The 72,089-nt window shown below is 42.1% G+C and overlaps 1 protein-coding gene and 1 pseudogene across 2 annotated transcripts; one reads left to right on the forward strand and one right to left on the reverse strand.

Annotated features, from left to right (window-relative positions):
- The first annotated feature begins 8,482 nt into the window (after nt 1–8,482).
- LOC148026626 (uncharacterized) lies at nt 8,483–50,022 on the forward strand. 2 transcript variants are annotated; one of them, XM_087691077.1, is made up of 5 exons: nt 8,485–9,202; nt 9,709–9,912; nt 47,185–47,370; nt 47,855–48,148; nt 48,409–50,022. In XM_087691077.1, the coding sequence occupies exons 1-5, from the start codon at nt 8,573–8,575 to the stop codon at nt 49,225–49,227; spliced, it is 2,133 nt and encodes a 710-aa protein (XP_087547203.1). In that variant the 5' UTR covers nt 8,485–8,572; the 3' UTR covers nt 49,228–50,022. The 2 variants fall into 2 exon arrangements, with proteins under 2 accessions (XP_087547204.1, XP_087547203.1); XM_087691078.1 differs by lacking the exon at nt 47,855–48,148 and having other exon boundaries at nt 8,483–9,202.
- LOC148026627 (uncharacterized) lies at nt 29,305–31,324 on the reverse strand (annotated as a pseudogene).
- Nucleotides 50,023–72,089: the final 22,067 nt, after the last annotated feature.

The following is a 72,089-nucleotide window of genomic DNA, read 5'->3' on the forward strand; positions in this document are numbered from 1 at the left end:
GGAGAAAAGGAGTCACTCCTTAACAGTTTGCCAGCTAAACGACCATTGGAAATTGATTGTGCTTGTAACAGTTTGGAAAGCACTGTTTGCATTGTTTGCTCAATGAACTAAAGGACGAAAATATATCTAAATACTTCAGGTTGAAGCCTGAAGGGAGAGGCAGCTTCAGTTACCCCCGACTGCCTGCCTGACCCTAACCAAGGGGGTTGTTAGCCGCGCCGGGAACGTGGACCAAACCCGCCGCGAGAGGTCTCTCCGTTGAGTTCTACTTGGAGCAGGAGGACGCTTGGGTGCCAGGGGGGGCTCTGGCTGTAAATCCCTCGCCTTCCGGGCCCTGCACAAGAGGCTAACGTGACTTGGGATTGGATCTTGAGGCCCGCATACTAGTCTACGGGCGGAAACTTGGATTAGTGATCCATGGTGGATTACTGGATAGCCTTCGGGCAGATTATGAATACGCCTACAGGCGGAAACTCCTTGTATTTCAAAGATAAAAGGATAAAATGATAATAAAGAAGTTGTTTGGCATTGTTTTCTTTATGTCCTGTGATAAGATTACGTGAAGGAACCGGTGCATAACAGGGTTAATCAAAGAAGCTGTTTGTATATGTCAAACTAATGTGGTAGGTAATTACATAACTAAAACAAACCGAGGAAAGTACGGAGGATGGACCATGGGTCTGTCCTATGGATGGGTGGTCCCGGTTAGCCGGGAACTTTTCTCAAGGTCTTCGACGAACAGCAAGTTGATCTTCAGCATCAAAGCGAATAACGAGGACGATGACCTAGTGTTACATCCTACCCGATTTACGCTGTTTTAGGGGAACGGAATGGGACTATGCCTTATGGCAGAGAGGTCGAGCCTTGCATCCCTCTCGTTTCCCATTCTCCTTGAACCAAGTGCAGCGTGAATCCGCTTCAGACCGGACGCTTCTGCGTAAAGTAGTTCGCTGGGGTCTGACGCTAGTTGTTGCTAGATAATGACCAAACAGGAAAACCCAAATTCAGGTCGATCCTAAGTGGGAACGGCCAGGATACTTCCGCTACGTGGCAGACACGGGAAGACCTAGAACGCAAGTCCCGTAACATTCCATGGGAGTGCCGGGCGGAGCTTTCTAGACATCCTTCCCGATGGATTGCTAAGACGTGTCCGGGATGATTCTAGCGGACACGTTACAAAGTACAAGTGCAAATCTCAAGTGAACTATGTGTGTCCAAGGGCACACACACAAGGTCTAAGTACATGTGTACATGAGTGCAAGTGCAAGGGTGCACGTGTAAGGAAGTGCAAGGTCTAGTGGATGTGCACACAAGTGGGATGGGTGTACAATGGTGTGCAAGGAGCATGTGCAAGATCTAAAATGAATGGTGAGATGGTACTCAGGGCACTACAAGTTCCTCATTCCTTCCTCCTCTTGCCAATCAACCCCCCCTCTCCAACATGGCATGTACCTAGCCAAAGAGAGAAAAGAGGGAGGAACCTAATGAGAGTCCTAGTACCTTGTGAGCATGTGCACAAGAGTGTATGTGCATGTGTGTGTGTGTGTGTGTGTGTGTGTGTGTGTGTGTGTGTGTGTGTGTGTGTGTGTGTGTGTGTGTGTGTGTGTCCAAGCACATGTGCAAGTGTGGAAGGTTAGGTATAGTGCACACTAGAGTGCACTATGTAGTGTTCACAACACCTAGGAATCAGGAAAAGCCTTCAATTTTAAAGCATCACAACTTAAATAATCTTGATTTTAATAAATCCTTTAGCAGTCGGTTAGGTGCAATTAAGGCCACCCCCACCTTTGAATCTTATCTCAGTTCTGTCCCTTCTGAACAGGGTGGGAAAGAGGAGATCTAGGGTGTCAAGTGGTTGTTCCCCTCACTCTCCTTCTCTTTAATGCACCACTCTTCCTAAGCAATCAAAGATGATAGTGAATCAAATTTTAAAAGCTTGAGGTAAGCTGTAATAGATCCGCACCTTTGATGATAGTTGTAGTTTCTTCCTAGCATTTTGGTGGTGCCTCCTCCTCTTTTGTGGTAGCTATGGCTCCTCTTACAACTCCTCCTCTCTCACTTGGTAGCTTTCTCCTCTTTCAAAGCTTCTTCTCCTTATGCTTCCTTCCTTCCTTCTCTTTGTCAACAAGGGCAGCTCCTCCCTTTATTGATGGCTCCTTCTCTTTCATAGTGGGTTGAGTCTTCTTACTCAATAGCTAGGTGGTGACAAGGTAAGAGAGGGGCATTGGCAGGAGGAGGTTATGTTGGTGCAAAAGGAGGGGATGGGCTCAAAAGATGATAAAGTAGGTGGCGTTCAAGAGGGCTATAGGGGGTAAGTAGACAAAGATGGTTGTGGCTATGGCAAGGGATATTTTGCAAGTACTAGAGATGATTCTTTTAGTGCTATGGTTTGTGATCAACAATGCTTGTTGTTGCTCCCTATTGACTATTTCAACATTGATCTATGCCTGACCCAAGTGCTAGACACCCATGATGAAGACCAACACCAAGGGTTGGCATGATTATGAAGACAAATAGGACTGTGCATGTGCTTTCCCATGACTATTGAATACATGGGAGGGAGATGATGATTTCAAAGTTTTGGTTTCTCCTTTTCTTTGCACACAGCAGAGTCAAGATGAGAGCATCGATGAATAGTATGGCATAAGGCATGCTATAAGTATGATTGATGAACAACAAGCCACTAGACACATTAGTCGCAATAGGCTAGCAACGTGACGACCCTGTAGGCAAACATGATGATGTTGTAGGTGATGATATTGTAGACCAAAGCATGGCAAAGTTAAGTGAGTAAGTTTGGGTGACAAATGGGTAGGTTGATTGTTGGGCAAGCGATCAACATAATAACGTCAAGAAACAAATTATACGGTGGGATCTGCAAGATGCTCATATTGTAGACCAAAGCATGCCAAAGTTGAGTGAGTAGGGTTGGGTGACAAATTGGTAGGTTGATTGTTGGGCAAGCAATCAACATAATAACATCAAGCAACAATATGGTGGGATCTGCAAGATGCTCATGCTTTGTCAAAAATTTGTGGGGCTATTTTCTCCTTGTAGTTAGCAAGGGCAACCCTCCAAGATGATGTCGTTGTACGTACATATGCAAGGTCTTTAAGTGACAAGCTCATATTTTTCAATATTTTGTTTTCCATTTTCTTGGAAATAAATTGCATATCTTTCTTACTATTGAGTTCCAACCACCTCGAGAGAGAATGTCTTGAAATATGTCAATTTAATTTTGAGTGTTATTATGTTTTCTTATTTTTCTTTTAATGTCCAAGTATTTTCATCACTGAAAAATATTTGATTTGTTCACACTTCAATTTTAGTTTTAATTATGATGAACTCAAAATGCTTTAATGTAACTAAAAATTTTTGACAGAAAGTTGTGGTTTGCAAATTTCATATTACACATAAGAATGCAATTGTTAAGTTTGGTGATCGCTAGCCACACAAGGTGGAGAAGGTTTTTGCTCTTAACAAAAGCAAAAAATTTTGATGAGAAACCTAATCCATTGAATCGAAACAATATGAAACCATTGCAACCTAAACCATTGGACAAATATGAATCTTTGGAATTTTCAATCCACCACTCATGTTTAGAATTCTCAAATCTACCATGTAAATATTCCAATGAAAAATACTCTAATGCAAAGATATTGCACACCAAAGTAAAGACAATACAATGCAAATAGTGCACTGAAAAAGTACCATGCATTGAACTAATGGAATCCTAAACCATTGAACTAGAAAGAGATGAAAGTAATGGAATTGAAATAAGATCAAAGTAATGGAATCCCAAATCATTGAACTATAATGAGATGAAACTAATGGAATTGAAAAGAGATCAAAATAAACATACTTTGATGAGAAGAGTACATTAGAGAGTACCACGTACCAAACTATTATAGAATCTGAGATACACACTCGACTTTCTTATATACTTAAAATATATATGGCAAATATTATGTTGGCATAGAGGGAGAATAGATGAGATAAAAGAAAGATGTAGAGAGAGAGGTAGAGAAATTGGCAACACACTAGGAACTGGAAGATGGGCCAATCCCCCCCCCCCCCCCCCTCCCCCCCCTTGTGGAGTTATATTATTGACAAGGAGTAAGCTCCTCCGTTACACATAAGCCAGTTCTTACTTGTAGATCTTGGAAACAAGATCATGGTTCCTTGCACGATATACAACCGGCTAACACTTGCACAACTTGGAAGTTGGCACCACCTTTTGATCCTTCTTGAGTCTCCTTCTCTCCTACACAATATGTGTAGGGCTCTCCCCTTGGTGCTTGATTTCAGTAGAGCTTTCCGCAGCACTTGCACCTTCTCTTCTCCTCTTGGAACTTGATTTCAGCAGAGCTTCCGCAGCACTTGCACCTTCTCTTCTCCTCTTGGAACTTGATTTCAGCAGAGCTTCCGCAGAACTTGCACCTTCTCTTCTCCTCTTGGAATTTGATTTTAGCAGAGCTTCCGCAGCACTTGATTTTAGCAGGGCTTTCGCAGCACTTGCACATTCTCTTCTCCTCTTGGATACATGCAAAGTGATGCTTCCTTCACCTCTTCCTTACACCCAAGGAGAGCCTCCTCTTTTATAGGATTTCAAGAGCTTCTCTTCTTGGAGAGAGAGTTGAGTTGATTTTCATGCAAGATGTGGTTGTTCCACTCTGCAGCGCTAATTTTGAGATATCTCTTTGTGCATTTTTTGAATGAAAAAACATCCAACACAAAAGTTGTAGATCTCACTGTTTTCGATAACCTTCGCGGCCCGTTTTTAGAGATCGTTTTTCTATTGCAAGATATTTTAAAAATGGATTTTCTAAAAAACAACTTTTTAAACTGTACTCTTAACTTGCAGTCCATGCAACCACCTTGAGTCATAGATAAGGAGAGTTCATTAGATTGCCTTGGGCCTCAACCTTAAGATTGAATTCCACACAAAAGCTTGTGTCATTTTAGACCTTTGAAAGAGAAAATCACTTCTCTCCTCACTTCCAGAGGATCACATCTCTCGTCTTTCTTAATGAGAGAATTCCCTCTCTCGTCTTTCTTAATGAAAGAAAAGACCTTAAACCTTGACTTGTAGGGGAGAGGATGACCCCAAATGAATGCAATGCTCATTACACACAAGTAAATATTCCCAAGCATCCCTGGATGCACACATAAATACACATACACAATGCTAATGTAGTTTCTCTTCTTAGAACTCAATCCATCTTCATTTATGTGTAACTCCTTGGTTCTTGTGTACACTCTTACACTTGGTAGACACTTCTTTCCCCCTTCATAACTTGTACTGCCTGTATCAGATATCCTCGTCACAGTGCTCTGATCACCCCATTAAGTGATGCACTAGGAATACTGGTCTCTAAATGGTCTCATGGCCATGGTAGATCATCATCAACACTTAAAGAAAAGCGAGTCATTAATTTATTGACATGAATTTATTAAATAGAGAATGTGTAATAAGCAATCAATTTAATGACACAAACTATTGGGACCCTATACCATTGAACTAGAACGAGATCAAACAAATGAAATTGAATAAGGTTTAAGCAGTAGAAAACCCTACACCATTAAGCTCGCATGAGATCAAAGTAATAGAATCCTAAACCATTGAACAAAAATTAGTGATTAAAAGATTCAATCAACCTTGCATGTTTGGTAGTTTCTATCCACCATGCAAACATGCAAATGAAGGATACTCTAATGTAGAGATAACACAATGCAAATATGCAAATGAAAGGTAGGAAAAATTTCAAGCTTTTGATAGCATGTTGCCAATTGCAATTATTTTGATTTTTCCAAGGATACCAATGCAATCTAACTACAACATTATTGTTCAATAGCCCAATTTAGAACTAAACTGGAAGGTGCTACTTAATGTCCATATGCACAAAATTTTACGTAAACTTCGTACAAATGAAGCAATTACCATTATGTGTATTCAGTTAATGTAAATTGATGATTTTAATTAAATTTCATATGTATTATACATGGCTTTTAATGGCGACACATCGGCATGAATCAAAATAGGTGACAATGTAGAAACTAAATCCAAATATGTGTTTAAATATATATATATATATATATATATATATATATATATATATATATATATATATATATATATAGAATTATACATGGCACCTTGATTAGTTGATGGATGTGTAGAAATCTTTGCAGTTCAATATTACTTCGTAACCATGTGCATAGAAAATGCCCATCAAAATTGCAATTTCATAAATCAAGAAAACTTACATAATGCAGACTTGTAGAATGTGGCGTCAACGTACATAAATCAACCAAAGAAGTGCTTTAATACAAAAGTTCCAGTGCATAAAAAATTAGAAGATTTAATATTGTACGACTCTTTCAAAATGTTGCATGCTTTAAGTTTGTTGAATGCTCAAGTAGAATGATCAAGGCATTAGCTTGCATGCATCCAAAGGGAAAAGAGATGAAAATCAGATGGCGTTGAAGGTAGTGGGCAAATTAACAATTAAGAATCAAAAAAGGGATTCAATTAGAAAAGCACATGCAATCCAAACTTTCGAGACTTGGAAATCATAGAACAACTGTCACAAATAGGAGAAAGGGCCTTTTTCATGCAATTCAAAGTACATTAAGCATTTTGTCATTGAGAAATTAAACAAGCATGAAGGTTGTTGGGATTGATAGCATACATATAAAAAAAACCCAAAACAGGGGAGTTGAGCTTTAAAATTTGGTAGGCATAGTGGAGGAGACAATCATGTAGAAAAGCATAAATGGAGGAGAATTATACCATAATTTCTTTGTTGATTGCAAGCCAGTTAGATCCACATGCTTAAAACTAGAGTTAAATGGTGGAAGAGGATCTTTGTAGCATGCACAACATAAGTTGGAAACTACATAGAATGAAGCATATGTGAGTTCTTACAAGATGCATATGGAAAGACAAAACAAGAAGGGGAAACACAATCGATCCTTGTACTTATCAAAATGAGACTACCAGAATGTCTGTAGATCAATCACATTGACGTTGGAAGGTGTTCAAATGGTGGATATACCTATGATGGAGACAAATTATGAAGAGAAGACATATAAAGACATAGAGAAGAGTGAACCATTGTATAAACTTGTCCATGGAGAAGGTATCATGCTTGCACATGCTGTGAATTGATATAGAGGATGACAAATTCTACATCGCATAGAGGGTATAGGTAGAGCAGGTCTTTCGGCAAGGAGGCATGCTGATTGAGAGGCTACCATGTTTTTCACTTGTAGGTGAAACAAACATAGCCACAAGTTAGGGGAAACGGGTGAAAGCATGAAGAAAACTGGCAGGGGGTGACATTTGGTTAAACCCCCTACTTTTCTCTTAGAAAGTGGTATTTTGATCAAGGGTACTAGGCTTGGAGGGTGTAGTTAACCCTATTACCCCTGTGTGAGCATGTTGTAGTGGGGTGGGGGGGGGGGGGGAGGGGGAGCGAGGTCCCCCTCTCCCCGTTATTATATTGTGCAACCTAGCTTTGACAAAGACAATGAAAAAAGCCTTCTTAAAGGCTCAAATGTCATGCATTAAAGGATTTTATTTAAAAAATTATAAGATTAACTATGTGTCATGTGAATAATACAGATGTGAAGATGTGTGATGCGAAGGTTTATCCCTTTGGCAATAATGGGTTATTGTTAATGGGAGATGGTTCACACATTTAGCCCTTGACTTGCGCATTTAAGCTTGTTGTGTGAAAGTAAAAAATCCACCTGTAGGTAAGTTGCATTCAATAGGGATTGAGGAGGCAAGAGATGTCACCAAACTTGGAGTGAGGAGAGAGGAAGGTTGAATTTGAGCCAATCAATTATTGGAGGCTCACCATGTCACAATTTCATAAGTTAAGGCAATACCTCTTCACTTGTAGGAGCCTTGCTTGGCATGGTACCAAGTTGATTTACTCGAAGGTAGACCCCTCCACACATGCATAAGTCTATACTCCCTGGACTTGCGTAGGCATGTGTTTGGGCTCTTGTAGGTGATATAGCGCCAATATACATGGAGGTTAATTGACTTGTGTGAGTTAACTAAGTTGATGAAATTGCTTGTGTGGCCTACATACTATACTTAATTTAACATGCCCTCCATAAAAAAAGGAACTTATTCTTGTGAATAAAGTACCTCCAAAAATGGTGCATACTCAATTCACTTGCCAAGTAACATTGAAATGGCATGCATTCAGAGGTTGAGAGTGATCTCTTTTCATAATCTCTCTCCTCTGCTTGACACTCCCTCCCCTCAAATTTAGGCTTGCTCTCTATTTGAAATGCCTATTTTAAAGCTGATGACCGTGCACAGCCTTTTCTTTTACTTGCATGGGGAGAGTTTGCCTCTCACTTCACAAGTGGAGTGCTACAGTCAATAGACTTGGGTGTCTGGGCTCATAGATAGATTTTTAACACTTGAAGTACCTGGTATAGATAAGACTTTTAGCACTGAAAATAGTATAGAAAGATTTTAGCATTGATACATTCCGAGTGATGCTATCAGCTTGTTCCACCTCATTTCCTCGTTTTCTTATGTAATGCGATGGCTAGCTACCTGAGAGCTCCTGCCTTCTCCTCCTTCTGTCCGTCTGCTCCGTCTCCCTGCCATGTTTCTACCTCCAAATCGACACACAGGCCCTTGCCTCTAAGGGCTCAGGTAGCCACCATAGCCACCACCAATGAGGCATCACCAGCCGCGGGAACAGGTCTCCCGAGGCGCTTCTCCCACTTGTCCGGTTTGGCTTGTGACCTCGCCTCGGCTTCAGACATCTCCGCTGCATTGCAGCCGTGGCTCGATAGACTCACTCCGGATGAATGGAACGTTCTCGTGCTTGAGTCCGGCAGTAAAGATTGGAACAATGCCTGGCAGTTGTTTTCTGCCTTCACAACCGAGTCTCCGAAGCGCACCTTTGGTGATGATGTGCGCGAATCAAGCAAGGAGTATTTGAGAGTCTGCACCAGCCTTCTCAGAGTGTTGTGTAAATTCGGGAGACATGGAGAAATACGTTTGCTCCAACAACACATGGAAAGGGCGTGTATCAAGCCTGACGATGCCTTTTCCAACACTTTGCTGGAGTGGTATGCCAGTAAAGGACTATTGGCGAACGTTTCAGAACTTCTTATTGAAATGGAGAAGGCTGGCATCAGACTGGATCCTTCCATTTATGAGAAGGTTCTTTCTCTCAACACAACCATTCTATGCCGTATTGTCTGTATAATTAAATTCTTCAATCTATTACATTACTATGAGCATATGTATCAGTACGAGTTGTGCCATGGAATCATAGGTATCGGTAGGAGTTGTGCCATAGATTTTTCAATTTTAGTTGAAGCTTGTCTATTTGATTTTTAAAGTGGCCAATTTGTTTGCACATGCCATTCATGCATAATTGTCTGCACCTTAGATTTGCAAGTTTGCTGTATTTATTAGATATTTACTGATGGGCATACAAGATGATCTACACATATATAGATACCTGAATTAAGCTAAGATATGGGGTTCATTTCTCTTGCATCTGAATTGAGTTTGTAAACTTTCATGATGGAGATTCTGCATATGCTCTCAAGATTACGAAGATCTGTAATGCAGTTGAATGTTGCTATCCTGGCTTTGCCATACCTGCCAGCTTTCTTTGAAGAAAACAGTGCATCTAATTGAAAAATCTTGTCTGGTAACAGGTTGCTTTTGCTTACTTACGTGATGAAAGTGCTGGTCTGAGTCGGCCAAAGGAAATTATGGAGGAACTGATCAAAAAAGGTGCTCCAGTCAGTGAAGGTCTTTTTAAGAACTTGATTAAAGGGTTTTGGAGATTAAACGATCTTGATGGTGCTGAGGAAGTTTTTGCAGCTATGAAAACTGCAGGGCATGCCCCAGACTTGAAGGCATGCTTCTTATCTGAACACATTTGAAGTTTACGATTTGAGAGCTGATAAGTTCAAAAGTATTTCCCACATTTTACTAGATTAGATGAATGGGGAATGATAATATCAAGAGAGATTTATTTATTTCAGTTAAGATTATGGATCTTCCTGTTGTTTCATAGCAAGTTGTATATCCAGTTTTGAACCTTCTCAAGAGGGCATAGGGTGCAATTTTTTACTGGCATGTGTATGATTGTGCTCGTGTAGGTGTAGCTGTCTTCTGTTGCAACTTGTATTCACTTGGAGTGTATGTGCTGCCCGTATAAAGGCACCATGGCACTCTTGATCATTGATGTGGAGTTTGCAAGAGGTCTGTGTGCATGCAGTTAGACTGCAGTACTTACATTATATTCGATGTACTACTTTGGCTATAAGGATCAGACCCCTTAATTTATTGGCTAGACATGCAATTGGGTTAACCCATCAGTTGCAATGTTGAAATGAAGCACAAAAGGCAATGGCTGCCATAGCTGAGTATGAATCTGAGGCTCATTGAACTTGTATACATATGCTATCGAAGAAATGTGTATAAATATAGGATGTCCTAGATCAAGATATGGCTGAAAAATATAGAGAAGCAAAATGATTCCTAGATAGATCTTGGAAACTCTTTGTGATAGCAAACAAGTTTCCCCTTTATCCTCTTGTATAAGGGCTAGTGCTCATCACACAGTAGGTCACATTGTGGATGCTGCTTTAATTGTTGCAACTTACAATGAAAAGCCACTTTCTTACAAATATATATTTGGCATGACGTATCTATGGTATATGTGCTATTAGTAAAGATGGGTGTACAAACTCAAAAGAAGCTGATTATTAGTGTTAAATCGCTAGAAAGCACACTTTGTGGTAAAAGGCTATATTCAGCTCATAGTATGGTGGAGTTTCGAAAATGGGGGAAACAAAAATAAGAAAAACTAGAGTTTCTGAGTCTCCGTCAAATTTCGGAAAAAAAAAAAAACATTTCGGATTGTATACTAAAATAAATATGTTATTACATGGGTATGTGATACTAATATATATAGCAATATGTATCCAAATTTCATTTAAAACTTTGAGTCTTTGTGTCATATGATGGAAATCATGATTCATTACATGTGTCACGAGTGAAGACTCAATGGCTAAGACAGTTTAACATAATTAAGACTCAATTTTAAAAACTTTAAATAACAAAATGAAATATAATTGATGACTCATGGATCATCTAAAGATTGACATCAAGAACGGTGGAACCAAGATGCATAATAAGTAAAATCAAGATACAATGATGTATGTAACTGTGCCATATGAATAATTTATCCAAAGTCTAGTGAGCACTGAGTACTAGTAACTACTGAGTAATAAGTATCAATATCAATGAACAACTGGCAGTTACAATGCTAAACTGACTCCTGAGGTATCATAACTTTAATCTCCAGAGTCCATGAGTCATGACTTATCTATATTTCAAGGATCGGTGCACCATCTTCTCATTCGACTCCAAGGACCTTAATTGAGAAGATGGTGAAGTAGCCTTAGCCTCAATCTTAAACTCTAGCTTTGACCGTGGTTGTGATGTACGATCACATGTGGCCCTCGGTTTAATTGCTCTAGTTCTTCTTTGTGTACGAGTCTCATGGATTGGTGCCAGTAGCTCCTCATAGAGCATGGAGTAGATATCTTGCTTCTCTTGCGGTATCTTCGAGATATCATCTATCTTCTCTATAACAAATTTGTTGATATTTAATTGTAAAGGTGAACGAGATAAAAATATCAGAGAAGTTTTAACATATTTAATATTCATATATATTACAATTTACAGTATGACTTTCAAGTAGTGACAATGTTAAAAAGTTAAATTATACACAATATAATTCATTATCTATGAAGGCTCAAGGAATAGAGCAGCCGTCTTAAGAAGTTGAAGATTGCAATGGCAAAACACTAAAGGCTCCAATTAGGTTGTTGTGAGCTTGTTTTTCTTTTTGGTATGGAAAAAGACTCATGTGCTTTAGTTTCTCTTGACAGGCCTTCAACTACAATCTTGTGAGAGGACACGATTGGTAATGTGTTTCTATTCAAATTTAAGAGATTAAGTTTAGGTAGGCAAGTTGTAAATTAACACTCATTATATCTAGATTATTGCCCTAAGACACCTCATGTACTCTATGAAGCCCGTATTCATCCATATTACATATGTAAAAGCTATAGAGTAACTTACTTATCATGGGATAAAAAGTTATTGTGAAGCAAGGCCTTGCTAATTTTATCCATATACTTATATAGAAGGCCCAAACTACTTTCCTCTACATTAGTGATACGCAATGTAGTATAAATAGAAGTGAGACTTTTCACCAATGCTTTTGTCTCAACCCACCAACTCTCATTCAAAACATTACTCGCAAAAGCAAGAGCCTTTGGAGACTTTCTTTTACTCCATGTGAGCTATTCTTGATATGCAATGATTTGTATGAAATTTTATTAAGAAGAGGGCTGAGAGGTCAGAGAAAGGAGGGCATAAGATAGATAATAAAGGAAAGAGAATGAGTGACGAAGAGAGAGAGAAAGACTAGAAAGATCCCAAAGGTTTTTGTCCATAAAAACAAATTTACAATGGCCATGAAGGATGGAGGAAACAAAGTACTACTCTAATTTCAGCTATACAAATGATGGAAAATGAATAAAGAAATTCAAATTTATTGACTGAAATGAAAACTTAAAGGAAAGCCTTTGTCATATACATAATCCAAATGTTTTCAAAAAGAAATTTGAGCTTTTAAATCTTCAAGAAATAAACTCTGTAATGAATAGACAGCTTAATGTAAGAACAGGCCTTGTTGAACAAAATTTGCCATAACTTTTGATAAAAGTATCCAAATGAAGCGTACCACATGTCAAAATGTAGCTATATTGACAAGTACTTTGATGCTATGTAGATGTCATATTTCTAAAAATTAGGCAGAATAAAAACAATTCTATAAAATAGATTGCTGTCTCTTGCTTGACCGTAATTGGCTCCATTGCTGACTATGCCTTAGCTACTAATGCATCCCAAAGGTAGGGAAACTCATCTAATGTAGAATCTGGTCTCCAAGAAGCTTCCTCAAGTGTCAAACCTCTATTTGATTAAGCACTCAGTGATAGAAGGAGAACGAAGCTTCTTTTTACGCTTGTCTATGATCTCCTCAGGGATGTACTAGATAAGACATTCTTAATCCATAGGAGAGAGCTTATCAAAGGAATAGTGAAAGGAATTGGGAAAATCCCATTGTACATCAACTTCTTCTTCAATTAAGTTAAAAAAATATCCAAAGGGGCTCCAGTTTTGGGCCCAATAAAGTGTCCATTGTTCAAGATTATGAGTTAATTTGCATTTCTCAATTTTGAAATAAACGTTGCTATTGTAACTAAGTTGTAATTAGAAAATTATCACCTATCCATGGAAGGAAGGCTGGTCTCATGGTTCCATTGTCAGGATACCATCAAATCCTTTGAATTGGTGGGCCCGTGGCACTTGATTGCAACTTGGGATTATTGCATTAGTGCTGAATTTGCTCTCAATAGTAAATTACAGCAAGTATGTCTTCACATGTTGATATAGAGAGGATGCTCACTTCTTGGTCAGTCACATGGTGAAGGGGGAAATGCAACGACGGATGTTGGGCATGGTTCTCAACATGGATAGTAAGTTGAGAATGTGGGAAATGACCCAAATGTTGGAACTTCAATGCATAAAGAGGTTGATGACCAGCAAGGTGTTGAAGAATTCAATGATAGCTTCAAGGATCAAATGTGTACAGAGAACCATTTATGGACAACAAGCTGAAAACGTGGGAAATGACCCAAATGTTGACACTTCAATGCATAAAGAGTCTGAAGAATTCCATGATGGCTTTAAGGATTGAATGTGTATAGCAGCAAATATTTTTACTGTATTGACAAAGGATCCCTAGTTTGCTTGATTCATGAATGCCCCAAGGAAGAATAGCAAAGGCAAAGAGAAGAAGACGCCTATAGCTTCGGGATAGCCACAAGAACCAAAGAAAATGCCTATGCCTTCTTTGGAAGAGCCCAAAATGCTTAATGAGCACAAATAGTTGGTACCCGTGGGGCAGTAAGTGCAAATGCATGGCCAACTTGGTAGTGCCAATCCATGGGCAACAACGTAAATATGCACATGCAAGCATGGGACAACAAGGATACTTTGGTAGTGGTACCATTTTTCATGCTATGCTTGGACAAGCACCGCATATGGGAATGTATGGCTTAAATCCCTATGGTATGCAGCAGCCAATGCATGACTCACAACACCCAATGTATTTGGGTAATACAGGTGGAATGCCTAATCCCATGTATGGTATCATAAGCTTAATGCTTGGGGCACAAAGCGAGCCATTGTTGAGATATCGAGCTCCCCTCGTGATATGCCAGGGTGACCGTTGTGCATTTATGTCACCGACGTATCAGTTGTTGCAGATGCGGTTGGTACACCGCCCATGAATAATAGCTACATGACAGCTATCCTTATCTATTCTAGTTCGTGGCTCAGTTAGTATGCCACCTTAGTTAGTCGAGTTTGGTTTGAGACCCATATATAGGGTTCTTCTATTTCTTTGTATGAGAGTTCTTTTGGCTTACACAACTAAGAAGAGGAAAACTGTTTTCAGCCTCCACCCTTGTGTGTATTCCCCCATTGTGCAAGCAAGAAAGCTACAAGTGAGACTCCTTCCTTCTCTCCCACAATCTTGACATGGTATCAGAGCCTTGTTCGTGGTAAGGAGCTCAAGAAAGCAAGCCAAGCTCGCGGTGTTCTGGTAAGAGGAGCAGTGTTGCTTTCATTTTTTCTGTTTTTGGGAGCAGATCTCTGCAGGTAGCACAGCCGGAAATTGCAAGAGTGCATTGTCTCAGGTTGAGACGCCCTTCGCGGTAAAGCAAGAGGGTAGTATATGCTGCGGAAAAGGCCTTTAGCCCTTGGCGACCCTGTTTTTTTGATTTGAGGCCATTTCGGGGCCTGTTTTGGAGGCGGAAGTTTTCTGCACGCACTCAGGAAAAGGCCTAGTTTTATGCTGTGTGACCACTGTTCTACAGGTCGGTGAAAAGTTACTGTAGAAATTGCATTGTATGCTTGTGCGCAGAGACACTGGGAGTTACAGAATCATCCTTATTGCCTGTTGATGCAAAATCGTCACTAGGAAGTGACTGTGTGGTCAAGTATCACTTTCGTCAGTTTTGCAGATTTGCCCTTGTGAGGCGAAGCTGTGTTTTTTGCAGTGACAGAATTTTTTGCAGTGTTCTGTAATGGCGTCTGATTCTCTTTCACAGATTGTTACTGAAAAGCTTAACAAGAACAACTTCCAAGCATGGAAGTTTTAGAATGACGAATTTTCTTATGGGAAAATGATATTGGGAATTTGTTGCAGGAAATGAAGAAGAACCAGTTCTTCCTGATGTTTCCAATCAACAGTAAATGCAGGTATTTAAAGCATGGCATGAGAGAGCCAGGAAAGTTATGTACTGGCTGTCTATCAGTATTTCAGACTCTATGATTGTGCATATTCAGGATGCAAGTACGCCAAAGGAGGCATGGGATACTTTGTCAAAAATGTATAGCACAAATACGCAAGCCAGGAAAATGCAGCTCAAGCAAGAGTTGCATAATGTGCAAAGAGAAAGTATGAGCATCAATGATTACCACATAAAGGTGAAGAAGATTGCAGATGCACTTGCTTCCATTGGGTCGCCAGTGGAAGATGATTTAGTTTCTGTGACCTTGAATGGTCTAGGAAAGGATTATGTATAGTTCCGAACATCCATTTCCGTCCGTGAAAGATTTCTTGATTTTGAGGAGTTGATTGCTCTTCTAATTTCTGAGGAGCAGAGAAATGGTGGTGCATCTTCTTCAGGAGGAACTTCAAAAGAAGCTGTCTTCTACTCAAACGCTGGAAGAGGTAGAGGCAGAGGTAGAGGAGGCCGATCTGGAGGCCGTGGTAGAAATCAGAATACGCAGCAAACTCAAGAAAACCAGTCCTATGGAGGAGGACGTGATAACTCTAGAGGCAGGGGAAGCTAAAGAGGTCGTGGTGGATGGCAAAGAGGCCAAAATGCAAACAGTAATGTTGAATGCTACTACTGTGGTAAAATGGATCATATGGCTAAAGATTGCTATAAAAAGCAGAATGACATCATGAATCGAAAACTGCAATAAGGAAATTATGCATCTTCTAGTAGACAGGGTGATGACAGAAATGAGCATTTGTTTATGGTGCAACACATGAATAATTCTGTGACAAGTGCAAAAGAAAGCAACGAAGTGTGGTATGTTGACTCAGGTGTATCAAACCACATGACAGGTCATGCAAAATGGATGGAGGATGCAAGGAAAATAGAAAAACCAGGATTTGTGGTGAGTGGTGATGATACTGCACATCCTATTGTGCAGATTGAAAAAATTCATTTGTCTATACAGGATGGGAAAAAGAAATACCTGTTCGATGTATTTCATGTCTCGAATATCACCAAGAATCTGGTTTCTGTTGGTCAAATGGTTGAGCAGGGCTTGCAGGTCAGATTTAATCCTCATGGATGCTTTGTTGAGGATATGAAAAATAAAGGTCGCTTGATAGCAAAAGAAAAGAAGAAGGGCAGAATGTTTACATTGGATGCAGACATGCCTGAATTGAGTGCAGCAATGTTTGCACATGGGACCGGTGTAGTTACAGATATTGATATCTGGCATAAACGCATTGGTCATGTTAATGTACAGCGATTTAAATCAATGCAAGCCCAAAATATTGTTGCAGGATTGCCTAAATTCAAGGTTGCAGAAATGCATAAGGTATGTGAAGCCTGTCAGTTTGGAAAACAGGCAAGGAAACCATTTTCTAGACATGTTCAAGAGAGTAAGAAGCCATTGGAATTAATCCACTCTGATGTGTGGACTACTAAAACTGCATGTCTTGGAGGCTGTCATTATTTTGTCACTTTTATTGATGACTATAGCAAAAAAGTTTAGGTGTATTTTATGAAAAAGAAAAGTGAAGTTTTTGGGCATTTCAAAACTCTTAAAGCTATGGTTGAAAAAGAAACAGGCCTGCATAAAATACCTAAGGTCAGATGGAGGGGGAGAGTACCTCTCAAATGAGTTTGTAAGGTTCCTGCAGGAGCATGGCATAAAGCAGCAATATTCATGCAGTCATACCCCACAACAAAATGGAATTGCAGAAAGGAAAAACAGGCATATTGGAGAGGTATCTCGTGCCATGCTCAACGAAAAAGACATGCCAAATTTTTACTGGGCTGAAGCAATTGCTACAGCAGTCTACATAATGAACATGACTCCCACTGGAGCAATACATGGGATGACTCCAGAGGAGAGATATACTGGTAGGAAACCAGATATTTCTCATTTGAAGATTTTTGGCTGCATTGCCTATGTTCATGTGCCAGATGAGTTGAGATCCAAGTTGGATCCAAAAGCTGAGAAGTGCATCTTTATTGGTTACTCTTTGCAGCAGAAAGGGTATAGATGCTATAACCCTTCTACTCGTAAGTTTACAGTGAGCAGAGATGTTTTTGATGAGATGAGTAGCTGGTATAAACCAGTAACTGTGATTGATAATGTAGATGCACAAAATGGTAATGCTGCACAGAATTCACAGCAGCAGTCACAAGATATTAGTGGACCTGGAGTGTCCTCTAGCAGTGGTTCACATCCTTTGCCATGGACAGGCAGATTGAGATCAGGAGAATCTTCTCAAAGCAATGCAGATAGTGGTATGCAGGTATCACGAAAAGGAAAAGAGAAGGTAGATCAGTCTATGTTTGATGTGAATGCAGGTCACTCATATGTAGATGGTGAATCCAGTGGCTCAGAATAGAGCATTGATAATGAGTTGGGTATTCCTTCTATTGTTACATCTAGAGTAAAGAAGACCGGGGATGTTTTGAGAGCACCTGGGAGTGAACCTACTTTGCGCAGGTCTACCAGAGCTAGGTATCCTGTGGATAGGTTGAAATATGATGGATTTACAGCCATTCACTATGCATATGTGGTTAAAGTGATACATGAACCAGAACCCACCTTTTTTGAGCAAGCCATGGGAAAAGAAAAATGGGAGAATGCCATGGATGAAGAAATGGATGCCTTGGAAGCAAATGCTACATGGGAATTGGTACCTTTGCCTAAAGGTAAGAATGCAATTGGGTGTAAGTGGGTTTATAAGGTGAAATACAATGCAGATGGTTCTGTGAATAGATATAAGGCAAGATTAGTAGTCAAGGGGTATGCACAAACATATGGCATTGATTATGAAGAAACATTCAGTCCGGTTGCAAGGATGGCAACCGTAAGAGCAGTCATTGCTATGGCTGCATCAAAGGGATGGTCTTTACATCAGATGGATGTAAAGAATGCCTTCTTGCATGGTGATTTACAAGAAGAGGTCTATATGGAGCAGCTACCAGGTTATGTGCATGCTGTTCATCCTGAGTTTGTTTGCAGGTTGAAGAAAGCCTTGTATGGCTTGAAGCAAGTACCTAGAGCATGGTTTGACAAGATAGGATAGTATCTTGTCACTATTGGCTTTCAGATTTTCAAGGCAGATTTCTCACTTTATGTAAGAAAAACAGAGAAATGTATTATGCTACTTGTCATTTATGTTGATGATTTGATTATGACAGGTGACAGTGATGAAGATATTTTTCATGTGAAAATGCTATTAAAGCAGAAGTTTGAGATGAAGGATTTGGGAGAGCTGCATTATTTCTTGGGCATTGAGGTGATTAGATCACCAAGTGGGATACGGCTCTTGCAGAGGCAGTATGGATTGGACATGCTGTCCAAATATGGGATGACAGGCTGTAAGCCTATTTCAGTTCCTTTGAAGCAGAATGTGAAGCTGAGCACAGATGTAGGTGAGCTTCTGGAAGACCCTACTATGTACAGACGCATAGTAGAAAGTTTGATTTATATGACTATTACCAGGCCAGATTTGAGCTATGCTGTTGGATTGGTAAGTCAGTTTATGCAGGCTCCAAGGAAACCGCATTTGGATGCGGCTAGACGTATACTCAGGTATGTGAAGTCCACATTGCAGTATGGACTACTTTATGAGACTGGGGTTCAGATACAGTTGCATGGATACATTGATGCTGATTGGGTTGGTAGTATTTCTGATAGACGATCTACCAGTGGATATGTGTTCTCTTTTGGGAGTGCTGCAGTCACTTGGAGCAGCAAGAAACAGCCTACAGTTGCCTTGTCGAGCACAGAGGCTGAGTACAGGGGCGCAGCAATGGCTGCATGTGAGGTAGCTTGGTTGCATAAGCTACTTTATGATATGCATCAGCCTACAGATGGGCCAGTTGTCATTTATTGTGACAACATGAGTAGTATACACTTGGCAAATAACCCAGTCTATCATGCTAGAACAAAGCACATTGAGGTGCATTATCACTATGTGCGGGAGAGGGTTTTACTAGGTCTTATTGATCTAGTTTATGTCAGCACAGAGGATCAGGTAGCTGACATATTCACGAAGGCATTGGGCGTAGAGAAGCTGCGCAAGTTCAGAGACCTGCTTGGTGTGCAGGAATTGGGATTGAGCTCGAGGGGAAGTGTTGAGATATCGAGCTCCACTCGTGATATGCCAGGGTGACCGTTGTGCATTTATGTCACCGACGTGTCAGTTATTGCAGATGCGGTTGGTACACCGCCCATGAATAATAGCTACATGATAGCTATCCTTATCTACTCTAGTTCGTGGCTCAGTTAGTATGCCACCTTAGTTAGTTGAGTTTGGTTTGAGACCCATATATAGGGTTCTTCTATTTCTTTGTATGAGAGTTCTTTTGGCTTACACAACTAAGAAGAGGAAAACTGTTTTCAGCCTCCACCCTTGTGTGTATTCTCCCATTGTGCAAGCAAGAAACCTACAAGTGAGACTCCTTCCTTCTCTCCCACAATCTTGACAGCCATATGGATTTGTATTTGCACCCCTAGAGACTGTGGAGCACAAGGATTTGGTGATGGTTAGGAAGGAGCATTTGATAGTGCTGGTTATCTTGTAAATATAGCAAATGCACCCTTTTTGTAGTAGCCTATTTATGTTAACTTGACTCCCATAGGTCCGCCGAAGGACTATGATGAAGGTGGCAAAAGTGTGAAATTTGAGCCTTTCAGTGGTGCACAAGATAGGTTGAAAGCATTTGCTTTTATCTAGCAGTTTGATGTAGCCTATGTTGAGAAACCCTTCACCCACAGTTTGTGTTTTTGCGTTTCTGTGTTTTGCGTTTAGGGTTTGTGTTTAGGGTTTGCAGCCCCAAAAAGGGGCGCCATCCTAGACTGACTGTGCCTATTTATAGGCCACTCTCTCATTCATTCCTTACGGTTGATTCATTCAGTCCGCCGTCACCTCTTCTCTCCAGCCTCTCCACTACCCTCACATCCCTTCAGGAGGACATTGCGGTTCCTTGTTCGTGGCTATCTTCATCATCTTCCTTGTGCTACGGCACCCTTGCTTCCTTGTATCACATTCACTCCATGATTCGGAACTTCATCATTCCATTCATCAGAGTTTCGTCTCTCTTCTCTTCTCTTCTCCACGTTTGCCGAGTTTACTCCATGTTCCTCCCCGCAAACCCTACTATCTCCCTGGTACGTTATCTTTTGACATGGTATCAGAGCTGGTTCTGCTCAAACACTGGTAAAGATCCTCCACTCCAGTGAAGGCAAAGACCGGTGGCCGGTTTGGCATCCATCTCTCTTTTTCTTCCGCGGTATCAAAATCTCATTTTTTTAGATTTCAGGTGTTTCAGCTTGCTGCCCACATCCCTTTCGCAGAGGACATCGCAGTCTCAGCTGTCCCTTGCTATTATCTACAATCTGGCGCTTGTTTCCAGCCTTCCACCTGTAGTTTGCAGCTATTTACAACAGAATAACTGTTGCTGATCACTCTCCATTTAGAAAACAATCTCGTTTTTGCAGATTTCAAGTATTTCAGCTTGTTGCCCACACCCCAAACACGGAGGATATCGCGGTCCAAGCTGGCCATTGCTGTTTACAACAGTTTGGTGCCTGTTTTTAGCTTATCACACACTGTTCGGAGCTGATTTCAGCATATTGACTGCTGCTGCTGTTTTTTCTTGCGTTTTTAGTCTTTCTCTCACTTGCTGCCTATGTTTTTAGTCTCGCTCTCGTACAGGCTGTCCTGCCAGCGTTTTTAGTCTTCTCTCTCCTCACTTGCGTCTTTCTAATGGTTGCAACCTCTTACTGTTGGTCACATCCTCCTCCCACAGGCAGCTCACTTCCAACCCTTTCACTGCCCTTCCACCCCTTGAGGCAGAGATTGTGGTTCGTGTTTTACACTGCCCTCACACCCCTTAAGGTAGACATTGTGGTTCGTGGTTCATGGTGGGTGACCTCCTTCTTCAACAAGGCACACTGGTATCCATGGTTTCTTTACCAATAGATGACCAGACTATTGGGTGCTCCGACTATGGCATCACCGGACACACCATCGATGCTTGCCGACTTTGACCTTTGCTCCCCACCCCTCTGGAGTACATGCATCTTCCACCAAGCACTCCTTGTGCGACCTCTCCTTTCTAGGCCACAGAGATCATTCTACATCGGCTATCAGAGTACTATGCTCAAGGCAATAAGATGCATCCGATGCACACTAAGTCCTTTTGAGCACATGGAGGATTGATTAGCGCTACGACCTCTCGAAGATCATCGCAATGTCAGCGGCCGTCTTCTCCCACTTGTTTTCAGGTACAATGGCTTCCACGACCTACAGATCTGCAGTCCGCTTATTGAGAGAAAATGATTGTTTGATACCATCTCCTCGTCAGTCTACTCCTTCAAGAGACAGTGGCTGCTCAACTCCTTCCTCTTCTTCGGCTACCCAGTTTGCTCCACTGAGAGACAGCGACTGTTGCCCACCTCTTACTTATTCTGAGCCTTGTCCTTCTCCACCCTCGACTACTCAGGTTCGAGAGGCTACCTATGGGAGCTTTTCGGCACCCCAAATACCTTCTTCGGCACGACTAATGGTACTTCCTTCGCCATCAGACATTTCGAAGTTCGTGATCCATGAGTTTTTGGATTCCCTATCTACTTCAGAGGGGGATGTTATTTCTTTGCTCTCAGAGGGGGCATCTACTTCTTCTTCGACTTCAGTGGAGGCCCCTCCACCTCCCACCTCAGAGGGGGAACCTACTCCACATGAAGTTCTTCACCCATCCTCTAGTTTCTTAGGGTGGTTGTCTTCGACCAGTCATCTCTTCTCTTGATACCCAGGATCTTCAGGTACCACCCAGTTCTGAACCTCGGAGGTTCAGCCGCGACCTGGTGACGAGACCTTCATATTCCTTCTAGCATGGATGCACGGAGCTAGTGGCTTCTCTCCCAAGGTTGAGTTTCGGGTTCTCCAGTTCACTCTGTCTACTGTCCTTTACTATAGGTTACATTTCTAGTGGAAATCTTGGATCTTAGGGATTCTCTACATCTTCTTCCTCCTCTTTTTCTTATCTTCGTCCCTTGGTCCGCATGGAGTCACCACTCGAGATTGAGTACGGGCATATCCTTATGGTTCTCGGCACCACACAAAGTCTGACATTCCTCCTCTGCATTGCATGTTTTCATCATCTTTGTACTAGGGGACTTGGGCAAGTGAACAATTTCCACATGAGGAACACTGTCCAAGTGGCACTTGCTGTATGAGCATTCTTCAGCATGTAGCATTGCATCTCCACCTCACTCTTCTCTTGTTTCCCTTTTTGGGCCAGAGAGGGGGTGTTGAGAAACCCTTCACCCTTTACCCACAGTTTGCGTTTTTGCATTTTTGCGTTTTGCGTTTTGCGTTTAGGGTTTGCAGCCCCAAAAAGGGGCGCCATCCTAGATTGAATGTGCCTATTTATAGGCCACTCTCTCATTTATTTCTTACGGCTAATTCATTCAGTTTGTCACCTCTTCTCTCCGGCCTCTCCACTACCCTCACACCCCTTTAGGAGGACATTGCGGTTCATGGTTCGTGGCTATCTTGATCATCTTCCTTGTGCTATGGCACCCTTCTTCCCTTGTATCACATTCACTCCATGATTCGGAACTTCATTCCATTCATCAGAGTTTCTTCTCTCTTCTCTTCTCTTCTCTTCTCCATGTTTGCAGAGTTCACTTTGTGTTCCTCCCTGCAAACCCTACTGTCTCGTTGGTACGTCATCTTTTGACAGCCTACTCCGGAGGCAACTTCATAGAGGCATCTAAGATATGAAAGGAAGCTACATTTTTGAAGGGAAATGCATTGCGGTGGTGTTCTACACTTCTTATTCAAGGGAAGTCACCTACTACCACTTGGGTCCAATTCAAGCAAATGTTTGCTTTAAATTGGTTGACAAGTACCTTTGAAGTAGACATTATGATAGCTTGGAATCAATTGAATTTCAAAGATTGTAAGAACTTGGATTAGTATAATAAGAAGTTTTGGGATGCATTGCTGCCAGTTACTTCTTATCGTACAGTACTCCTCCATGAGCAGGTGGAGAAGTATATTGGTGGTTTGCGAAAGGGCATTCGAGATTTCTGCATTGAGTCCATTGTTTCCAGCATGTCTCAGCTTATAGAAACTGCTTCTACAGCCAACACATTGCTGTGTAGAAAGGATGCATGATTCCAAGACAGTGATGTCAAGCCACATGTCATTGAGGCTAAGGCTGAGAAAAAGGATAAATCTGAAAATAAATTTGAAAATCAGGGCAGATCTGAAAATAGGGCTGGAAAGAGGAATAGATTACAGAGAAAGAGTGGAAAAAATGATTCACGACGTAAGGAGTTGATGGCTGTAAATAAATGCTTTATTTGTGAACAAGAAGGGCACATGGCACGTAGCTGTTCTAATAAACAAGCTGAAAAGGATGATAATAAGGGAAAGAAAGGCAAAACCATTGCTGGTTTAGTGTCTGATGTAGTGGTAGATCAACCCAATGATGATAGCACTGTCCTTTGCAAGATACATGGCAAAATCAGAGATCAGCATGCATTGATTTTTCTTGATCCAGGGGCACAATCAAATTTCCTCTCTTGATATGGCAAACCGTTTAGGTATTGGAAAGATGAGATGGGCCCATGGTTGAGATTGGTATGCCATGCAAGGGGCACACAGAGTCAGTCGCTCCTATCATTGGAAAGCTTCATTTGCACATTCAGAGTTATGTAGATAGTGAAGAGTTTTTTATTGCTCCATTGGAAGGATGTGATATTTTGCTTGGTATACCATGGTGCCATCGTGTGTATGCAATGATTGATGCTCATGATAAGATTGTGACCCTCTTCCATAGAGGCAAAGTTCATACTTTGGATGTAAAATTGAAAGGAAAAAACATCCTTGTTGTATCTGCTTCTACTATTTCCAAAGTAATGAAAAATCATCTTTCAGCTTACTTGGTTTTCACTAAGGATAAGAGTGATAATGGAAATGTTGTGAATGTGACTAGTTTGGATAAAGATCGCATGTCATTTTTGCAAATGTATGCTGATTGCTTTTCTTAGTCACTTCCAAGATACTTGCCACTTGAAAGGCTTGAGGATCATGGCATAGATTTAATCCCCGGCAGAAGCCCACCTAATAAGCCACCTTATAGGGTTAGTGCAGCCCAACAGGAGATTATGAGTTAGGTCAATGAGTTGTTAGAGAAAGGGCTGATTCAGCCCAATTCATCTCCGTTTTGTTCTCCAGTGCTTTTAATGCAGAAGGACGGGTCATGGCGTATGTGCATTGACTATTGTGCTTTGAACAAAAACACGATAAAGAATAGATTTCTAATTTCTAGGATTGATGATATCTTGGATAGATTGCAGGGGGTAGCCATCTTCAGCCGCATAGATTTGAAAAGTGGTTACCATTAGATTCGGAATAGACTTGAGCCAAGACAGCCTTTGGAATATCTTTTGGTTTATATGAGTTTCTTGTCATGCCATTTGGGCTTATGAATGCTCTTGTCACGTTTAATAGAATGATGGATCGCATCTTTCAGCAGCATAGGGAATTTGTGGGCACTTTCTTTGATGACAGGATTGTCTTTTCGAAGAACGAGGCCAAGCATCACAAGCATTTGGCAATAGTATTCAATAAGATGTATAGGCACCAGTTCTTGACTAATGACAAGAAAAGTGAATTATTTTTGTATGAGATTCAATTTTTTGGCCACATTATATCGGCTGATGGCTTTTGCTAAGGTTGAGGCAATTCGTTCATGGCCACATCTTCGAAATGTTCATTAGATCTGTAACTTTATGGATCTATGTTCCTACTACAGGAAGTATGTACGAAACTTTGCTGAAATTGCTTCTCCATTGCATGCTTTGCAGAAGAAGAATATACCATTTAGATGGACAAAAATGGAAATTTCAGCATTTTATGTATTAAAAGAAAAGATAACTTCGGATCCTGTGATCTCAGGAAGTCATTTGTTGTGCAGTGTGATGTATGTGGAAACAACATTGAGGTTGTTTTAATTCAAGACAGCCTTGTGGTTGCTTATGAGAGTTGTGTTCTCCATGGTGCGGAGAGAAATTTATAGGTTTGTGAGAAAGAACTCTTGGCTATAATTCATGCACTTTCTATATGAAAACATTATCTTTTAGGAGATGATTTCATAGTGCAGATAGACCACCAAATTTTGCACGACTTTTTGACCTAGACGAAGTTATTTGAGAAGCATATGTGATAGGTAAACTTTTTGTCTATGTTTTACTTTCAAATTGTGTACATAGATGGCAAAAAGAGTGTAATGGCCGATGGATTGTCATGTAAGCCTCAGTTATTGGCTGTCAATATGGTTTATCATAGTGAGTTGGATGCCATGAAGGATCAGTATGTTGCTGATTTTGGCTTTGGAAATGTCTTTGATCAGCTTTGCAATGGCCAAAGGCATGATCATGTCGTACTTCGAGAGGGCTTTTTGATGATTCATGGGCAACTGTGTCACAAAGCAGTTGAGGGCCAAGGTAATGATTGAGAGTCATGCTTCTCCTTATGTGGGTCATAGATGTATTGAGGCCACAATTAAGACAGTTGAACAATTATTTTATTAGCTGGTTTGAGGCATGATGTTGAGCAGTTTGTCAAGACATGCATAGTGTGCCAAAAAGTTAAGTATGATAGGCAAAAGATGTTGGGTTCATTGCAGCCCTTGCCTATTTTTGATAGGCCTTGGTAGAACATTGCAATGGATTTTATCTTTGAGCGTCCATGCACACCTATAGGGAATGAGGGGATATGGACTATCATATGTATGTTTAGTAAGTAAGTCCATTTCATTCCTTGTGAGAAAAAAGATCAAGGTTGATCATATGGCATGTCTTTTTATGAAGCATGTCTTTAAGTATCATGGTATGCCAGAATCAATCATTAGTGATCGCGATCCATGAATGACAAGTTTGTTTTGGAAAGGGTTGTTTGAGAACATGGGCACAACGCTGGAATTCTTTTCATCTTTCCATCCACAAATTGATGGCCAGTCCAAGGAGGCTAATTCCACAATGTTAGATCTTTTGAAGTGCTATATATCAAACCACAAAGCGTAGTGGGAATAGTATTTGCCATTGGTTGAGTTTGCATATAACAACACAATGCATAGTTCCATTGGCAATTCTCCTTTTGAAATGGTAGAGGGTGGTAAGAAAATATCCCTATTTTGCACACAAAAGATAAGATCTTTGAGGTTGATCGCTATGTGGAAAGCATGCATGTAGATATGATGCCACTGATATTTTACCCATGGTTCATGCTATGCTACGGTTTGGTTTTGCCATATGAGTTGAGCTCATGAGAAATAGATATGTCACATAACAATCTGGCAATGTTTTCAAGATTCTTTGTGAGTCTTATATTATGTTATATTGGCTGGTAATTTTTAGAATGTGTTGGGCATATGGAATGGTTGAACAACATGCACAATGTTATGTTAACTATGATGCCTTATGGAAATTCTAGTCTACTATTTTACTTTTGATGCATTTGGCAGTGCAATTGAGGACGATTGCAAGGATTTTAAGGGGGAGGGTTGTTATGAGGACATGTATTTTTGAAACCTCACTTAATATGTGGATTAATTTTTAAACACATAGTTAAGTAAATGTTGCACATGTGAGGTGTAACTAGGGTTAAGTAAGACTTGAGGAAATCACGGAATGTCAAAGGCAAAAGTTGCTATAAGTTATGCTACACAAGTACTTGGTGGTATCTAGTGTTAGTTATTGGTCTAGGTCATTCACTTAGCCATTAGTATCAGTTAGCGACACTAGAGAACTGGCGTTTAATGGTATTTAATACCAATCTGATGGTCAAAGATGGCGGAAAGACACTCGGGAATGGAAGTTGCCTAGCTAATTTAATTATTGGCAAGTCAAATTATTTTTTTGGACATCAAAATAATTATTAGGCTAATTTTCAGTATTTGAAGACTGAAAATTAATATTTAATTATGGATAATGACCTTTGGGAAAGTTGCCATGGCAAACTTGCCCATGAAGGTTGGTGGGAGGTTGAAGAAGAGGAAAAACATGACCATTCTGTTGTTGTGAATCATGGGGAACTGTTGGAGTTGATTGGGATCGTTTTTCCTTCATTTTCTAGCAGGAAAGAGCAGGTTGGCTGTAGGTGACAGCTCCTGGGAACCCCCTAACTGCAAGTGACAGCATTTGGGCTGTTGACGGCAGCATTTATTGCAAGCAAGAGCAAGGAGAGGGTTTCCAATAGTAGGCGACAGCATCTAGAGATTATTGAGACAGGGCAACATCAGTAAATGACTGATTTTCTTCAGCTCTTTGCAAAGAAAGTCTGTTTTTTCTATCGCCTTAGTATTCTCTCTCATCTCCTAGCCTTTCTACAGCCTTGCTTTGAATATTATAGCATTGGGATCACCAAAGGATGGAAATTTCAGATATCTCTGTTGTAAATCTTAATTTGCAGCAAAAATTAGGGTTTAGTAGCCTCAGGAAGTGTGCTAGAAATTGGAAGCTCCAAGACTTGGATTCAATAAGGTTGAAGTTGTTTTTAATCAAATTCAAGTGGAGGGACTAGCAAATCAATGAATTTGGGGCATTTTCCATCTCCATCAAAGTGGGTGAAGGCCAATTGATTGTCCGAATCAAAGGGGAAAAATAGATTGAAAACTTGTTGGTCATTTTGGATAGCATGGGGAGTTGGAATACCGAAAGAGATTGGGAAAATCCCATTGTACATCAACTTCTTTTTCAATTAAGTTAAAGAAATACTGAAAGGGGTGCCAATTTTGGGCCCAAGAGGATGTCCATTGTCCAAGATTGTGAGTTAATTTGCATTTCTCAGTTTTGTAATAAATGTTGCTGTTGTAACCAAGTTGTAATTAGGGAATTACCACCCATCTAGGGAAGGAAGGTTGGTATTAGGGACAATCCTTAGCAATGTGACCCTCCTGTTCACAAAGAAAACATTTATTTGCAGACATTAACTCCCTATGTTGTGTAGGTTATTTCCGGCCCTTTCTTTATTGTTTAGATCTCTTTTTAGGTTGATTTTCAGATTTGCCCCTGTTCTCAATCTTTGATAACTTTTTATTCGGCTTCTCCCCACTCTCTTGGAAGCTTTTTTTTTTTTTTGATAGCAAGGCATCCATTGTGGCGGCAATCTCTATGAGCTGAGACATACTAGACACGATGGATTTAATGCAAAAATCCTTGATTCCTTTAGGTAGACCACATACATACTTTTCCACTTGCTCATGAAGAAGAACGGGACGATAAGAAGTGACAGGTAGCAATGCATCCCAAAACTTCTTATTGTATTACTCTAAATTTTTACATTCCTTTGCATTAAGCTTATTCCAAGTTGTTATGATGTCTACCTCAAAAGTGCTTGTCAACCAATTCGATGCAAACATTTGCTTGAATTGCTTTCATGTTGATAGTGCTTTTATAGGCCATCTCGTGGGCTATGCGTTGATGCCCTTTATTCCATGATTTGGGCTCCCTAGGCATTTAAACTGTCATTAAATGTAATTATTGCCCCCAGTGTCCTAGTACTAAGTGCATAGTTGAGGGAAACGTCGAAATGGGAACGGAAACGGGAACGGGAACACCACATCATCAAGGGGATACAAGGTTACATGTTGCATAATATCCTTCTTAAGAATATTTTAAGATGTGTATATTGGAAAGCTTTATTTATTAATTTTTTAAGTTGAAGCTTGAAAGATAGAGATTTGAGAATTAGAATACCATTTTGAATTAATAATGGAGGTAAGATCAAACTTATAAAATATCAAATATCTAAAGGTTGCATTCAAATTTGAAGGACAAAATGGAAAATACAAATTCTACAACAAGTAGAAGTGCTAAGAAGATAAAAAACATCGACTATCTGTCTCATCTAGAATTTCTTCCTCTTTATCATCTTCATTGATCTCATTGTCTTGAATCTCTTCGTTAGCATCCTGCTCTTCATTTGCAGCTTCTTGTACAGAACTTGGATTCTGTTCATCTTTATGAAAGCCAATGTACAAGTCACAAGTGTACTCGGTCTTTATTTTTGTTAGCAAACACAAGTAAGTTTGCATTAACAAACACTAAATCATCAGCCTTCTGTGTGCCTAACTTGTTCCTCTTCTTTCTGTGGATATGGCTGAATGTGCTCCAAAGTCTTTCTAGTGCGGAAGATGCACAAACTTCGCTTAGGATTCTTTGCAACATTGGAGAATCAGTCCCATAGTCCTCCCACCATGTTACTCCACCTACATGGAATCTACAACATTCAAAAAAAAAAAAAGTTCAAAACCTTATATAAAAAGAAAAACTAAGACAATTGTAAATTACCTATCACGTTGGGCATCAGGCCAGCCAAACATGCCTTCTTTCTTATGGTAGCTTGTGAGTTGATCTTTGATTCGCTGCCATTCCTTAGGACTTTCCACCAACTTCTGAAGTGTGGAGTTTCAACCCCGTATAATTTGAGCATCAGCTTGGAGTTGCCTTCCCTTATGTTGAAACTCTGGATCAAGCATATAAGCAACATAATGAAGTGCTGAGTAGTATTGGTTTCATCTACTTATAGCAAGCTTCCCAATTTCTTGTTTTTTGTATGAAGCCAAGTTAAGAGCATGAATGTTCTCAATGATACGATCCATTGCTTCATACATCTTACCGATGTATGGCACATCGCTATCCACTTTTTGCAAGAGATTAACTATAGGCAAGCATAGAAGAAACAATTGCTTTGCTTCTTCCCAATATGCATCTTGGGTCACAGCTGTGTAGCACAACTGACCCAATGTTGTTCTTGAAGTAGGCCAAGTTGCCCAAGATGGAGCGGCAACCATTTGCTTCTTTCAGAGCCGGCCTCATATTGTAAAGGCGAAGAAGCATAAGAAAATTGTAACTTGGTTTTAGAATACTTTAGTAGCTCCTTTTTTAGCATATTCTCTGTACAAGGCTAGAGAGAAGTGATGGTGGGTGACAAAAGAGATTATTTCCTTGCCTGTAATGATAGTGCTCTTGATCCATGCTAGTACTCCAATGTCTTTCAATAAATTATTAAGACAATGGGCCATACATGGACTCTGTAATATGGGAGTATTGTTGCTCCAATAGAGCACATGCAAACCTATTTGTTGCCTCCCCATCTGAGACAAACTGAATTACATTTTTCGGCCCCACATATTTAACTGCTTCTGCCCATATCTTGTGTAAGACAGGAGTTGTCTTCTACCAAGCACCGCACTCTGTGGATTTTATGTAGAGAGCCTTACCACAACATCTAGCAAGGACATCTTCCAAGGAGTGGCTACGCACGTCAAAACAACCATCACCAATGAGATTTACCCCATAGTTATCCCATTGTTGTTTGATTGGTGTGATGGCGGCCTTTATGCTAGTCACTTCCTCCTGTAGGAGTTTCTCACATAAAGCATCATAGCTGGGAAGTTGATAAGATGGGCCAAATTGCGCAATTTCGGAAACCATCTTCTTGAAGAAAGGAGATCGTGCCACATTGAAGGGAATTCCACATGAGTAAAAAAAGCGTGTTACAATTGGATCTACTTGAGCTTTCCTTTGCGGGTGCCATGCAGTGAACAAACTATTTTGTTTTGCTCGAGGGTTGGATGATGTACCTTGTGTACCACTACTTGTGCTAATCATAGGAAAAGTGGTTTTTTGATTGGCTCCACTCTCATGGGTGCGACTTCCAATGGTAGTAGTTCTAGTTGAAGGCATTGATGCTTGGATGACACGAGTGTCCTTTGGAGGTCTACTTTTTGGATATATCTTCACATCCCTTGCCATGCGAGCACGATCCTTTGGGGTTATCTTGTCACAACCTTTGATACCATGGCTAGGAACATTAAGGAGATGCGCCATCACTCGATCAACACCTCCACCTCGTTTGATGCCACAAAAGTGACACTCAAAATGCCTTGCTCCACCCGCCTTGCTATTGTATGATCCCATCACAGTGACTTGTTGCCACTAATAATCAGTTTGGGCCATTTCTTTCTCTCAGGGGTTTCATTAAGTTGGTCTTCCATGGCTTGAGGCCTCATTATGAGGTAAGAAGGGGAGAAACTGAGAGAGAGAGAGAGAGAGAGAGAGAGAGAGAGAGAGAGAGAGTTGGAAGTGTACTTAAGGCTGAAGTTGAGGGTGACTAAGCGTGCTTGAGGCTTCAGATTAAAATGCAAGATGTGAGAGTGAGAAGTGTGCTTGAGGCTTAAGCTGGCTGTTGAATTGGAAGTGGCTTGAAGTTGGAATTGAAACTTGAAAGGCTAGTGGCTTGAAGTTAAAACCGAAAGGCTTGAGGCTTGAGGTGAGTTGGACTGATGCTTCATGCACATATGTATAGGATTAGGATAAGATTTAAGGTAAAGGTTTGATGTTGTATTTTACTTTTCCAAAATATTTTGTTTTACACTTTTTGGGGGGGGGGGGGGGGAGAGAGAGAGAGAGAGAGAGAGAATCTAGGTGATCTGCTCTGTTAGAGTAAACTTGAGCACTCTGTAGGCTGATCTGCCATTATGTTAAGTGAATAATGAGAGAGAGAGAGAGAGAGAGAGAGAGAGAGAGAGAGAGAGAGAGCGAGAGAGAGATTTTGCTGTGATGTTAAATTTGGCATTATTCTCATGAAACAAAGAGAGATTTTCTGTTGCAGCATGTGTGGTCAGTGGTCACTGATAGACTGTACTACTGCAGTAGTTTGCTGCAACTGAATATAAATGATTTTCTGGTACAGCAGTGGTAGGTACCACTTGGAGAGAGAGAGAGAGAGAGAGAGAGAGAGAGAGAGAGAGAGTTAGATACTGGGACTGTTGGCACAATTGGACCATTCGGAATGCTTTTCTTTTTGATTCAGCCTCTAATGTTCAGGGACATATTGCTAGGCTTAAAGGTCTCTTGCATTGGCAGATAGATCTCATTTGGCACTCTGACTTATTCCCTCGGGAGGACTTACTTCCTTGGCATATGGCAAATTCCTCTGCGTCTTTGCCATGACTTTTGTAACTCTTTTGTCGTTTAGTACTTTATAAATATAACATCCATTACGAGAGAGAGAGAGAGAGAGAGAGAGAGAGAGAGAGAGAGAGAGAGAGATTCATGATTCGAATATTTGCAACAGTCCGAGCTGAGACGAAACGGAAGAGAAAGTGGGTATTAGTGGTACCATCATGACATCGTGGGGGTCATTGATTTTAAATTGGAATGTCTTGGATTTGTTGGACTGGTAGTCTTTAAGGGAAGAGTTTTAAAAGAAATGCGTAACGTTTTATTTAACTTTTTATGTTATCCAAAAGAAATGTTTACTGCTTTGTTTTATTAGAACATTTTAGAACAAACGTTTTATACAAAAGAAATGTTTGACGATTTGTTTTATTAAAACGTTTTGTTTTATGTAAAACCTTGGAGTTAAAACGTGAAACGTCATGTGTTTTCGAGTAGGCATTTCATCTTTCACGATCATGCCTTGAAATGCTAGTCAAAATGTTTCGCTGGGGAGCTGAAACGCCACATGTTACTTCACCAAAACGTGTGAAACATTTTGCTTGCCGAAACGCGTTTCGCTTGTCCCATCTCCCGTTTCCACGTTTTTGACTTGTCTAGGAGCCATTTCGGCCGGTTTCATGTAACTATGACTACGTGACACTAGGATTAAGGATTATTTTAGGGTTTCCTTTGATGGTTGAGCCATTAGGGTTTCATATTTTATTATTTAAAGACACTTCATGCCTCATTTTGCCCAAGTGTGGCATTATTCAGTGTGATTGTCAAGAGTGTTGTACTCTTTTTCTTTCATTAATTCATTACTTCTTATTGGTGATTGAGTATTGTTGTGCATCAATAAATTCTTTCATTCTCATTCATTTCCCATTAAATTAATCGCACAATCACTCCACACTTGGGTCAATAGTGGTATTAGAGGGAAGTTTCTTCATTATGCTCACCATTGTTTGCGATCATTCGCTATTGGCCATCACCATTGAGCTCCTCTTGCTTGGCTGGTTGTCCCTCGAGCCATTGCCCTTGCATCGACTTAATTTTGTCATCAACAATTGCACACCTTGTGCCCTCATTTTTACTTGTTTGCCTGTGGCTGCAGCCTAAAGAACAGTGTGTTTGCATCCAATGATTTGGCCTTGCCAGTTGTTGGCTTGTAGGCATGGTTGTTGCCAACCTACAACAAAATTTAAGGCCGATTTATAGCAAACATTTGCTATGATAGATCTTGGTTCACTTTACTATTATTTGGGTATCCAATTTGCCACCATTGAGGGGGGCATCATTATGACACAAGCCAAGTATATTGGATAGCGAACTCAGCATTTTTAGTTTGAGGATTGTAAGCTTGTGTCTACTCCCTTGGAGCCTAGTTTTAGATTCACTTCTGATGATGGTAGTGGATCCTTTGATACTACTTGTTGGATGCTTGATTTATCTATGTCACACGAGGCTCGATCTTGAGTTTGCTATCTCCCAATTGATCAGATATATACATAGCCCTTCAATACATCATTGGCAGGCATTGAAGTGTGTCGTTTGATATCTTAAAGGCACTCAGGATCGTGGCCTTTTCTACAAAGCTGATTCTTCACTCTCTTTGCATGGATATTCTGACAGTGGGTTGGATGTTCAAATTCTTGTCTCTCTCATGGTGGCAATTGCTTCTTCTTGGCTCTCTTGTTTCTTGGTTTAACAAGAAACAAACTACAATTGCTACTTTCAGTTGTGAAGCTGAGTATAGAGCAGTGTTTACAGCCACAATGGAGTGTGTTTGGCTCCGGAAGTTACTTGCAGATCTTCATGTGCACTAGACAGCTCCGACACTTATCTACATTGATAGCCAGAGTGCTTTGGCCATTGCACGGAACCAAGTGTTCCATACCTGCACAAAGCACATTGAGGTTCATTATCATTATGTTCGTGAGCGGATGTCAACTAGAGAAATAGAGTTGTCTTACATACCCACTGAAAACAACTTGGCAGATTTTTTCATGAAGGCTTTTCCTTGACCAAAGTTCCAGGCTTTTCTGCAAGCCTTGAACTTGATTCCATTTGTTCCATGATATGTCATACTATGTATTGTCATAGATTGCTGTATCCACTTGGATGAACTTGTGCAACCATGACCTTATATTTTTCTTCATTTTCTAGGATTTTACTGTTTTTTTCTTAAATCAGTCCGTCCATTTCGTGGAGGGGGGTTTGTAAGCGATGCATCTTGTGGGCTATGCATTGATGCCCTTTGATCCATGATCTGGGCTCCCTAGGCATTTAAACCATCATTAAATGCAGTTGTTGCTCCTAGTGTCACTAGGGTTAGGGTTTATTTTAGGGTTTCCTATAACGGTTAAGCCATTAAGGTTTCATATTTTATTATTTAAAGACACTTCGTGCCTTGTTTTGCACAAGTGTGGCTTTATTTAGTGTGATCGCCAAGAGCATTGTACTCTTTCTCTTTCATTGATTCATTACTTCTTATTCGTGATCAAGTATTGTTGTGCATTGATTAATTTTTTCCTTATTCATTTTTCATTAAATTAATTGCACAATCACTCCACGCACGGGTCAACACTTTTCCTTATATTAAGAGTGTGGACCACCACTACAATGCATTTTCCTTCAAGAAAGTGGCTGCCTTTCGAATCTTAGAGGATTCAGTGAAGTTTCCTCGTGAATAGGCTGCATCAAATTGCTAAATGAAAGTTAAAGCTTTTAGCGTATCTTGTGTATCATTGAAGGACTCAAAACTTCACTCCCTTTTCACCCTCATCATAGTCTTTTTCTATCCCTTTGGGAGTCAAGTTGTTATATACTAGCTGCTGCAAAAAGGGTGTATTTGATGTATTTGCACCATGACTGGTATTCATTCCTTAAGTCCCATAAGCATTCAAGGGTGCAAATGCATTACCAAACAAGCTACTCTGTATTTAGGCATCAAACCAATGCTGCCATATATAGGGTTATGCATATTACCAACCATTCGTGAATACATTGGGCCTTGCATACCATGCATAGGTTGTTGCATATGATAAGGAGTTGTGCCATATATTCCCATATGCGGTCCTTGACCAACCATTGTATGAAAAATGGTGCTACTACCAAAGTATCATGGCTATCTTATCATTGTATGCATGCCCTGAAGGTGTAGAAGATGACTTTTTCTTCTTGCCCTTACTGTCCTTCGTAGGAGCATTCAAAAATCAAACAAATCGAGGATCCTTTGCCACTTCAGCAAAGAGATTTATTGTTGTCCTCATTTGATTCTTGAACTGGTCATCGAATTTCTCTTTCCCTTGCTGGTCATCAGTATCAGTTTGCCTTGAAGGCCGTGCATCTTGTCCAACAACAACATTTTCAGCTTGTTGTCCATCATGCGAGCCTTGTCTAAGATTAGACATTGCATTTCTTTCTTTCCCATGTGAATATCCATACTGAGAGGTTGTGAGAGTGCGTAATGGAAAGAGGAAAGTAAACATAGAGGGAAGGAGACAAAGAGAGAATGCAAGAGAGAGAAGTAACAATATGACTGCAATGGATGAAAGTACAAGGCTGCAACAGTTAGCCCTAACTCACAGCTCTATGCATCAGTGTGGGTGCTAGACGGTAGTAGGGGGATGAAAGAATGAGGAGGGTTGGCTGATCATGAAGGATCAATGATGGATAATGGATAATGAAAGTGGGAGGGCAAGCTTCCTATAAATAGGCAAAAAAGAGGGAGAATCCTAAATATGATCAAACCCCTAAAAATATCCAAAAGTGCGCAAAAAGAAATGCACTAATGTGCCCTCCATCTAAAGTGTCTAAAACACATAAAATAACATATAAATACAATGTCAGAGCTTCAAATGTCCTTCCATGACTCAGACTGTGAGGCCCATAGGCAGGAGATGATCACACAAGACACATGATTGTTAACATCCCCTCTTAGATCTTGGATGTGGCGGAAGGCCAAAGGAGATGCAGATTTGAGGGTGGCAAGAAGAGTGCCAATACTGATGTAGTCCATTGATGAAGAAAGCTAGCCCAGGAGCATGACCCCCTCTCCATATAAAAATATGATCAAATGAAAAGCCACCAAAGGGAAATAGAAACGGAGAGGCCTTGAACAAATCACCCTTGAAAACTCTAGTTGGGGATGGGTGAGCCAAGCCTCTGACCCAACTATGAGACAATAGTGAGGAACTATTGAAGGCACCATACGCTGCATAGAAACAACAAGGACCAAGGGCCGAGCAATAGGGAATAGTGGCTTGATGATGAAGAAAAGGGATAGTTGTATACAAGAAACACCCAAAGAAGATTGGAAACCTTGAAGGAACTCCTCACAATCCTGGAAAGCCCCCTTTGAAACAGAAGGGGCGAGGAAATCCACACCCTCATCACCAATATCTTCCCCCTCTAAAAGGGATGGGAGGTACGAGGGAACCACCAGAGAAGATGAAGGGGGATGGAATCAAACTTGTGGAATAGATGGTGCACAATTGGAAATGGGTGTGGTAATAGAAAACTACCTCAGAGGGCTGTGCACAATGGAAGGGGAATGGAACATAGATAGCCCCCTCTTTGGCCAACCGGTCACAAAAGTTGCTTAGGAAGGCCATAAACTGAGAGGAGAGGGAAGCCCAAGTTAGGAATATTTAGGGCCTTACAAATGGAGCTCAATGGATGGTCAGATAATAGAGACAAGGTGCCAACAGCACTAGTAGGTGTTGAGAAACCCTTCACCCTTCACCTGCAGTTTGTGTTTCTGCGTTTTGTGTTTAGGGTTTGCAGCCCCTAAAAGGGGCGCCATCCTAGACTGATTGAGCCTATTTATAGGCCACTGTCTCATTCATTCCTCACGGCTGATTCATTCAGTCCGTCACCTTTTCTCTCTAGCCTCTCCACTACCCTCACACCCCTTCAGGAGGACATTGCGGTTCGTGGTTCGCGGCTGTCTTCATCATCTTCCTTGTGCTATGGCACCCTTGTTTCCTTGTATCACATTCACTCCATGATTTGGAACTTCATCATTCCATTCATCAGAGTTTCTTCTCTCTTCTCTTCTCTTCTCCATGTTTGCCGAGTTCTTGCTCCGTGTTTCTTTCCGCCAACCCTATTGTCTCGCTGATTTGACATGGTATCAGAGCTGGATCTGCTCAAATAACGGCAAAGATCCTCCACTCCAGTGCAGGCAAAGACCGGTGGCGGGCTCGGCATCCATTTCTCTTTTTCTTCCGTTGCATCAAAATCTCGTTTTTGCAGGTTTCAGGTGTTTTCAGCTTGCTACCCACACCCTTTTCGCGGAGGACATCGCAGTCTCAGTTGTCCCTTGCTGTCATCTACAGTTTGGCACCTGTTTCCAGCCTTCCAACTGTAGTTTGCAGCTGTTTACAGCAGAGCGACAGTTGCTGATCACTCTCCATTCAGAAAATAATCTCGTTTTTGCAGATTTCAGGTATTTCAGCTTGCTGCCCACACCCCAAACGCGGAGGATAACGCGGTCTAAGCTGCCCATTGTTGTCTACAACAGTTTGGCGCCTGTTTCTAGCCTATCACATATTGTTCGGAGCTGATTTCAGCATATTGACTGTTGCTGCTGTTTTTTTCTGCGTTTTTGGTTTTTCTCTCTCTCTTGCAGGCTGTTCTACCTACGTTTTTTTGTCTTTCTCTCTCTTGCAGCCTGCGTTTTTAGTTTTTCTCTCTCTTGTAGGCTGTCGTACTTGCGTTTTTAGTCTCTCTCTCCTCTTGTCTACTTTTTTAGTCTTTCTCTCTCCTGTAGGCTGCCTTGCCTGCGTTTTTAGTCTTTCACTCACTTACTGTCTACGTTTTTAGTCTCTCTCTCTCTTGCAAGCTGTCCTGCCTACGTTTTTAGTCTTTCTCTCTCCTGCAGGTTGTCCTGCTTGCGTTTTTAGTATTTCTCTCTCCTCACCTGCGTTTTTCTACTAGTTGCAACCTCTTACTGCTGGTCGCATTCTCCTTCCACTCATAGCTCACTTTTAGCCCTTCCACTACCCTCCCACCCCTTGAGGCGGACATTGCGGTTCGTGCTTCACACTGTCCTCACACCCCTTGAGGTTCGTGGTTCATGGTGGCTGACCTCTTCTTTCTTCAACAAGGCACACTGGTATCCATGGCTTCTTTATCAACAGATGACCGGACTATTGGGTGCTCCTATTGTGCCATCACCGAACGCACCACCAATGCTTGCCAACTTCGGCCTTTGCTCCCCATCCCCCCGGAGTATATGCGTCTTTCACCAAGCACTCCTTGTGCCACCTCTCCTTTCTGGGCCACAAAGATCGTTTTACATCGGCTATCAGAGTACTATGCTCACGGCAATAAGACACATCCAATGCGCGCTAAGTTCTTTCGAGCACATGGAGGATTGATTGGCACTACGACCTCCTGGAGATCGTCGCAATGTCAGCGGTAGTCTTCTCCCACTTATTTTCCGGTACAGTGGCTTCCACGGCCCGCGGTTTTGCAATCGGCTCCATCGAGAGACAATGATTGTTTGATACCGTCTCCTCGTCAGCCCGCTCCTTTGAGAGAGAGTGGTTGCTCAACTCCTTTCTCTTCTTCGGCTACCTAGTCTGCTCCACTAAGAGACAACGACTGTTGCCCATCTCTTGCTCATTCTAAGCCCCACCCTTCCCCCCCCTTGACGACTCAGGTTTGAGAGGCTACCTCTGGGAGCTCTTCAGCACCCCGGATACCTTCTTCAGCACGACCGGCGGCACTTCCTTCGTCATCAGACATTTCAGAGTCTGTGATCCATGAGTTTTTGGATTCCCTCTCTACTTCAAAGGGGGATTCAGAGGGGGATATTATTTCTTTGCCCTCAGAGGGGACATCTACTTCTTCTTCGACTTCAATGGGGGCCCCTCCACCTCCCACCTCAGAGGGGGAACCTACTCCACATGAAGTTCTTTACCCATCCTCTACTTTCTTGGGGTGGCTGTCTTCGACGAGAGTCATATCTTCTACTGATACCCAGGATCTTGAGGTACTACCTAGATCGCGACCTCGGTGGTTCAGCCGCGACTTGGTGACGAGGCCTTCATATTCCTTCTAGCATGGATGCACGGAGCTAGTGGCTTCTCTCCCGAGGTTGTGTTTCGGTTTCTCCAGTTCACTCTGTTTACTGGTCTTTACTGCACGTTCCCTTTCCGGTGGAAATCTTGGATCTTAGGGATGCTCTACATCTTCTTCCTCCTCTTCTCTTCTTGCCTTGGTCACTTGGTCAGCATGGAGCCACTTCTTGAGATCGAGTACGGGCATATCCTTATGGTTCTCGGTACCACACAAAGTCCGACATTCCTCCTATGCATTGAATGATTTCATCATCTATGTACTAGGGTGCTTGGGCAATTGAACAATTTTCTCACGAGGGACATTGTCCAAGTGGCACCTGTTGTATGAGCATTCTTCAGCATGTAGCATTGCATCTCCATCTCACTATTCTCTTGTTCCCCTTTTTGGGCCTGAGAGGGGGTGTTGAGAAACCCTTCACCCTTTACTCGCAGTTTGTGTTTTTGCGTTTTTGCGTTTTGCGTTTAGGGTTTTCAGCCCCAAAAAGGGGCACCATCCTAGATTGACTGTGCCTATTTATAGGTCACTCTCTCATTCATTTCTTACGGCTGATTCATTCAGTCCGTCATCTCTTCTCTCCAGCCTCTCCACTACCCTCACATCCCTTCAGGAGGACATTGCGGTTCATGGTTCGTGGCTATCTTCATCATCTTCCTTGTGCTACGACACCCTTGTTCCTTTGTATCACATTCACTCCATGATTCGGAACTTCATCATTCCATTCATCAGAGTTTCTTCTCTCTTCTCTTCTCTTCTCCATGTTTGGCGAGTTCACTCCATGTTCCTTTCCGCCAACCCTACTGTCTCGCTGGTACGTCATCTTTTGATAGTAGGCACCAAAGAAATGTCACTATCAATGACAATACCCTTAGTTGGATGGAGAACTTGTAACAAATTACCTCGGGGAGTCATAGGACTTGATGCACCACTCTTAAAGAGCCAAGGTTGCTCATAAGATGAGACATGCGAAGAAGACTCCTCCACCTGACAAATGTGTAGAAACACAGACTTTGTGGTAATAGCGGGTGATGAAGTAGAGGTAGATGAAGGCTCCAATGTAGATCCACCCTTCGCTCTTGAACGAAGGTGAGGGTATATTCTCCAACACTTCTCCTTGGGGTGTGAGATCTTCCCACAATGACACGTGGGATATCCTTTACGCTTCTCCACAAAAGTTGTATCAGAGTTGAAAGTGACTCCAAGTTCTTCCTCTTCCCTTTTTTCTGCGTTGCTTGTCATGTACCTATAGATAAATCTGCATAAGCATGACTATGTGCACGGGCTCCGCAAAAATCTACCTCATTGTGATGCGCATCCTACTCAAGCACCAATTTTATAGCTCCCACGCACTTATCTGCGAGAAAGCCCGATGCAAAAGCTGGTTTGACAAACATGTCAAGCAACGGGAGTTTGAGCAGGGTGACCTAGTGCTCCTCTACTCAGTTAAAGGACATAAGAAAAAGATGAAATTCAGAGGTCTCGGACCCTTCAAGGTCCGGGCAATCAGCTGAGAGTCTCCCAGCTGTGAGAAGTCTCCTTCCAAGTGAGAGTCTCCCAGCTGTGAGAAGTGAGAAGATTGGTGTACAACACATCATATGTCGATGACGGAGGATGTGAGAGAAGTGTCACAACTAGGTCCTCTAAAGAAATGTCCGTACCAAGGAATGAAAGCTCATCTCAAATATCTTGTAGATGTTATCCCTTAGGGGAATCTGCTAACAGAAAGCTGTCGTAGCTTCAACACAAGAGATTAGTGATGCCCAAATGTCTAGATCTGGAAGAGAGATGCCAATCTCCTCCAAATCCTTGTAGCGGTGTGGATACATCAAACATGCATGAGTTCAGAATCTGTACAACTCAAAAGGAGAGAAGAGTGGGCTTTGGTTTTCAACCGATTCCATAGAGCTGCCGAATCCGCGGTCACACCATCATGAGGATCCATGGTGCAAAGGTCACAGTTGTCAAGGAGACACCCTATGCGGCACAACTATAGAGGTTAGTTTGTCCCATTCAGCTTGTTAGATGCAAAGAGAGAGGGTAGGACTAGCACTTGCTCGGGAGATGTGGTCAATGCCAATGGAGGACTAAAAGCCCCGGAATATAACAAAAAAGAGTAATAAGATGGTGGTTAGTCTGAATGATCCCAAATGACATAGTGCTCCATAGCATACATGTCGGCCATAGATGTCCTTTAATTAAATACTTGCAAGAAAACAAAGAAGATGCTACCACTCGAATAAAGGTGACTGGTCAATCCTCGGGATAATCAGGTTCTGTTGGGCCATGGTATAGAAGAAGACCAACTAGGGCAAGGTAGATGGGGAATATTGGACGCCGAAGGGAACACATAATTCTGGGTAGAGAGAGGGAGCGGTAAATGCAGAGGAAAACAGGGCTTCATCAACTTGGAAACATAGCCAATCCAGGGGCTGCTAAAGGATCATGAGTGCTTGGAAATTGAGTCCCTACAATAAATGCAAATCTGCCCTAATGTGGGCTTGCAATGATGGCCGCCCAACACCAAAAAAAAGTCATCGTGGTCAACGAAGACCAGGTAGTATGAGAGCACAACAAAGAAAGAAATCTGTCCACATGTAAACAGGCCCGACCAGCAGAGAACATGTGCTGCCCAGGAGGACTGATGACCTGCTTGTACAAAACGCAGAGATACAAGGGCTGCCTGCACAAAAACGTAGGTCATGCAGGGCCTGGTTCTACAACATGCGTGTTGGGGAGTGCTTGCAGAAAATGCAGGCATGTTTTGGTGTTGCCCAGCCAATAGAATGGCCGCCCAGCTTGTTTGATGCCGCTCGGGTGCAGTATTGGTGCTGGCCAGCCTGGTAGAGGCCACTTAAGAGCAAAACACAAAATTTCCCTGGTAAACGCAGCCTAAAAAAGGGCTGGAAACAGGCCGCCTTCCCCTATTTGACTCCAAGCACAAGGTCTGTAGCACGTGAGGATCACACCTGGCAAGTTCTGTTGCGGACAATGGACAAAACACTCCTCTTTGAGATCCTTGGCTCCCACATGTGGCTTTGATACCATATGAGAGTGTGCAATGGAAAGAGAAAAGTGAACAAAGAGAGAATGCAAGAGAGAGAAGAAACAATGTGACTACAATGGTTGAAGGTATAAGGTTGTAACAATCAGACCCAACACGTAGCTCTACACATTAGTGTGGGTGCCAGACGGTAGCAGGGGGATGAGAGAATGAGGAGGGTTGATTGATCATGAAGGATTAATGATGGATAATGGATAATGAGAGTTACAAGGCAAGCTACCTAGATATATGCGAAAAATAGGGAAAACCCTAAATGTGGTCAAACCCCTAAAAAATATCCAAAAGTGCATAGAAAGAAATGCACTAATGTGCCCTCCATCTAGAAATTGTTTTGCATACGTCCTTCATCAGAAAATCATCCATACCAATAGGAGAAGGGGAATCATCATTAACAGAATCTGAAATGGTAGACATACTTGGAATCAGAGAGAATAAGTATGAAGGCAATGGAGTGTACTCTATGCGAGTTTCCACTTGTGGATGGCCAGTCTTAAGTGGAGATTTTGCCCTTCTTGCATGGTCAATAGGTCGGTACACCGAATCTGAAGGGTGAAATACAGTCTTACCTTCTATGTGTTGTTGGGCTCTATGCATCAAAATGAGATTGTACTCAGCTGCAGTGATCTCGTAAGGTCGTGGAACTTCATGGTAGTCCAATGTTTGTCCGGCCATGTTGGGAGCTTGTGAAACAAGCTGTGAGGCACATTTCGACTCGTTCCTCGATGGATTTAGCTCGGATGTGAGAAGTGGCGTAGAAGTAGTGTTCAAAGTCATCTGTCCTTTTGTTGTTTCCGCTTCTTGTGTAGAGCTTTCAGATCAAGGCCTAGGTTTCTCTTAGAGAACTCGGCTTTGATGCAGTGTGAAGAAAATACCCTAACATAGAGACACAAATAACACCGTATGATAAAGCACATACTAATATAAGGACACCATTAGGGTTAGGGCAACTCAGAGACAATGAACACAGAGAATGAATGAAATGATATGACTATTGAATACACAATGCTCGTGCAGCAAACACACTATGTAGTGAATGAATATTGTACCTCAAACTCTTGTATCTCAAGGATGAAGGTAGGGGTAATGAGCTGGAGAGTGTGTCCTACTTTGAATGGATCTCGAATCGCAGCAAGGCAGCCTCTGGATGTCAAACGCCAGCAAATGCAACCAAGGAAGGTTGGATCTGATACAAACGGCAAGGCAAGAGAGAGAAAGACTAAAAACGCAGGTGAGGAGAGAGAAAACAGCAACGACAGGCTGCAGGAGAAAAAACGGTAGCGACAGGGTGAGAATATGATGGTGACAGCTGGAGGAGAGAGAAAATTTGCAGGGTAGCAGTTGGGGCCTGTAAACGCAGTAGTATGTTGGCGTGGTAGGTTGTACGACAGCTTGATGATGGACAACAGTAGTCATCTAGCTGAAAACAGTAGCAAATTGATGATGGAGGGCTAGAAACAGGCGCTAGATGAGTGAAGACTGCAATGGACAACTTGGACTGCGATATCCTTTGTGAACGGGGTGTGGGCAGCAAGCTGAAAACAACTGAAACCTGCAAAAACGAGAATAGGGCTGAATGGAGGGCTAGAAACAGGCGCTAGATGAGTGAAGACTGCAATGGACAACTTGGACTGCGATATCCTTTGTGAACGGGGTGTGGGCAGCAAGCTGAAAACAACTGAAACCTGCAAAAACGAGAATAGGGCTGAATGGAGGGCAGAATATCTATTTATAGAAAGTTTGGGCATACATACACTCTCTAGGAATGCATTTCTTTTTAAATAAACAAGGTTTCTTCCTTAATTAAGCATGTTTTGGGGCTGTTTAAGTGAAGCTAATGTGGTTTTAGCTCAACAACTAATTGGTCAAATGTTGCCCCAAATCAAATTGGATGGCTGGTAGCTGAAATCCTTGGCAATGGATTCCAGCTGTTGATTTTAGTGTACGATGCCTCTAATTGCTGGCATGAGTCCCAAGGTGGTTGCTAAACCCTAATTTTTGCTGAGAACTAGGGTTTACAGCAGAAATCTCATTGTTTTGCCCACCAAATCTAGTTTAGAAACTCTTCAAATGGCTGACAATTGCTGAGATACCAAAGAATGGGCTGACAAGGTGAGTGAATGCTGAGGAGAGAGAAAATTCAGAGTTTACATGCAGGAAAACTTTCAAAACTGCTTGCTGCCTGCCCTGATCTGCATTTAATGCAGTCGCCTGCTGCTTGGAGCCCAAATGATGCAGCCACCAGCCTACAAATGTTGTCATCAGTAGCTGGGAATCTCCAACTTGCTGTCACTTGCTGCTTGAAGGGCTCAGATTGCTGTCACCTGCAGCATATGGTTGTTCTTTGCTCCAAATTCTGACCAACAGCACCTTGTCTCGCTCTCACACAACTTGGATGAACTGAACGAGGCTCCATAGTCCCCTGCCAGACCTCTCCCCCATTGCATGGGTATTTCTACTAAGTAGCAGCCTTGTAATTCCATTTTTCAGCAATTTCCAGCCAATCAATTAATTAATTCTGAAAATTAATTTCAGCCCTTCTAACCCTGCCCAAAATGAAGTGTGCCCATCCACAATTCAATTGGCTAGGCCGTTTGTAACCCCATAACCCCAAGTGCTCCCCAACCTAACTAACCCTTGGATAGGCTCAAATTAATTAATTGGTGCCTAGTCCCTAGTGTCACCATTGACACTTATTGACCAATTAATTGTCCTAGGGCTCCAACTGAGATTGATCACCTCTCAGTTAAGGAAAGCCTATCCATTCAGGACACAGCTGAAAGCTCAAACTCTTCACAATCAAGCCTACTAGTAGGTTTGCACAATCAATTTTTATGTGAGTCTAATTTTGTCTATACTGATCCTTGTAAGTCACCATGGAGACCCAAATTGGTACCGGTATGGTTTTGAAGAAAACTCTTATGCTTAGAGATGTTCCACAATGTAATCCTTCATCCTTTGTTTCATTTGAGTATGAGTTTGGTGCTTTGCATTCATCTTTACATTTCTGCCCTTCTTTCCCACATTAACTTCACATTTATATTTCTCTTCTTTCAATCTTACTTTAGACCTACAATAGGTTATTCAGTCACATTGTCTTTTGAGGCACATCAACGTTTTAGGCCATCACTAGATATTAGAAGAATACCACTCTGCACCTTGGTACATTATTAGGGGGAATGCCACCTTTTAAATAGTGACTTACACACATTTGCAAGTGTGTTGCTCTCTGTCCTTTGGTCCTGTTGTGTGGGGAATTCCCCTCTTGCACACTATACTACTCTCCTCGGTTGGTCAAATGCATGAATCCCCATCTTGTGTTGATGAGTCACCTCCTTTTTTGAAGGAAACAAGGAGTGGAAAGGAATCACCTCCACATTTAGACCCAATTTTGTCTTCCTTGATCGACCCTAAACACAGACCATGTTCTGATACTGATGGTCAATCTCCTTCTTTGAAGGAAAAAGGGAGTGGTACACTCACCCTTACAAAGACCCTCTGAATAGGTTTTGCACATTTTGCAGGAAACCGGGCCATGTAGATGACAATTGTTGCTCAAAGGCCGAGGGTCTTAGACCCACACCCAAAATCACCTCATCCTCAACTAAAGATCTTCTACCCACACCAAAACTGAATCCAATCCCTAGTCTTAGACCAACCTCAACCCCTTCTGGCTGTGGTAGTGCCACTCTAAGGAGGTTGAGAGAGGGTCTTCCCCAAGGAGGTAGCACAGTTTCTCCACCCCTTGGTATCCGTGTTCATTAGTGGCTGCTCACCAATGCAGTGGATCCTGGATCTCCCCGTTAGTCAATGCCTCATAGTATGTTTGACTGATTTGGTCATTACCTTCCCCTAGGCTAGTCTCTTAGGGGTCTTAGGTCATCCTTAGGAACCTTAGGCTAGTTTCCTTTAGGCTTAGTCATATTTTTTCAGTCTTCTGTTGCATTCACTTGTACATACACAGTCATTGCATTGTTTTTTCATTTTGCTCTCATGTTTTGTTTTGTTTTGCTTTGGAGCATCTCACTGCTAACCTCTGTTTTGTAGATTCTTATCTTTCTTGTAGGGTTTTTTACTTGAGGGTAGGGCTAACATGTAGGTTTGCATCAGTCCTTCTTGGGTTAGAGACATGGGATGTGCAAATCAAGGGGTCCTCAGTCTTCATTGATCTTCATGTGTAAAGGTGGCCTAGCCCTTTATCTGTTGGTCAGCTTAGCGTAGCCCTTAATCTCTCTTGCTTAGAAGTATCTTGTGCAAAGCATATACCTGAGCTTCTACATGTGACAAATACATAAATGCATATGCACATTTTGCTCTCAGTTTTTTTCAAAATTGTACTCTTGTTTGCTACATGTTTGATGTGTATTAGGATTATTTTTCTTTTATGAATACATTCTTAAAAGGCTGAGAATTAGAAAGCTTAGAATGCAAATGGACAAGAGTCTTTCAAGCGATTCTGTAATTGCCAGGAATCATCATTTCCGTTGTATCCTTCAATTGCAATTGTGCAGTATTTGTTGTTATGTACAGGTATACATGCTCCTCCAAGTGGGTTAACATGGAGGAAAGCTGACTGGGCTTCATGTTTATTTCTTTGAAGGTTTTACTCAAGCTTATGCAACTTCATAGTCGACAAGGGAACTATAAGAAAGTTTTAGAGCTCATTAAGGTGAGGTCTAAGTCAGGTTGGCGACCGACATCTATGGCATATGATTATCTACTTCAGGCATACTGTAGAGCAGGACTCCCAAAGAAAGCAGAACGTGCTCTTCTGAAGTATGAATCGGTATGCAGTCAAATAGATGAAATCTTCTCATGGACATGTCTTATGCATCCTGGTTTCTTCCACATAGGCAATGGAATATTGTATATTGTCATCTTTTCAAATAAGGGGTCTTCATGGGAATTTCATGGTTTCCTCTTTTGCTTTGACCCTTTTAAACATCTCGAATACCATATACCATATGCAAATGTGAGTGAGTATAATATGCATATAGGCCCACGTGTTGATTTGACTCTGTTAAGTTCACTGCTCTTTCCACATCAGACTGTTCTTGTGGACATCCATTTAAGGTGTTTGAGATAAAGTTAATTGCTGTACTTGAGTTGTATAAATTACCTCTTGTTTTCAAACCTAGCTCTCTAAAGGACTTTCATAAACATCAAACTTAGCTTTCTAAAGTACTTTTATACTTTAAAGGTTACGATGATTGTGTTGTTGGCTTTGTGAACAAATATTTCTAGCCATCGACAATCCTTTATTCTCTCAGGTGGGTGGTAAACCATCAATTATATCATATAACATGCTGATAGATAGTCATGTCAAACTTGGACAATACGAGGAAGCACTCCAGATCTTAACTGCTATTTATAAAAATGGTATCAAGCCTAGTACTGTGAGCTACAGCTCCATTATCCCAGCACTGGTGAAGGCTGGGAGATATGACAAAGCTGAGGACTTATTTATGGAAATGGTTGAGGAAAATATCAAGCCCAGCTTGATAACTTATCAGATCATGATTCAATGTTTCACCAAACGCAAGCTCACGGGGGATGGTCATGAGGTATTACTTAACTGTTGCCCGGTCTAGTGTCTTGCATTTCCTTAGCTTGACATATTCTTTAAAATCAAAGTGGAGGGTGGATAGAATGCTATTACTGTGCCTTTTTTTGTCATATTGCTGTTGACATTATCCCTGATAATGACCTTTTCCTGCTATTCCTTTTTCCTTGGTTTAATCGGCTTTATTACATCGTGGGCCTTTGTTTATTTAGGCTTTGGTTATTTTGTTGATGTCTAGTTTTATTTGTGTTACCTTTGCAGATGTACATTTCCATGAGAAAATCTCATGATGTGATGACTAATGAAGCATATGGAGTTGCACTGACACTATATTTGGAAGGGAACTGGTATAATTATGCAGCTATCACACTCATGGAAATTGAGAAGGCAGGGAAAAGTTTGACTGCTGCTTCTCAGAATTCATTAATCCGTTCCTTTGGCACTCTTGGAAACATACCCAATTCTTTAACAAGGGCAGTGCAGGAAAGTCAATTTGAGGTTTGCAAGTTACTCACATCTCTTTTCATCAGCAATCCTAAAGCTCCTAACCTTGAACCTGAACATGTGGACATGGTTACAGTGTTTCTCAAGTCATGTAACAAGTCAGAGGATAAAAAATCCCTTGCTTGTATTTCCAATGCATTCATGGATGTGTTCTGGAAGAAAAATCTGAAGACAGTTTCCAGACAGGTGCTACATCTAGCTCGGAAGGGATATGCAGGGTATACATATCCCCAATTTCAGGATGGTGAGTGGATTCTTGATGTGAGAGGCTTGTCTGTAGGTGGGGCTAAGATAGCACTGGTGGATTGGCTAGTTGCTCTAAGAGAAAAGATCAAGGCAGGCCTTGCACAGAACCTTGAGGTTATTATCATTACTGGTGATGACATGGTTCTAGGTGTTGTTCAGGATCAGAGACTGGTGAAGACAGCCTTGATAACCATGCTAGATAGTCTAGAATCCCCTTTTGTTGTAGCTGGGCAGGATTCTGGAAAACTCAAAGCGATTGGAGTGGATGTGCTGAGATGGATCTCACAGGATTCCACAAAAGATGCTCTGAAGCTTGGGAATATTCATTAGTATATTGGTTTCCATTGTACAAGAGGTCAGACTTCGCCTGCATAAAAGCATGAAAAGTATCAAAAGGGAGAGAGAGACAAGGGCTCTTGTGATTGCATATGAAGCTGCAGAGCTGCTTTCACTTTATGTTTCTTTTGCTTTTCATGCCCTCTCATTGTTTCCTCTATCAGCATTTGCATCCAGGTGTACAAGTCCTATGAAGTTCTGGTCTTCCAAAGTGCAGTACAAACTTTACATACTCTTGAAGGTGATCACACTTCAAACAGATTCCATTCATTTGTATACCTGAGATGCTGAATTACGATTGACTATAGCACATTTTCCAGCAAATCTTAGCTCAGTACATCCCAAGATAGTTGTAACTTCGTCCTTTACTGGGTAGTGCTCAAAAGAGAACAGGCTCAAAAGAAGAAAAACCTATGCAAATAATGCGTATGCTTGAACCGGGCAGATGCCATGTTCTAGCCTTTGTGTTGTCAATGGGCAGTTGAAAGTTTCTGGCCTGTTGCAGATTAGTATACCTTGTGGCTCACAATTTATACTTGGGCATCTGTAGCAGATAAGCCTACCTTGTCGCAGAAGTTAGACAAACTCTGTTGTTTCCTAGGCTTTACTCAGGCATGATGTAGCGGGTCTGGATTAAATCCTTTTGAATGTGAGCAACTAACCATTCACTGACTAACATTGAGGGTGAAGTGTACCATATATCATCGACTACTGACCATAGTATGCTCAATCACTAAAGATTCACATATAATAATGAAGTGCTAATTCATGAGGCATGCTCATTAACAACTATCTTGCAAACAACACTTTACCCGAACTGTGAGAGAGGCATCATGGCACTAGCAATTGATACATATTATTCTTTGCTTGATATAGCGACGAAGTTCTAATGCAACCGCTCCTTTACAGACATGCCCTTTAGTAAAGAATAGTTGAGAAGCATGAACAGGGAGAATGGAAGCTCAAATAACTGTCTACTGCATCTACGAGAGCTTGAGAGAAATGTATTGCCTACACTGAAAGACTAGTAAGAACGCTAAAAGACACGAGTATACTTTATTGACTCTCACTAAATTTTCCTATCTTGTGAAGTGGTGGGTGATTGTGCATACAGTATTTAGCCATGCTTCTCATTAAGGTTTTTAAAATTGAAAGGACGGTTACTGCAAAAATAACTTAATAGAGATCGAGTTTGACTAACATGAGCTAAGTGGCAATCCTATAACAATACCTAAGCTACGGAGCGGTCGTGAATAATCTTTTAGAGTGGAGATTTCTTACTCGAGGCTATCTTAGTTGTTGTTTGATTCTAGTAGAACTATTTATTTCCACTATGTCTTAGATTAGCTTAAATGTACGAACAAGGATAAATTGTGTGCAATATATTTTCTAAATATCAAGCTAAGGCTATAGTGGAATTCATATTGAAACAACGAAAAGTGAAACCAGGTTGACAAATGCAGCTAAGTAAAGGAGTATGAAGTTCCATATTCTTGTATGTTTGTTATGTGGTAGTTTTATTGATGATGTTTAGATATGTGACATGTTTAAAAGTGAAGTACGTTAGTAGATAAGTTTTAGCGATGTTTAGATACATGAAGAATTTTGAAAGGAGTATATATATATATATATATATATAGCTTGAGTCAATGATTGTGAGTTTGAACATTTACATTTTTTTGCTATGCTAAATGAGATTTCTCTTCAAAAAATGATACTTTTTATATCTTGTTGGGTGTTTGTATTGGTTGTTCCTTGTACACGGTTGCATTTTTCTTATGAATGGTTGTTTGCTCCAAATTTCTAGCCTTGTATACATTGTCAACTATTGCTTTTATGTTAATTTGAAAGTTATCCTTGAACGGTTGAAATGTTTTTGTCTTTTTTCATTTTCTTGATGGGATTTCTTTGATGTTGGATTTTTTTCTTGGTGTTGTTCATCTATCTTACATACTCGTTATTTTTCTTACATATTATATAGTAGATGAAGTACTTTTGTTCTGCATCAACGTATCTGGATTGGCTCGCGGGTTTTGATTGCAAATGATGATGGATGATATGGAGGTACTTGAGTTGGTGGTAGGACTTGCAGTGGTTGAGGCTACAAGTTTAGTGTTGGTAGAAGTTTGGTTTTTTCTTGGTTTGCTTTTGTTTGCAATTTTGTAAGAAAAGTTGATATTTTCAGATTTTTAAAATAATGTTTGAGAAGTAGTATTTGTGAACTTTCTTGTTACTTAGATTATATTGTTAATTGGATTGGAGTTGGAATTGTGTTTCTAAGTGTAGACCTCTTTGCTCAATAGGTATGTGATCTCGATCGTTATTGTAGGATTGTTATGATCGTGATTCTAGTGGTTATTTTTCATGTGATCTAGTGTGTTGTCTTTTATTTTTGTGACTTTTATTAGTTGGTCGAGCGAGATGTTGAATCCATAGTATAACAGCTCAATTGGGTATGTTTCAATGCCATTTATTCATGTGTTTAGAAGCGCTTGGGCCGTGCTTGTTCGTAGTGGATTGCCAACAATCGAGTCTTTGTACTCAAGTTCGAGTTTGTAAATGTCTTTAAGAAATCTTACACATTAAGTGCATATGAGTTAGTGTTATTGTTTCAAGTAAAAATGAAGGTTGCGAACTTTGTAGGACATTGTGTACCAATTGCAACCTTATCATCTAATGCAAGATGATGTTTGTTGTCGAGAATTTGAGTGGATGTGGCCATCAGCTTTTGGAGGTCATTGTACATTGTGAAGTCGTTGATTATGTTGAGGGCTTTTGCCCGATGATGTTTGCCATTCTCATCTAGTTTGTCATTATGTATCTGCGATTGTGTATTTGTAGAACAATTTTGGATCTGGCATTAGATGTTTCTATGGTTTTGAATGTATAGCTGGAATATTTATATGCATAGATCAACGTGGTTAGGTGAAGTAATATATTTGTATTTCTATATATACTAGGAATCATTTGGATTGTGTATATCTAGTTTCGTTACAATTGCATCGAACATCATTCGATGGAATGTACTCATATATCTTGTTTGTCTTACTTGCAATGTTTACCTCATGTAAACATAGGATGACATATGCATGTAAAGAACCCTTATGTTAGATCTCGTATCTAATGACATGGTATGCGCCCAACACAAGCAACTCTACCAAGAATGTATTGGTTGAAGAAAATGTGGAACTTAGTGTGAAAGAGGATGGCGCACTCAACGAGGCAGTCTTTCCATGAGAATTTAGGATTGAAATCCTTTGCAATGCATTTCAACTTCTTGTTGATCTTGGCCCACCTTATACTCATGACCTCGTTTGTAGTGAACGTAAGGAAAAAATGAGGCATGCCCCATATGTCGATCATTTAAGTTACGTTGGTGCCAAGATGGGAATCTTGGTATTGAAGCGAAAACATTGTAGCAACAGAGGATGTGTCTGATGAACTTATTAGAACTGTGCTTGTTTGCACACTTGTAGTTATCAATGTCCCTTTGTAGGTAAGTTGTGCTTGTGCTGTTGACGAACAAGACATCCTATTTTAGTTGGTATAAGGTGTACACAATGAACAATCTTGATGCCCGCATCTTGATGTATTTACTAAGATAGATGTTGGCATCATATGCGTCATGGCCAAGTGGAAATATGAATGGAAACACTACATTTTTCAAGGTAATATCTAGGCAGGGCGAGCTACTTGTATGCAAACTATCTGTCCTAAATATTGCTATTCTTTCTATGAGGTAGTTATTATTCCGTAATATGATGCATGCAAACTCATGTTGATTGGCTCTTTGGAATGCCTATCGTTGGCTTGGCTCGACTATATTATTGAGCAAACTGTAACCTCTTTCATTCTCGTGTTTTGCTTGGAGCATTGGGTCGAATGGAGAGGTTTCATGATGGAACTTTAGAATCCTTTCGATGGATTATCTACTGAGAATGCAAAGCCCTATCCTTGGATGTGGATGTTTTGCTGTAGCCATGCACTTCTGGATCAGTGGATTATGTAGTATATTGAAAGCGAACACGTTTGCAATATCAGATGTAGTCAAGTCAATTCTAGTAGATGGCTACGAAAGCCATTCATCATTCCAAGAGACTAGAGGGTTGTTGAGAATAGATCGACGGTCCAAGGTTCCGTTCGCAATTGCTCTTGTCATTTTGGAGATCGAGATGGATGTATCAATAATGCTCAATAGTTGAAGTTGTAACAGCTTTGCATTGAAAATTCATCACGTATTTGTTTCTATCTTTGTTCACAAGACATGGTTGGCATTTCATTATCATCATGTTAACTCCATGGTGTTGGCATGCAAAGATGAGAATAGTGCTTAACAAAGCCGTTGTTACTTGTTTTTCTTATGTAGATGGATCATTCTTTTGTGAGATGATAGCATGATGTTGCATTGTGACTATACCACATGATATGCACATTGTTAGTCTTCTAATGATGCCTTCGCATTCTATTGCCCAAGATGATTCGAATTTGTCTATGTCGTACCAAGTTGCAGCAAAGGGTTTTAATGACGTTTTTCTACAAGCTATAGTTTTCATTTTTCTACAAGTCTTGAAGGATGCCCCGTGACTTTGTTTATGCAGAATATCCATTGATGCTGTGATGAGAACAATGCATTTTTATCATTCAACTACACCATACTTGTTCATGAAAACAACATCCTATACTTCATAATTATATATTTAAAAAAATAAAAAAGTTAGCTTATTAATTTTACATGCGAGAATGATAAATTTTATTTTTTTCCTTAATAGTAACTCTAATATAAAATTAGATAAATAAATATTAAAATAAATAAACATTAACAATACTTCAAAAACTAAATGAAATGAAAAAACATGTTATATAGCATGTTGAAGAGCTGGCACAGGTCTCTTTGTATTTAAATAATTATGGGGAAAGGTGTTATTTTCCTGTCCATTCAAAATATCCCGTTTGTTGAAGATATATGATTCCAATTTTTTCAATACGTTTGAAAGATTGTTATGCTTTCGTTTTTTTCATTAGTTCAAAATATTGTTTTCTTTCCTTACTAATTAACTAGTATAAATACTACTGCTACTACATAGGTCTAACTAATTAACTAATAATACTATAGCTACTAATACTACTAATAAGTCTATCCATTAATACTACAACTAATAATTAACTATTAACCATTACAAATACTATTGATATTACATTTGTCTAACTAATTAACTTTATCCAACTTTGGTTGGTGGTGGTACTAAATGTAGTTGTAGTGATGATTAAGTGTAGCTATGATGAGTCTATCGTGGTATGCTAGTGTCAAAGGTAGCACTAAGCATGTGCTTTGCTAGGACTCAACGTGGCTAGGTCATTAGCCTTTGCAATCACTAATTGTGATTCCTTATGATCAATTAATCGCTTATGATTTCTTAGGGTTGCTATTCCATAATCATTTACGAGCTATAGCTTAGGAACTAACTATTGCATATGAAATAACATGATCAAGTATCATGTTGAGACAATCTAATTGACAAACCTTAGCACTTACTTTGACTAAGTCTAACTAATTAACTACTACTAATAAGTCTAACAACTAATACTGCAACTAATAATTAACTCTTAACTACTACAAATACTACTAATACTAGATAAGTCTAATTAATTAACTACTACTAATACTATATACATCTAACTAATTAACCAATAATAGTACAACTACTAATACTACAAATAAGTCTAACCAATTAACTAATACTACATAAGTCTGTACTAACTAATATAATGGTTTAAACTAAGATGATGGAATCTAGTCTAATAGTTTAAACTGAGACAATACTAACTATATGAAGGAAGGATGAAGACTAACTAATCATGTTGACTAATTATAATAAAATAATCATTAAAAATAGTCTTTGTGACTAATCATTAAAAGAATGAAGAAAGGATAAAGAAAAATGACAAATCGTTTAAACTAATTCTTAAAAAAACGAAGGACAAAGATTCGAAGCTAACATTTTAACCTGCAAATACGATGAATGATGAATGATGAATGATGAATGATGAACTGACGCACGTGTCTCCACACACTTGTGTATGACCTTGCTCTATCCTCACATAAGAGAAAAATTTTATAATCAAAGGAATGGTCCATACTACTTAACTCTCCTCCCTTTATATAGGCTTAAGGCTTCCCAATGTTCAAACTTTCCATTAAGCTTTTTTAAGGCTTTTATCTTTTAGAAACTTGAAAAGCCTAAAGGCTTTTCAACGTTTAAGATTTCTTTACAAGCTTTTCTTCACATTGGCAAAGAGGGATGGGGTTGTCAAAGTTTCAAATTTATTTTTTATTATTTTAGATTTCTTCAGATCGATTGACAACTTACTGCTTTTTATTATACATTAGTTGATGTTTTTTTAAGAAAGCAAAAAGGTGTTATGACTAATGAGGTTGACACGTTGACTTTTCCTTTAAGTGCTTCAAAAGAAAAGGAGAAGCAGAAGAACATTCATGTTGTGTGGCCCATATCGAAATCGAAAGTACAAGAGTTTGTCTATCTGTTTGTCTATCTGTCTGTCTCTCTCTTGAAAAGGTTGGCACATAATTTTTCGAAAAGTAAATTGAAATTTATTTTTAAAAATTTCAGGAGAAAGTGCAACCTGAATTAGAACACGTAACACATTTTCTTTATTGGATAAGAAGATACGGCACTTGTCGCAAGGGCAAGGATGCTAGGTGCCGGTGTGAAGGAATTACCGAAAGGCGATGCATCCTGTGATTTTTTAATTTTTAAAAACTTCCTTTAACATGAAAAATATAATTAAAAAATGTCATATAGTTGCATTTTAATAATTGCATGTGATATTGCACTAAGCGAAAGTAAAACCTTCAGAGATTAATGAGTTTTTGATAGACGATTTTGTAGTCATGGGCTTTGGCTCCAAGTTTCTTTAGTGTAGCTATAAGATAATTTCTAAGCATCGAGAAAAGATTCATAGAATCACATTTTTCTCTTGCCAAAAGTATTGCTCTTTTTGTGAATCAACATGAACTTGACGATTGAAGCTCTCATGAAGTTCAAAATGTTGGGGTGGTTGGGGTATAAGGCCTCTGGGCCTACCTGTGTACACTATGACCGCCCATTCTTTATTCATTTATAATATGATAGCGCAATAAGGCTGTTAGTTCAGTTGGAGAGCACCTACATTGTGTGTGCTCTTCTCTCCCGCATCTTCCTCTTCTCCTTCTCCACTGCCATTGCATCCCCTTCAACTGGTATCAGATCGAGTCCTTTTGCGAGCACTTCCCGGCCTCTTCCCGACATCGACACGAGGTATGGGAGTTCTTCTCTCACTCAGTTTTCAGCTCACAGGTTCACAACAGGGTTTGAGCTTGTGGCAGCCATTGGAGAGCTTGATTGCTTACCTAGATTGATTTGGAGCCTTCTTTGGCTTCTTGGCAACACCCCCCGACCTTAGCAAATACCTACAACAGCCTCAGGACAAGGATCTACATTAGGCCTCATCACGTAATGACCTGCAGGTCTATTTCAGCTTGATCTCAGACTCCATTAGCAGCTCCTCCCCTCTTATCTCACTTGATGCCTACCATGGCTTGGTTGAGGCTTGTGTAGGCCATCTTTGGCCCCTATTGGTGCTCCCCTTGGGCTTCTTGATGATCAGCCATGTGCTGAATAACCGCAGGTAGGCCTGCGTAGAATCTGCGCCTGTTTTTACAGCATCAGGTCATGATTTTTTCCAACCCCCTTTTACTGCTTGGGCAGCTCTCTTATTCCATGAGCAATGGACTTCAATGTCTCTATTGTGTCCTAAGCATTGGCTCTTGGACTTACCACCAACTTAAGCACTCCCCACTTCAAATTATTGATAGTACCTATAGCACACATGCTGTCATACAGGGCAGGCCCCTGCTCCTCCTGTCTCGGATCAGTAGAGGTGGTCAGATGATGCTCATTTTGTGCTCAGTGGCTGCCTATACATATGGGGATATATGCTTCTTGGTTAGACATCAATTTGATCTTGGATTGAGGACCATTTTGCTCAGTTTAATAGGTTTTTTTTTACATGCTAGAAATAGGGCAACACACAGTTCTTGAGTATGTATTGCTTATGACTCATGACTATCTAATGCCTATTGGGTGCCTATTGATGCTATATGACTTGGGAATGTATGCCTTTGATTTGGACATGAAGTTGAGCTTGCATTGAGTATTGATTTGCTCAGATTGAACAGTCTTTTACATGCTCGAAATTACAGGGGCTGAAGGTATTTAATGCTTTGCCCGGCTATGCCTATGGTCTATGGGGTGCTCCCAACTATTTGGGATGATATGGGTTTATTTTTGTGGATGCTTCTACATGTATGAGCAGTGATTGCTCTACTCTTTAGTAGTTGGTTGCTTGAGCTTTGATTGCTCAGTGATTCTTGGATTTGTTGCGGGATACCTGGTTGATCAATGGACTTTACAGTGCTTGGGATTGGCAAACAATTATGGCTTTCTTGCTCCTCTGTTGTCTAGCTTCTATGCTAGTTGGGCTACTGTTGCCTGTCCATGTTAGAGAACAGATGCTATGTATGCTTACCCGTTTATGCACAAGGTCTACTGTTGTATACCTTACAGAGCCACTTATTTGGATGTTGTTGTATAGATGTTTGGGCTTCTCCTGGAGCTTGACTCTTGCAGGATGCTTTGCCACTTGTCGGTCTTTACTTGACTTGGATGTTCCTACGTGTGGCATGATGTACTATAGAGCTATGCATATGTATATGGTTATGGGCTGATTTCATGGCTGAATATCATATGCTCTTATGACACATGTCTTATGCTTTACCATACTGTGGTTGGTTATGCCATGCAATTGGCTACGACTCTTTTTCATGTGGGAGCTTTTGCATCCTTGGTTGATGCCTTTACGTCCTCTCGTTCGTTGAGGTTTCATGAGCCTTTGCAACATGCTTCTACCACTTGTGCTTCTACTGACAGTTGTCTTGATGAGTAGGTTCCCTATGTCGGGACAACCCTCGACTGCTTGAGCTCCGTGGATGCTATGGATAGCCCTATTCATGATGACTTGGATTCCTTGTTACAGGTCTTCTACTTTAGATGTTGTTTGCTTCCATTGTGGGAAGCTTGGGCATGTTCAAAGAAAATGCTTTAGACAAATTAGAGAGCAGCAGAGAGAGAGATGGACTCGACTCGGTAAAAGTCTAAAAGGCAAAGTTAAGGCTATGTTCAGTAAAATCTGCTATGCTTTTAGTCTTCCAGCAAATTAGTTGTCAAAAACACTAAAAGTGGAAATGGCTGAATGTGCAGGTGGCAATCATGGCAAGCCAGGACAAAGCGGGCAAGCTCCCCTTCTCGGAGGAGGAACAAGTAAAGTACGGCCTCACGGTGGAAACGAGAGCGTTCAGCTAGTTAAAGTTCCGCCATGTCTTCAACCTTGAAGACATGGCCATCGAAGAGCCGGTGGTACGCCAAATCATAGAGCAATGCCACCTGCAGAAGTACCTGGACGCAGTGGGCCGGAGGGTGGATTACACCCAGTGCGCTGATTTCTTGCGCACCTTCAATAGGAACAGGGGCACCATCACGGTGCGTGACAATGAAGCCACTAGACAGGTGCAGATCGAGCTGACCCCCGAGTTGGTGGAAAGGGCACTAGGGCTGCCAAATAAGGTGGAAAGGAAGCCAAAAAGAGACATCTACGTCATGTTGGGGATGGACAAAGTGAAGGTCCATACCAATGATGGAATTAGCCTGGCGGACATCCCCAACCTAGAAATTCAGCTGTAGGCAAAGATGGTGCACGCCTTGTTCTCAAGCCAGAAGTACAATAGCATAATGACCCGAATCAATGTACCCCTGCTCGACAGCATTGCAGCGCAATCGCTGGACGAGGTGAACCTTAATGGGTTCGTGAGGAAGACAATAGAGGCTTCAGCTAAGGCCCTGGCAACAGGAGGAAGAGCCATGGGAGGGGAATCCCCGTCGTCCCGATCGACCCGCAAAGCATCATTCTCCAAGGCCTCCACCATAGGGTTTGGAGGTGTCCTTACGGCAATCATCCAAGAAGCGCTAGGGCAGGGACGAGCAAGAGAAGATAAGAAGGAAGGCGATGAAGAAAGTGACGAGTCACCGTCACAGTCCCTGTCTCACACAAAAGAGCAGTAGAGGTCGTCTGATGAAATGGAGACGGACGCAGACGAAGAGGGAGAATCCCAGGGCACACCACAAAGGCATGCGGAACAACGAACCAAAGCCCTGCATGGAAAAAGAGAAGAGGAGTGAAAGAAGAAAGAGAAGGAAGATCTGGAAAGGGCCCGAAGGGAGTCACTCAAGGATGAGGAGGAGAGAAAAAAGAAGACCGAGGAGGAGCTGAGAAGGAAGGAAGAGGAAGAAATAGAGCTGGCAACCCGTCGCTCCATCGAGGAGCAACACAAAAGAGACGAGGAAGGCGCAGAGGGCCCGCACTGAACGGAGGCACCTGGTCCCAGTATTAGTGTGCAGGAAATCGCACCCCTGCCCCCAGCAAAAGGAAAAGGAAAAGATCCGATGATGCCAACTCTCCCCCTCTTTATATCTTCCATGCCAGCCACTCCTATCATGACGATGCCCCTTGCCACCACCACCCAAGGTTCCACCCCAAAAGTCGACGAGAGCAACGTGGTCACTTGGCTACAATTCTTGGTGGAACGGGAGCTGGCAAGAGAAGCGGCCGTGGCCACCCCAGCATCAAGAGCCAAAAGGGCAGCCACAGCAGAACTGGAGCCAAGGTCGGAGCTAAAAAGGCAGAAAATAGAAGACGTTGTCACCACCACCACCATGCCCCACCCCCCACCTCCAGCAGGCCAATACGACGAATATGTTACGGAGCTGCTCTCGCAGTTGGAAAGGGCCAGGGAAAAAAGGAGAACAGCCGTGGAGGAGCTGGTAGCAGAACGAGAATCACAAGCCGCTCTCCAGCTGGAGAGAACAAAGCAGATAACAGAATATCAAAGGGAGATCGCTGCGCTCAGGGAGGAAGCCAGCACTAAGGAGGTAGAGTAATTAAAGGCCCTGAAGGAACGTGACGCTACTTGAGAAGGAAGGATAAAAATCTTGATGGAGCGTCTCAACGGGGAGAGGGAAACCAATGCCCACCTTCGGTGCAAGAATGATCAGCTATCTGCAGTCAACCTGGAAGTGCAAAGCCAGCTTGACAAGATCAGACATGAGGCTATAGAGCTGGACCAGTTAAGGGAAGAACAGGTGCAAAGGATGCAGGTGAAGCTGGACCAGCTCAATGCACAGATCGCTGATGAACGCCAGGAGTAGTCCCACCTACATCATGAGCTCGAGGCCCAGCAGCAACAACTCATGGCAATGACCCTCCATCAGGGGGAGAGCCTGGAAGATATGGAAAAAAGAGCAAAAGAATGGGCTGATTACAATGACAGAGAATACGGGACAGCACGCCGGCTAGCCAAAGCCGAAGAAGACAGGGTGCTGGCTGAGAATCAGGCAGAGGCGACCCAACTCTCCATGATAGCCCAGCAGCACACCTTCCTCAATACACTGCTCCACTCCACCAAACCGGAAGAAAATGAATCCAATGATCAGCTGCAAAAGAAACTAACCATTGCACACGCAGAGCGCTAACGGCAGGCATGCATGTGCCGTTGCAGCTAGGAGGCCCACTGCAGAGCCTAGAGGAGCAGAGAAGATATCTTGCACAAGTAGGCCTGACGGTGCAGGAAATAGATGAACTCGGTTTCACAGAGGCGAAGGCACAAGAAGACAAGCAAGCTGAAGGGGGTGAACTGGAGTTCGATCTGGGACCTTAGGAGGAGGAATACGTCCCACCACCCCCTCAGCCACAACAAGCGGAAGTGCAGCCCTCTGATACATCTGCTGATAGAAGAGCAGCCCAGGCCAACCACAGGAAAGAGATAGTAGAGAAGGCAAGGAAAAAGCTGAATGTTAGACCTGTTCCAAGACAGCCTGCCCCTCTCCTGCCGCGTCATCAAGATCCCCCTGCTGAATTCCATGCCGAATTGATTATCTGGGAACAACAGGAATATAACCGCGACCCCTTCGACTTTCGCTTTGAGTTTCCTGATACCTTGAACAGAGTACTGCCCATTCAACTTGTAGAGGACGTCATCGCTATGGGGGCAAGGCTCAAGGCCAAGTGGTTAGCGGAGCATGAGGCCCACCCAACTGCTTGGGAAGCTGAGGACCGCGAATTTTGGCAGGATAAAGTTCTCCAGGTGCCTAGATCAGTGGAAGGCTATAATTGCCAACCCACTTGGAGAAGATGCATTTTTGACGTCAACCTTGATGCATGGATGACATTTTGCAACACCCTCCCTTCTGAGAGAAACGACCCTACTTTTATGCCGTATCCTCGAAGGGTAGGGGTCGACTTTAATCTGTCCATCCACGGCAGGTTCGACTTCCCCATTATCTATAACACCAATAGCACCTCCCATAGGGACGCCCTCCTCTTTACGCTCCCTGATTTGTACAGCTCTATAGATAGATTTCTTAGCGAGTTCACCTCCTGTCCTGACCCCGCCTTCATAACCACTTGTAATTATCTTAGACTAATTAGGATCCTAGTCCACCAAGAGCCCGCACCCCAAGAACGCCACCTCCCACCCCTCTATTTCGACCCCAATGCCATAGACAGCAGCACCATGACTCGCCTCATGATGCGCACTTCTCTTTTGCCATCTTTCTGTGTTGCACTGCTCGAAGATATGAGTGACAGCAAATTCACCTAGTGCAACCACTCCTTCCTTTCTACCACCACTCTCAAAACCCGCCTCAACCTCAAGTGCTACTTGTTGAGTCAAAGATTCCTTAACAAGGCCCCCCGCCCTCCGCCATCCCTACCCGCCATTCAGATGATGAGGAGTAAACTCCCGTCATGCCCTTGTATCGCTTGCTTCCATGTATACGCCTCTTTATGTTTTTTTAAAAAAAAGAAAGAAAGAAGAAGAAGAAGAAGAAGAAGAAGAAGAAAGAAGCACCACAATCATCGCACCTAAGGCTCTCCCTAGCCCCCTCCCCACTTCACACTTAGGGCACATCAAGGGAAGGACTTTCAGACCTGTCACCCTAAGACTTGCACCACACCTCCAACGAAGCACGAACAGGGTTCTCAAGTGTGGGATGTTACCAAGGGCTTGCCCAAGGTTAGACCCATCTCCTAGTTCCACTGCCACGGGCACCACACACTACACGGCGAGACAGATACACCCCTTAGGGATTGCACAACTTTTCTTGCAGGTTATGTTCGCGTTTCAAGAAATGGCTACCTGCGGAAGAGGATCGCCCACGGCATCCTTTAACGATTAAAACTTCTTTTCATGTGCCGGCATCCAGCCATTTGCATGTTGATGGCTACCCTGATTGAACCAAGTCAAGGTAGAACTGCCATTGGCATAGATCTTGGAACCTCATCGTCCAATGATCAATGCCCAATGCCTCAAGATCTACAGATATCTTATTGATTCCACAAGCCTGAAGACCTTCAACTCAAAACTGAAGACCTTCTACTCAAAGACAAGGATCTTCAATCAAGGCCACGGATTTTCAAGGCAAATAGCGTTTGGGGGGTTTCTCCAGAATAAATCCCTCCAATACCATCCGCCTAAGGGATTGCTTATTGCTTCAAGCATTTCGGATACTCAAAAGACGACCGGCTACATAAGGGGCACCACAACAGTGTGAACGATGCTGAGTATCTTCATGGAGCCTAAAGCACGCCAGAATCTTTCCTGGTCATCGTCCTTAAACCCCATCACTTATCATTCACCCAATCACATTGGAAGCAATGCCAGCCACCTACCTGTTCCACCTAGCAGCCGACCTAACTAGCCACTACGTCCCACCGCAGTGCCATGGGACTGGCACTTGGCTAGGAGGGGGGTAATGTTACCGTGTTTCCCGCAGCACAGAGGAGCGAAAAATGGAAAAAATGGAAATAGCAAAAAAGGCGCAGGATAAAAGCAGAAAAATGCGCCTTGATTGGTAACCAGTCCCTGAAAAATTTAAATGTTCGGGCATGACCCTCAGAAAGCCACGGTGTTGGGCTGAGACAACAAAAGAGAAAAAGGACGCACCATTAAAATGTGGGAGCGCCCCCGAATCTTTGTAAAAGAGTGCCAGGCTCGCTCCTGTGCAAAGTGTACGCATTAGTTGGGAATAGGATAAATTAGAATGGTGGGAAATGGGAAAAAGGTCCTAGGCTACGGCCGGCCATGTAAAAGAGAAAAAAGGGGATGACCGCCCAAAAAGGATTTAGGACTTTGTATATAAAGTGGAAAAGTGAATGAGAAGCTCATTCTTTGGTGTGTGGCAAAAAGAGTCTTCTTCTTCCTCCCTTCTTCTCTCCTTCTTGCTTGTGTGTGCTCTTGAGAGAGGAAGTGTGAGAGTGTGAGGGAGTGTGTGTGTGAGAGTGAGGGATCAAGAGGGTGAAGCTCTTCACCATCTCCTCTTCCCTTCTTCTCTTCTCTTCTCTTCTCTTCTCTTCTCTTGCGTGCACAGCTCTGGAGGATGGAGCTTGGAGATGGAGGAGGCTTGAGGATGCTTGAGCTAGCATCAAGAATCGTGGAGCTACCGAAGTGCAAGAGAGAGGAGGGTACTCGATCGGGCATCAAGGTAAGCTCACTACACTCGTAGGATCGACGGCGCGTCAGCTAGGTGAGAGATAGCCATTAGAGCTCGCTTGGAACGCTTGAAACAATAAGCGGTTCGTGGGTCTTGGCGGTTGAGCGAAAGCTCCCACAGTGGATATTTGTGCCCTTGACATGGTTGATATGCCCAATTACTAATGCAATACTGGCTTAGTGCCTGAGGAGTTCAATAAAGGAATGATCAAGCTTGTATCCAAAATGATGGACTAAAGAAAGCCAACCACTAGAGGCCCCTTAACATGATTAACTTTGCATACATAACTTCAAAATCGATGCAAGATTGGGCTAATGCTAGAGGAGTTCAACAAAGAGTTGGTTAGAGTCTCATCCCCAAAATAATGGATAGAAGAAATCTAGCCGTTGGAGGCTCCTAACCATGATTAACTTTGCATAGAAAACCATGGTTAAGCTTTTGGCCTCAAGGATCAAATACCTGAAGATAGTCCACTAACAATAGTATGAAACCGTCCATGGGAGGAAAATTGAAGATGCCATCTTGAACCTCATTCTCTCTATGGACATATCGCTTAAGTTACCAATTAGAATTTGTGTGTGTGAACATGGAGTTACCAATCAGAATTTGTGTGTGTGAACATGGAGTTTGACAAGTCATGTGATAGGGTGAGCTTGGGCTTTATTATTCTACCTTTGAGGCCATGGGATTTCATCCTATATTGACAAAGATAGTTGGGGCACATCTAGACCAAGAACAACTCTAGGTGAGCATCATCAATGTAGGATTATCATAGCATGTATCAAAGGGGGAAAATGGCCACATCTCCAATGGGAAGATGTGCTCTACACTAAAGTGCACGTGTAGGATTATCAATGTAGGATTATCATAGCATGTATCAAAGGGGGAAAATGGCCACATCTCCAATGGGAAGATGTGCTCTACACTAAAGTGCACCTGTAAGTCCCCCAATTAGAGGAGCCCCAATGACAAGGCTTGGAGAGCAATCTTGGAAGAACTCAATTAGGGACATAACAAAGGTAGAAAAGGGGGCTCCTCTCTAGAACAGAGAACACAAATATCCCAATGTATACAAGGCCCGCTATGTCCTGAACTTGGAAGTGCCTAGGTTATCTAAAGTGTGCACATGAAGGGTCTAAGTTCATGGTCAAATGTTTGGGACCCCTTTACCCACTCACATTAGAAGGCTGAACAAATTATACTACAATATGAGCTAAGTAACAAAGAAAAGGAGGGGTTGATAATGGTGATTCAAATAATGGAGGGGAATTGGCTAAACGATAAAAATTACATCAAACATGTGCAATGCTAGCACACTAAATATTCCGAAGGAGTTAAATTGTAAACAACTCTAAGGTCGACCTAATCAAATAGCACAATGAACCTACACATTGTTGAAGAAGACCTTGCCCTATTTAGAATCAAAACATGGAAGAACTAACTTGATAATGTCTAGTAATCTTATCCAACACCTAGACTCATTTTGCTATTATGGCAGTTTTGCTAGCAATGAAGCTACCCGGCAAGGGCATGCTAATCAACAAGTTCTCGATCTCTCCAATGTGTTCTCTTTGTTGTAGAAAAGAAGAAACAAAGATTCACTTGCCTTACGAAGATGCAAACATGAAACTAATTTGGTGTTACATTAAGAAATGGTTAGGGAAAATCCCTTCTCTACAATTCCTCTCACTCAAAACTACATTTTTTAGCAACAAGGTGGATTTGATGAGGAAACTACAAGGATTTTGTGAAGGGGATGCAATGGTAGTGGAGAAGGAGAAGAGGAAGATGCGGGAGAGAAGAGCACACACAATGTAGGTGCTGTCCAACTGAACTGACAACCTTATTGCACTATCATATTATATATGAATAAAGAATGGGTGGTCATAGTGTACAGGGTAGGCCCAGAGGCCTTTTACCCCAACAACCCCAAAAGGGGATGCAATGGTAGTGGATAAGGAGAAGAGGAAGATGCGAGAGAGATGAGCACACACAATGTAGGTGTTGTCCAACTGAACTAAAAGCCTTATTGCACTATCATATTATATATGAATAAAGAACGGGCAGTCATAGTGTACATAGGCAGGCCCAGAGGCCTTTTACCCCAACAACCCCAACAACCTCCCACTAAAAGGCCAATGTGGTTGGGAAGTGAAAACAAAGAAAAGAAAAAACAAGACAAGGTGAGGAATCATGACATCTCACCCAATGCCCAATCGAAAAGCGAGCTGTGCAAGAAGTGTCGGGAACCTCTGTAGAAGAAGAGTCAAGCGTTTCCGAGTCCATGACATCTAGGAGATAAGCGATCCCGCAGCTCCATACAATGGAGCAATCCAAGAATGCTTCTCACGAAGCAAGCAAAACTCATTAGTGCATGGCTGTAAAGCATTAGAGTCGCACATAGCATCAGCGTGGTGCATACAAGATAGCGGAGAGCATTCAAACTCTCCAGAGTCAATCACTGAAAGAGAGCCAACATCCCGGACACTTGTCCAACGGGGTCTCAAGACTACATGTGGCCTCAGCGAAGTAGAAGACTGACATATGGCTAACTGTCAAGCCTGCAAAACTACAAGAAAATGGCTCTCATGAGCCTACAAGGGGTCTAGCAACTGACCACCAACGTCCTGACCCTGACCACTATGCATAGCTATGGCATCTAGGCCAATAAGTGCCTCATTTTCAACATAAACAGCTTGTTGTAATAGCACTATAGCTGTTGTAAAATCAACCATAAAGCGTACTGAACACTCATCATCAAGAGGCCTGAGAGGTGTCTGCCTCTCATAGAAGGCAATATGATGGTTGCGTATGACATGTTGGGCATCCAAATCCCATAATCTGTAGGCCTTAAAGTCACCATCTCCATAACCAAGGAGGATACATCTATGTGACATAGGCTCATGTGGCATACATATAGATGTTTGGCAGCCAAACATCCTCAAGTAATCATAGGAGGGCTGCATGCCACTCCATGCCTCATGGGGTGTAATATGATCCAAGGTCAAGCACAACGTCATGTTAACCAAATAGACTGCCATCATAAGGGCCTCAGCCCAAAAGCCACAAGACAACCCAGTTGTGGTAAGCATAGAAGAAACCTTTGCCTGTAAGGCACATGCCATGAGCAATCCCATAATACCATGGGCACAAGAAATCAATGTCAAACTACTGACAAGAGGTCCAAAAGCTGGGAGAGAAAGCATGACTCTCATAATCCATCTGAAAGCACCTAGGCCGGCTACCAAGACAATCCATAAACCTGTCAAGCATAACTGCAACATCCTCAATCTGCACCGAGGGAAAATCCCAAACACGGTGGGTAGCACGATCAACAAAGGTCACAAAGTACGACGCTCCACCAAGTGACTGGGAAGGCATAGGTCCATATACTGTGAAATGGACAAGATCTAGAGGAGCATGCCTCCTACGATTGCCATAAGCCAAGGGGGCTCTGCAAGGACCAAGAGTACAATCAGGGCAAGCATCAAGATCTGTAAGTGACATAGGAGGCAGCAATGAGTCGGAACGAGACAAGATCTCCATCTCTTTGTGGTGCATATGGCCTAGGCAATAATGCCATAACAATGCATGTGGTATCGGGATAACTGCAACCATAGAATCTCCCACATGAGAGACATGCACTGGGTAATGAGAACCAACTCTAGAACCTTTGGCCAAAACCAAGCAACCATGAGAGATCTTCCATGACCTATCCTGAAGAGAAATAGTATATCATGCATTATGCAACTGACTGACAAAAATCAGAGCATGGAAACATGTAAAACATGCCTGAGTATAAGAGAAGTCCCATTAGGCAAAGCTAGGTGTATATCCCCTGTACCAACAATAGCATAAGACTGCTCAAGGCCCAAATCAATACATCCATCAACCTCTGTGCAAGAAGAGAACCATGCTCTATGAGGGGTAACATGACAAGATGCATAGGCCTAATCACTGAGCAAGTAAGCTATAGGGAAACAAGATGACAAGAGTACATGCTCAACTGCATCATCATGGGTAACTACATGTACCTCACCACTAGTAAGAGTGGTAACACCTGCTGGATCTGTTGTATCTTTGACTCTCTGCTCATCCGTCAACCTCCCATTGCAACCTAAGAGCATACCATTGCCTTAAGAAGGGTGATCCAGTATCAGCAAGGTGGGATAACCTTGCGATCTCTTGGTCAGTGATAGCAGAAGTGGTCCGTGGATCATATGACGTGATGAGGCGTTGCTTAATGGTTTGCTCTTTGGAGATCTCACTATCGAGCAACTCAGTAGAGCAGAGCGAGAAGCTTGTGCAAAGGTGAATTCAAAAGTTTCCCAAGAGCAAGGCATATTGTGCACTTCTGTTGCAAAGGGTTCCGCTAATAGACCCAAGTCCAAGCGGTCATAGCTGAGGGCTAGCGACACAAAGGTGGCATCGAGCAGTTTGATGCAGTCCACCACATCATCTCCGCTGTCCTCTGCAAGGTCAGCGGCTAGCGCGAGAAATGACTTCCGTTCATAGGAGGGCGTAAGGCCGACGGGTGGTTGAGGTTTGCTAGACCTAGAGCTTGCAACTGGGCTGTTTGCAAGGTGGGTGGGTTAGGGTCAGCCGTAGCAGCTGGGCTGCTGCAGTCAGCTTTGCTGTGGAGAGTCGGGTTGACTGGGTCGGATGATGCCACCTGTGACGGTGGCTGTTGTTTAGGCCGATAGGTTTGTGCGACTCTCTTGGGCCAAAGCATAAGCGAGTCGGATGGCTGGGGCTCTAGAGAGCACTGCAGCCTATGGTCTTGAGGTGTTGGGGGACGTGGGCTGATCAAGCTTGAGGGTGGTGTAGGACTAGTGCCTTTGGCCATAGGGGCCTTAGGGATCCACAGTGAGGCATTTCCCTCGTAGTAGCCTTACGCATGCAAGAGGGGTTTAGGGACCCACATTTGCTTAATCATGCGGCGCTTCTGGTGATTGCGTCTTGGTCTCCTAGATTTAGAGTTGTGGATCTTATGCAGATAGGCGCATCTAGTCCTAGGCAATTCTCGAGGCTGTTTAGGCACCCATTGGAAGCGAGGCTGTTGGGCCCTTACTTTGGTTGCTGCGGTCTGCTGTTTATGGGAATTGGGGAGCGACAGACGCGCACTATCCCCTCCTTAATCTTGCCTACGGATGTTTCTATCGGTGGCCTTGTGGACGGTGATGGTGTTACGCAGCCCTTGCTGAAGGCTGTGACAATGCGCACGTTGTCAATTGCTAGGTGGATGCACTGCGTCGCACCATCAACATTGCAGTGAGTCTGCTTTTTGAATGTTCGCCCGAGCAGTGACTCCATGCATGCACCCGTAGCACCCGCCAATACGTAAAACAGCATTGGAACAGTCTCAGACTCGATAGAAATTGCGACTCTGTACTTGCCGAGAAGTGCGTAAGATTGAGCCCCATATGGGCTTAATTTGGCAGTTGTGGGTTGGAGTAGTGGTTTGCCAAGTTGGATCCAATGCTTGTGCGTTAAGACATTGAAATCTGCTCCCTCATCAATCAAGGCGTTGAAGGAGCATGTTTGCTTGGCAATGACTGTGACACGGAGATAGGCGGGTTCTACAGCTTCCTTGTCATCCTCGTTGATTTCAGTGATTGTGGCTGCTTGTATTTTGATCGGTGATTCTAACATTGGTGGCTCATGCAAAGGATGAGTGGGAGGGTAGTACTTCTTGATACGGCTGCCATTGAAGAAGCCTATTCCTTCACCGTCCAGGGTCTCAAGCTCAACATTACCAGTTCGGCTGATTGCCCGAACCTTGAAGGGTTCGAGACCCCTGAATTTCATCTTTTGCTTATGTCCTTTAACTGAGTAAAGGAGCACTAAGTCACCCTATTCAAACTCGCATTGCTTGACATGCTTGTCAAACCAGCTCTTGCGTCGGGCTTTCTTGCAGATAAGCGCATGGGTGGCTAGAAGACGAGTCTCTGATTGGCGTTCCAGCTCGACCAGGCATTGCGTCCATGCTTCCTTCCCTTCCCATCATTCTTGGAGTGCGATTCTCAGGCTAGGGACGAAAAATTCTACTAGTAGAATTGCTTCAGTCCCATAGGTCAGCCTAAAGGGGGTTTGGCCTACGGCCATTTTATAAGCTGTGCGGTAGACCCATAAGGCTACCATCAACTTGTTGTCCTAGTCGCTTCATGAGGCTGAGACTACTTTAGTCACGACGTTGATAAGAATTTTATTAGTTGATTCTGCCTGGCCATTAGCCTGAGGGTAGTATGGCGAGGATTTGCAATGGATGATAAGAAAGGTGGATAGGAGATGTGCTATCACTTCATTGATGAAGTGTGTGCCTTGGTCGCTAACTAGTTCGATGGGGCAACCGAAGCACGAGATCACTTGCTCCCATAAGAACTTGGCCGTCATCCTAGCGTCTTTTTTTCGTGTGGCTCTTGCATCTGCCCATTTCGTGAGGTAATCCATGGCCACCACGATGTACTTGGCTTGTGAGTACTGCGCCGCGGGGCTGATTGGTCCTATGAAGTCAAATTCCCATTTTTCGAAGGGTTGGCGAGCAATAATTGGGGTTAACTCCATTTGATCCTTATGAATCAGGACTTTTGTCCATTGGCACTTGTCACAATGCTTGACAAATCGCTTGGCATCGGAAAAAGTGTGGGCCACCATAGTTGGGATTGCAGCACCTTCCGTGCTGTCGTGTCTCTGCTAAAGCATCCTCCTGCAATACTGCTGTGCGCTTCTGAGAGCACATCATGCATCTCATGCTCACACACACACCTACGCAACAATCCGTCTTGCCCCAGCCTATAGAGTTGGCCTGCAATCAACTGGTAGGGCTGGATCTTCAAGATCAAGCCCCTAAGTCATGCCTTTTCTATTGGTCGCTCAGGTAGTCCGTGCTCGAGCACTTGGACTATGTCGTCTGCCCAATACGGTGTCAGATCAGCTTTAAACAATTCTCTCTCGCTAGACAGTCTAAAGAGATGAGCATCCGGTAAATCATCAGGTATGCCTTGTCCAGCGGCTTCTCCTGTGGGTATGCGGGACATGTGGTCAGCCATGTAATGCTGGTTTCCTTTGCGTACAACCACAGAGAAGTCAAACTCCAGTAGAAGGAGTAACCATCTAGCTATGCATCCCGTAGCGCAAGGCGTGTTCACAAGATATAGCAAGGCTTGATGGTCAACAAAGAAGACAAAGGGAGTGGCCAACAGGTAATGCCTAAATTTCTTTACCGCAAATACCATGGCCAACCCCTCCCTTTCTATTGTGGAGTAGTTCATCTCGGTCTTTGTGAGCTGCCTGCTGGCAAAACTCACTGGGTAATCTAAGTTATGCTCACCAGGTTGGCACAACACTACCCCCACGGCAAACTTAGAAGCATCGATGTGCACGTGGAAGGTAATGGTCCAATCTAGGGCTCATAGAATTGGTACTGTTGTTAGAGCCCTTTTCAATTCTTCATATGCCCGTTGGCATGCCTCGGTCCACTCGAAGACAATCAACAGCTTGTACAATGGCCTGGTGATCAGCACGTAGTTCAGCACAAACCGTCGATAGTATCCTGTGTGACCTAAGAAGCATTGAACTCCCTTGTAGTTAATTGGGGGTGGAAGGTCAACAATAACCCTGACCTTCGAGAAGTCAGTGGCAATGCCATTCTTTGACACCACATGTCCTAGAATGCATCCGTGCTTCACCCAAAACTGACACTTCAAGGGGTTCAAGGAGAGATGATATAGGTGGCACCGTTCAAAGACTGCACGGAGTTTGTCTAAGTGTTCGATCCAGGTCGAATGGACACACAGATCATCGACAAAGACCTCTAACTCCTTGCGAAGCATGTCCTTAAAGATGGTGCACATGAGACGTTGAAAGGTGGTGGGGGCATTGTGTCAAGATTGTGGGAGAGAAGGAAGGAGTCTCGCTTGAAGCTTTCTTGCTTGCACAATGGGGGAAGACACACAAGGGTGGAGGCTGAAAACAGTTTTCCTCTTCTTAGTTGTATAAGCCAAAAGAACTCTCATACAAAGAAATAGAAGAACGCTATATATGGGTCTCAAACCAAACTCAACTAACTAAGGTGGCATACTAACTGAGCCACGAACTAGAGTAGATAAGGATAGCTATCATGTAGCTATTATTCATGGACGGTGTACCAACTGCATCTGCAACTGACAAGTTGGTGACATAAATACACAACGGTCA

Source organism: Lygodium microphyllum, chromosome 13 (assembly GCF_053477565.2).
Source record: "Lygodium microphyllum isolate KBCC chromosome 13, Lygodium_microphyllum_v1.1.10, whole genome shotgun sequence".
In the NCBI taxonomy this organism is placed as follows: Eukaryota; Viridiplantae; Streptophyta; class Polypodiopsida; order Schizaeales; family Lygodiaceae; genus Lygodium; species Lygodium microphyllum.

Bases quoted from the DNA above. Each gene is read 5' to 3' on its own strand.
- LOC148026626 (XM_087691077.1), top strand. From the start codon at position 8,573: ATGGCTAGCTACCTGAGAGCTCCTGCCTTCTCCTCCTTCTGTCCGTCT. The intron at 9,203-9,708 runs GTTCTTTCTCTC...GTCTGGTAACAG, and splicing joins ATCCTTCCATTTATGAGAAG to GTTGCTTTTGCTTACTTACG. The intron at 9,913-47,184 runs GCATGCTTCTTA...ATTTCTTTGAAG, and splicing joins GGCATGCCCCAGACTTGAAG to GTTTTACTCAAGCTTATGCA.